This window comes from Scomber scombrus, chromosome 5, assembly GCF_963691925.1.
Source record: "Scomber scombrus chromosome 5, fScoSco1.1, whole genome shotgun sequence".
Classification (NCBI taxonomy): domain Eukaryota; kingdom Metazoa; phylum Chordata; class Actinopteri; order Scombriformes; family Scombridae; genus Scomber; species Scomber scombrus.
In genome coordinates, this window is record NC_084974.1 from 11184969 (window position 1) to 11257057 (window position 72089).

The 72089-nt window shown below is 38.6% G+C and overlaps 4 protein-coding genes across 4 annotated transcripts in view; 2 read left to right on the forward strand and 2 right to left on the reverse strand.

Moving 5' to 3' along the window:
- The window catches only part of si:ch211-136a13.1 (HHIP-like protein 1), a 16706-nt gene extending 6666 nt beyond the window's left edge, over nt 1-10040 (forward strand). Inside the window, exons 3-15 of the mRNA XM_062419326.1 lie at nt 180-459; nt 594-719; nt 935-1078; nt 3293-3405; nt 3504-3644; nt 4090-4164; nt 4351-4477; nt 4665-4810; nt 5684-5765; nt 6769-6851; nt 7378-7520; nt 7590-7719; nt 9292-10040. Coding sequence (XP_062275310.1) covers nt 180-459; nt 594-719; nt 935-1078; nt 3293-3405; nt 3504-3644; nt 4090-4164; nt 4351-4477; nt 4665-4810; nt 5684-5765; nt 6769-6851; nt 7378-7520; nt 7590-7719; nt 9292-10040 — 2339 coding nt within the window. The remainder of the gene's footprint in view (nt 1-179; nt 460-593; nt 720-934; nt 1079-3292; nt 3406-3503; nt 3645-4089; nt 4165-4350; nt 4478-4664; nt 4811-5683; nt 5766-6768; nt 6852-7377; nt 7521-7589; nt 7720-9291) is intronic.
- A 30409-nt stretch (nt 10041-40449) lies between these two features.
- On the reverse strand, nt 40450-44217 carry bloc1s3 (biogenesis of lysosomal organelles complex-1, subunit 3). Its single transcript, XM_062419541.1, has 5 exons — nt 44121-44217; nt 43701-43816; nt 43367-43553; nt 43012-43112; nt 40450-40697 (listed from the first exon to the last, which is right to left on the reverse strand). Exons 2-5 carry the CDS (start codon nt 43812-43814, stop codon nt 40512-40514), a joined length of 588 nt encoding a protein of 195 aa, XP_062275525.1. The 5' UTR covers nt 43815-43816; nt 44121-44217; the 3' UTR covers nt 40450-40511.
- A 406-nt stretch (nt 44218-44623) lies between these two features.
- On the forward strand, nt 44624-48186 carry trappc6bl (trafficking protein particle complex subunit 6B, like). Its single transcript, XM_062419067.1, has 7 exons — nt 44624-44666; nt 44918-45017; nt 45644-45711; nt 45801-45918; nt 46573-46656; nt 46824-46917; nt 47023-48186. Exons 2-7 carry the CDS (start codon nt 44922-44924, stop codon nt 47052-47054), a joined length of 492 nt encoding a protein of 163 aa, XP_062275051.1. The 5' UTR covers nt 44624-44666; nt 44918-44921; the 3' UTR covers nt 47055-48186.
- Nucleotides 48187-53556: 5370 nt separating this feature from the next.
- zgc:114130 (uncharacterized protein LOC570332 homolog) lies at nt 53557-58622 on the reverse strand. The gene is made up of 2 exons (XM_062419202.1): nt 58177-58622; nt 53557-56464 (listed from the first exon to the last, which is right to left on the reverse strand). Exons 1-2 carry the CDS (start codon nt 58228-58230, stop codon nt 55274-55276), a joined length of 1245 nt encoding a protein of 414 aa, XP_062275186.1. The 5' UTR covers nt 58231-58622; the 3' UTR covers nt 53557-55273.
- Nucleotides 58623-72089: the final 13467 nt, after the last annotated feature.

A 72089-nucleotide genomic window follows, 5' to 3' on the forward strand; every position in this document is an offset into this window, starting at 1 on the left:
TAAAACTGACAAAAGTTCTTCCACTTGCAAGAATGTTGTTTATTTAACAATAATGTAATCATATCACTTAGAAAACAAGACAAAAACTAGACAAACTAAATACAGATTAGCAAGAACCTGAACTTTTACTGACAAGAAAGTCTAATTAGGATTTATGCATTTTTCTTCTTCATCCACAGACCTAAATGCTAACCTGGGCTTGGTTCGTGAGGATCCTAAAGGCTGTCTGGAGTTATGCTTACAGGAGGTTGCCAACGGGCTCCGTAACCCTGTGGCGATGATCCACGCAGATGACGGAAGTCACCGTTTCTTTGTTGCAGAGCAACTGGGCTACGTTTGGGTGTATTTGGCCAATGGCTCCAGGATTGACCGTCCTTTCCTCAACCTCACACAGGCTGTCCTCACATCACCGTGGGCTGGAGATGAAAGGGGTTTCCTCTGCATAGCCCTGCACCCAAGGTTCATACATACATTGTAGTACCAATTATCCATTTAGTATGATTATTTTCCTTAGTTCTCAGTGGTAAAGATCATTGTGTCTATGTGTGATGTATGACTGGGACATTTACATGTTGCTCCTCTTTTCTACGTAGGTTTACCACAGTCAGAAAAGCCTATGTGTACTACTCTGTGTCTGTCAAGAAGGAGGAGAGGATACGCATCAGCGAGTTCACATTGTCAGTATATGATGATAACCAGCTAGACCACTCCTCTGAAAGGTGAGGGGAAAGGGTCAGAGGAAAAAACACAAAAGCCAGGATCTGACAATACTCATACCTTTGTTTTCAAAATTGTGGTATTTTTACTTGGATTTTACATCAGTTAAAGTTCTGAATACGTGTTCTTTCTCTGTTCAAGCACGTTTGCATGTTCTGTATCTTGTGTGTTTAACATGTGTCTGATTCATCCTCCTCTTCTATCTGTTTTGCTGTAGAACCATCCTAGAGGTGGTGGAGCCGGCGTCCAATCATAATGGAGGTCAGCTTCTGTTTGGCCATGACGGGTATCTGTACATCTTTATTGGCGATGGGGGCCGAGCTGGGGACCCCTTTGGGAAGTTTGGCAACTCACAGAACAAGTGAGTATAATTGAACAATTATGAAAATGATGTTTACCTCAGTGTTTCTTAAAACATAATATCATAGACCATAAAAGATTTCCTTTATAATTGTTTATAAATGATACCTCTTTCAACATCTCAGCCTTATATATAATTAAATATGATATACCTAAAGGAGATAAACACATCCTTTCCATTGGTCTATTGAAGAAAAAGGTTGGCAGCATTGAAACCTTTAACAACCTACTTGATGTTGAGATTTTGGCTACATAAACGTATATTAACAAAACGCTAAAGTCTAATTAAAATGGGCAAAAAACAAAAAGTTCTGCAAAGAATGAATTTCTGTTCCAGTAAAGTCTTGTCTAATGAAAAGGATCAAAATTATAGGGAGAGGAGAAACTTCAGAATTGTGTTGAGTCATGATGAAGCATGATAGTGTTTTAAATAATTATCTTCCACTCATGAAGATTCATATAAACTCAGGATATCCCCGGGCTGAAAACCTCACCAAATTACAACCTCGCACGGTACAAACTAGTCATTTGTGTGCACAAATTATTATAAACATTTATCCTTGGTACCTTTCAGGCTCTGTCCAAGAAGCAGTTTTTGCTGTTTTGTTTTCAATACATTTTTTAAAAAAATGTCCTAAAACATACATAATAAAGTTTATTATTAAGATCTTGACTAGGTCTACTTTAAAAAGAAGATTGGCGTGCCATCATGTAATTGTTCCCGTAGCAGTATCTACTGAGAGAGAGAGGGTTTCCCTTTGTAGACACATTTTTTAAAATAATTCAAGGCAGGTGAATTCAGTTAATCGTTCACTTCTGTAAATAAAAACTTGGACTGTTCCCACCCTTATGATTTTAGAATGAAAAATAATGTCTTGACTACATTAGGAATAGGTGTCAGGCAACAGTCAAGGAGAGGCCTGGTGTGTTTATGCCAAGGGCAGTGCAGCTTGTCAAAGGAGCTTTTATTAAAGTGACTGCAGGGAATTATCTGACCTTTCCTGTGTTGGTAAACTTTATTACTCACTGCTCAAACCATGAGTGTTACGTTATAATTGACACTATAATTGAGCAGAGTGGTTTCTTAAGGCTCTGTGTGTATATTTTTGTGTGTACTTACTTAAAAGCACAATGTACATTAACACAGTGAATGGATGCTCTTATGCGTTTCCATTTATACTGAAGGTTTCCACTTCATTACACACAACAAACATTCAGCTATAAACTGTCATTTTTCATTCTGATCAACCCTCAGTATCTTAAAGGTTAATTACAGCTAAAGGAGAAAAAGGTATGAAGTGTAAATATGATGCATCACATCGCACGATACTCCAACAACATCGTACAGAAAGGTTACATCATGAACTGTTGGGATGACGAATACTTGAACATGTGACTATGATATCACTTTGAAAATATTTCATTCATATTGCAACCTCATGGCAAAATAAATGGTTATGTTCTTATCTATTAGGTTTTTAAAGTCCTGTCAGCAACAAGTTTTAATTAAATATTTTACAAAAGCGTGGTTTACCTGAGATGGTACCCTGACACCTTGTCTCCAGACAGCCATAGTTTAGCTGTTAAGCTTTTCCTAAAGGGGTTTTGTTGACATGCAGTATTAGCCGTTCTGGGACTGAGGAAGGATACACCCTGCCAAGTCTAATATTTACATTACACATTGCGGGCCGCCACACACTGGTATGTGGACGAGAGAGAGAGAGAGTGAAAGTGAGAGTGGAGGGTGGGATTGGAAAGAGAGGGAAAAACAAGGGGGAATAAGGAACAGTTTAAACCACAGAGGTCAGACTGAGACCAGCTGTTCTTTCAAAGGTGTCTTGAAAAGAAAAGAAGAAAGAAAAAAGCACCAAAAAAGAAGAACATAACACCAGAATGGATTGTAACTTAAGTCAGGATGTTGGATGGGGATGAAGAGATGGGAATGATGGAGCAGACATTTTTAAAAAACAAGATTTGAGTGCTGACGGTGGGAGGAAAAATAAAAGGAAATGAAAAAGCAAGGAAGGTGTATTGCAGAGGAAGACTCTGCTTTGTGCATGTAGAAGAAGTGAAGAGTTAAACACAAGTTGAAAAAAGGACGTGCAGATTTCAAAGCCATTATATTCCTGCTTTTAAACAATATCGCTTACTTTTCTTGAAGCCTTGTTGTATATTTTCTGTAGCCACTCTTTCACACTTTTTCTATTTTCTAAAGATCAACACTTCTTGGCAAGGCGCTGCGAATTGATGTTGACAACAATGACGATGGCGCTCCGTACAGCATTCCCTCAGATAACCCATTTCTGAGAGAGAAGGAGTCCCGACCTGGTAAGTCCCTTAAGGTGTTCCTATTTTCACATCTGCTGTATAATTATTACAGTTTACCCATTACTTCTTTCCTTGCCTCTGTGATTGTTTCCTTGCAGAGATCTATGCTTATGGAGTGCGTAACATGTGGCGTTGCTCTATCGATCGCGGTGATTCGGCTACAGGCCAAGGCAGAGGCAGGATGTTTTGTGGTGATGTCGGCCAGAACAAATATGAGGAGGTGGACCTCATTGTTAAAGGTATATTGACTTTATATTTTAAAGAAAAACTTACCTTACCTTTTAGCACAAATGCCTCTATCAAGACAGTGTTCAAGATTTTTTTCCACATCTCCCAAAAGAAATAGTTCATTCTTAAACAAAATAACTGTCATTATCTACTCATTCCTTAGCCATATACCACTGTTCTCTCAAAATAACACAGATACTGAGACATCAGGGTTAAATTTTGGTTTTCTTTCTAACAATTAAAGTGAATGGGGTTTAGTTATGTACAGTTTCAGAAAGGGCAAACATCAAAATAAACATCAAATTATTGCTTGTGGAGCTTAATCCATCCTTCTTTCTCCTTTCAGTCCAAAAGGCCAACATTATGATCAACTCTTTTTTTATAAGTAATTGCACAATACTGAAGCTTTGTCCTAAATAAAAAAGTACCACTAACTTTGTCAACACGTGTTTAAAGGAGGCAACTATGGATGGAGAGCAAAAGAGGGCTTCAGCTGCTACGATCGCAAACTCTGTCAGAACTCATCTCTAGGTGAGTCGACTCTCTCGGTTGATACCAGTCACAGAGTTTTATTATGTTTGTCATTTATTAACTTATATGGTGATCCATCTACACCTAGATGTGATGCATGCTTTATTTCTTAACCTGTTTGCAGTAGGATTCTGTAGACAAGTATAAATGTATGTAATGTGTTGTTCTGTTTTTGTGCCTTTGTAGATGATATATTGCCTATCTTCGCCTACCCTCACAAGCTGGGTAAGTCAGTGACGGGAGGATACATCTATAGAGGCTGCCAGATGCCAAACCTCAACGGGATCTACATCTTTGGAGATTTCATGAGTGGGTGTGTGTTTCTGCTTTATTCTAAAATCAAATATTGGAGGAATTTCAAAAAAACAAAAGCACTTTCAGTATCATTAAATACAATGAGCACAACTTACTGTATGTTGAGCATATTTTACATTCACACTGAAAGTACACGTGGATGTGTTTGTAGGTATTATGTGTGACTATTTGTGCTTTTTATTCAGGCGTCTGATGTCTTTGAAGGAGAATCACACCACAGGTGAATGGCACTACAATGAGGTCTGTATGGGACGAGACCAGACCTGCAGATTCCCCAAACTCATCAACAGTTACTATAAATACATCATTTCTTTTGCTGAGGATGAGTCAGGTAATGAGTGTGTGTGTGTGTGTGTGTGTGTGTGTGTGTGTGTGTGTGTGTGTGTGTGTTCATTGCCACATGTTTTTTAGGGGGGAACCTGCACAGCTGTTGCTTTAATTTAGAATGCAAATCATTGTAGTGTTGGAAAACTAATTTAAAGTTAAATGATGATTATGTGAAGTTTAGTGATGCTTGACTCTGGGAAAATAGCACTTTCATTATTTCACCAACCATCATCACCATATCATGAAATAGTAAAGTTGATGGTCCTTCGGTGAGCCTGTGTGGATGCTGACAAAACAATAAAAGTCATCTACATAGGGCCACAGTGACAGTGATGATTAAATAACTGATACTGTTATGTTAAATTAGTCGTGTTGGTAAATATATTCCATTCATTTATGTGAACATGTCAGATTTGCTTAACTACCTCCTTTTTTGGGGAGTTAGGACTTCCCACTGGAGGGTTAAGTTTAACTTTTAACCTGGTTTGAATTAAAGTGAATATGACGTTGATTTACAAGTGAGAGTATTGCACACATGCTTCTGGTGTTGGATAATCTCTTCCCTTCCTCGGAAAGTTCACTGGAGGAGATTAAAGTTAAGAAGTTCAGGCAAAGTCCACAATCTTTCTCACCCCATTTACATTCATTAACTTTTTTTTTTTCTTTTCTTCCCATTTATTTTTATCCGTCCTCTATTTCCATGCTGTTTCTCCCACCCATTCCCACTGTAAATATATCCCTCCCTCTGTTTTCTTTCCTTTATTCCTTCTCCCCCGCTGTCTTTCATGACACATTTATTCTCTGTGTCTTGTCAATGACTCTTTGTTTTTTTATCTCTCTGTCTGCCTCACTCTCTCCTGCCCTACTTCTCCTACAGGCGAACTGTATTTCTTAGCCACGGGTGCCCCAAGTGCAACAGCCAGAGCAGGAGTGGTCTATAAGATAGTGGACCCCTCCAGGTAATCATTGTAAAAAAAAACCTTTCATCACACCTGCCGAGATGCATGCTGTAGAAGTTTAGTTAGCACAAGCGTGCTTTGATGGACGCGGGTGATGGGAACATTGGCTATTGTTAGTGATGTCGCTCAACTTGACTAAACTAAATGTTTACATGTGTATTACTCAAGTAGAAGTAGAGTTAATTGTGTTAAAATCTCACCTGCTGGCCATCTCATCACGTCCAGTCATGATAATTATACTTAAACCTTCTCCAGGATTTCTTTATGCAGGACAACATGTTCAAACCAAAACTACATGGAGTACCCTGATTATATTATAATAGCACAGCACCGAGTCTACTCTTTCAAATCACTGCAGACATAACTATGTATTACTTTTTTTTATTACTTACTCAAATACAGGGTTAAATCAAAGTCAGAGCCCGGCTGATGTGGGATTTTTGAGGCCAAAAGCCAAAAAAGGCCAAACTTTATTTCCAGGGGGGATGAATAAGGACTTTTATAGTGGTTCTTAAATATTTTTCTCATGTGGTTCTGTAGTAGCTTTTATGATGTATTGTTTTATGGATTATATTGCTCATCCTACTCTTTCTTTTTTCAGTTTAAGAGTTTTTAAAAGTATGCCACATAAAATAGAATTTTCTATAAACTCAAGTAGCACCCTTTAGTTGCACTTCTCCAGTTAATGTACTAAATGTAATGTTACCCATGTCCTTTATTGGACGCTTCCCCTTTCCTCTCTGTCATGACTGGTTGTCTTTTATTTATTTAACCTTTTTGATTATTTTCTGCTTCATGCCGACCCTATTTAAAAGTAGTTTGTAAGGTTTCATGATAACTCAATAAAGGCCACAAACTAAATTACACTGGTCTAACAATAAAGTGTAGGTTGGGTTTTGAACTCCATATGCTAAAATTCAGAAGTACATGAAACGTTTCAGAACTGAGAAAACAAGTAATAGGTTATATGTGTGTGATACATGTTTCTCTCCTGACCACACAGGCGAGCGCCACCAGGAAAATGTAACATCAAGCCTTCGCCAGTCAAGATTAAAGGGAAGCTGATTCACTTCCACCCCAAAGAGGGTAAGAGAAACCCTTAAAATGATGTTTCTTCCTCTTACTCCACTTCTTAGTTAGCATACGTTCCACTTTCCATCATTCTGTGTTTCTACTTTTTTCAGTGTGTTTTCCCAGTTCAGATTTTTATTTCATTCCTTTTTTTTGTAAAACTATTTATTAATATTATCAACAAGCCAAAAGATATTTTTTTTATGAAATGCCTGTACAGCAACAGGCCCTCTATCAAAGCTTCATCAAGACTTTAGTTGATGAATGTTAACAAAAATATGATTATTTCATCTCTCTGTGTTGAAGTGATTAATGCACTCCATTTTTACCCTATCAGTATTTTTAGAGCTTTTAAATGTTGATACCCACTCTCCTGTTGATGTGCACTGCATCCTATACTTATTCATTTCCAATATGTAGCTAAATATTATGTGTGTGTGTGTGTATATATCAATGTAGTTTTATCACTATACAATTGGAATCTTTTAATATTGAGATTGCATGTCATGAAAACCCTATTACTTCCTTTCATTTTATGCAGAGTTTGTAATCAACAAGAGGCCAACTACCACGCCTGTCCCCACGACAGCCACCAGAAAAACAACAACAACAACAACCAGAAAAATGACACCACCCCCACCAACAAGGAAAACAACAAGAAGAACAATGCTACCGCCAACAACGGCAACAACAACAACAACAACAAGAACAACAAGACAAACATTACAGACAACAAGAAAAACAGCACGAAAGACACCATCACCAACAATAAAAGCCACAACAATAAAAACAACAGCAAGAACAACAACAATAAAACCATCAACTTCACCAACAACTGTCCAGACGACCATGGCGACAACTCCCGCCACAACCACAGCCACTGGTAGGCGTACTGGTGGACCTGATTACCGAACCAGGTCCACTATTAACCCAACCACTATGTCCACTGTTAGGACTAACATTAAACCCAGCAGTAGACCAGCGCGCACCTCCACACGAGGACAGGGCAACAGTGTCAGACCAGGTCCCCTCTTCTTCTGCGCTCTACATTTGCTCTATATTTTAATATGGTAATAGCTTAATTAACATGTTTTAAACTCTTTAGGCTTATTTTCAAATGTAATATTCTTTACAATTTACTTTCCTGTGATGATTACTATAAATTACCTCTATTATTACAATCACTTTGAACAGAAATGAGTTAGTTGCAGAGTGCATTATTACTTAAACTATAAGTAATCATATCAAATAAAGCATATAAAATATTTATTAATTAAGTAGTTTGGCAGCTAAGTTTAAGTTACTTTAAATACTGTGTGGACTAGGAGATTTTCCTCCATTTAATTTCCCACTTTTTGGTTTGTATATCAGTTTGATGTAATGCAGGGTTAAAACTGGCTACTATAGCATTGCGTATTTAAAGCTCCATAAAAGCTTTTTGTAAAAAGACAATAACCTGAATAGTGGAAATAGAAAAACTCTTTTAATCTCAGATATTTTAAGCATGCTCTTTTTTCACGAAATGAACGAATGAAAACAGAAAAGGTAGCATACTTAGATGCTAATGCTAGTTGGCAAGTTTATTTTAGAGATTAATTTTTGTGGCAGTGTAAATAATGAAAAGCTTTTTTAAAACTGTTTTTTTTTCAATCATATAAAATGTCTGAAATCATCAATCATTTTCAAATAGCCTATCAAAATTTGATGCACTCATTTTAAATAGGCTGTTATATTTACCACTTACTCCATATCAACATGCATCCAAGCAAGTACTTCTTTGTATTGTATGCTTCTCATCAGTCTTTGCACTATATTACAACATCTCTGCACCAGAAAAGAAACCGAAAAAACACACACAAAAAAACAAGCACTGCAACACAGATTAAACAAGCTTCATAATTGTTGAGAGAACTGCAGTCAAGTTGTTAGAAGTTTTGTATAAATAACATTTGTATTCAGTGTTTGCTGATTATTTTATGATTATTCATTGATAGCAACGGTCAGTTTTGTCTGTATGGGTGTAAACGGTAGAGGAAAGCCATTTGCTAACTTGTGTCAATCTCAGGTAGAGGAGGAATTAGTTAACGTGGCAATCATTTCCAGACTTTGAATCCTGATCATGTGCTATTCTTTGGCTGGTACAAGAGTCTAAAGCATGCAGGATGAATGGTGCTTATTTATGTGTCGGGTATTTGCACTAATTTAATTTAAATCGGGTTTATTTGGCATTATTTATTTTGAATAAATGATTCTGCATCCGCCTCAGTTTGGACATTGGTCTTTGTGTGTCTGTGTTGATATTTGATTTACTTGTCATCAAGGAAAACGCTGCATGAGTGGCTTTACTGGCTTTTTAAACAATCATAAAATGAAACATACACAGTGCTAACAATGATCAGACTTTTTTTAAACTACATATATTTATATAAAGAGGGTGATTCTGTCTCTCCCTTAGGTTATCGCTCAACCATCATGACTGCAGCCTCCTCTAGGATTGCTCAAACCCCCGTCCTCACCACACCTTCACCAAGGAGACATTGGAGACCCCTTCAGTACCTCCCTAGTACCACCACCCAACCTTTAACCTCAGCACAGCCTCCTACATCTCCATCCGTACCATTGGAAAGACCCTCTGCATGTGTTCCTGAACGTCCTGGGCCACTGACCACACCAAGGATGCCATATTGGAGTCAGAGGCCCACAGGATCACCCTATAGGTCCCAGAGACCCACAATAAACACCACGTTGCCTAAAAAACAAGGAGAGTTGTGGCTTGGTGAGAAGCTGGACAACAATGAGGAGGGGAACCAAGTGTATAAAAGGCCCGGAGGAAGAGGCAGTGGTCATGGTTACAAGAGAGTAAGAGGGAGAAGGTATCGCGTTGGCTCAGTGCGACTGGTAAGCGCTGATGGTTTACCAGATCGTGGTAGAGTTGAGATCTTTATACGTGGGGAGTGGGGGACAGTATGCGACGACCTTTTCACCAGCAAGGCGGGTACGGTGGTGTGTCGACAGCTCGGGTTCACGACGTCCGTGGCGGTGATGAAGAGGGCTGCGCTGGGGGAGGCAGGCAGCAACGTCAGGATCTTTTTGGATGACGTTGAGTGCGAGGGCGGGGAGAGGTCGCTGCTGTGGTGCAAGAGATCCAGGGTGGGGAAGCACAACTGCTCACATGGGGAAGATGTAGGGGTGATCTGTGGTTAGTGCAGAGGGGTGAAGTGAGTGGAAAAAGGAGAAGGTTATGAATTTGCTCCGAGGTTGTGAATTGTGTTTTTTTGCATGTTTTCCTGTTTTACATTCTGATACGCAATTTTCCAACCCCCATCCACTTCAAAAACACTATATTGTCCTTAAAACACTTTCTGTGTATTTTCACACAGAGGGGAGGAGTGCAGTTAAAAAAAGTGGATACTTCGGGTCCTGTGTTGACTTAGTCTGATCCTATTTGAAGATAATTTCTTCCAAACTCACTCACCTTCCAGCTGGAGTGAAAACTGCTCCACAAAAAGACAGGCAGCATTACTTCCATCTACTCCTATCAGTCAATAGATGGGAGTGGATAGCATGTTCCCTTGTATACAGTAAATGTGTAAACTTATTGTGCAGTATCAAAGTAGTCACTATGTCACCAAGGATTTAAAACACCACTTATTTCAGGTAGACACACAAATCAATTATGTTGTGCCACTTTTTGGTTAGATGGGTACTGATTGTAAAATAGCAACAGCTGAATACTGCAGTTGATAATGTGGCCAAAGAGTTTGACGTTTGTGGGTTTCCCTGTTCACCATTTTTTGGAAAATCAAGCATTAACACAGTTTCTTTCACACTTAATGTTAATTTACTCAAGATGGACTAAGAGAGTTTTAGAGAAATCTTAATCGCATTCTGTTTATTCTGTTTACATTTTCACTAGAGAAAAAAAAGCCACCATGTCCAGTCAAATGTTCTGAGAACATATTTGTATTTTTGTATTGTATAATTTCAGCAGGTCTATTTTTTAAAGCAGTTTTTTTTTTAATGAATTTCATTCTTCTTGAATGTAGTAATAAACTGAAGAGTATTGATAAGGAAATGCTGGACATTCTGTACTTTGAATGTAAGGAAATATTTCCAGTTTTATATGAAAAAGAATATTGTGGATACAGAGTCCTTGTGATTGTGATTTGAATAAAGTTTGCTGCAAAATGATTTCCGTACTCTGTATTATTCTCTTCTGTGAAACTCAAACAGTTTTTCACATTGTGTCACTCCGTGAGTTGAATAGTGTCCTTATTCCTGCAGATTTCCAAAGACATCCTCTGTGCTTAGAACACATCCTCAGACAGCCTGTGGTGCTGTACTTTAAAGTGTCCTATTTATTTTCATCTTGTAACTGTGATCAAACAGAAAAGAGAACAACGAAACAGCGACGCTACTCCTCAACATGGTCAGCTTGATCTTCAGTCACCACATGTTAGCACGCTGTTCTAAACACACATTTTGTAGCCAGACAGAAGAATAAAGAAAGTACTCGGCCAAATGTGCAACACACTGTTTTAGAGAAGATACCTTACAGGCATTTAAAATATTCAGCAACATATTGCTATCTCAACAGAATTAGTTTTGGGGCTGAGGATATCCTGCTGTCCACCCATCTTATGTATAATACTATTACATTAGACAGAAGGAGAACAGACTTGAACAGATTTTAATGCTGTCGGGTTGGAAGCTCAGTTCAGTGAGGTGGAAAGCAGCACACAACAGCATTTTTGTAATCGTTTCTAAATTGTGATAAATAAAAAAAAGTTCATATATACAGTACAGTATGTGTACTACTCTTAAAAAAAGAAAATTAAGCCTGGATGAAAGAAAAAAAAAGATGATATGACAATAAAACTTCATCTTAGGTTGCACTGACCTCTGTGGGTAGTTTCAAGTTAACTGAACGTGAAAAAAAAACAAAAAACATTATGTCCCCAAATAATAAAAGTCCCGTGGGTTTGGATTCATATCTACAGTATATGGAGACTGAATGTACCACATTTACTACATTGCTATAACTGGAAGAAAACTAACCAAAGGGCCCCTTAATCACTATGCTTTAAAACATCAGAAACATCCTTTGATTTACACAAACACGTTTTCCAGATGTAATACAGAAAGAAAAGGAAAAACGGGAGGCAATGTGTGCATGCATCAGACAAATCTTCTGACAAATATGTGTCTGTTTTGTTCTATGTAATACTTTACAGCACATTACACTTCATTAAACTTACAAAGGTGCAACACAATGTTCAATCAGAGAGATAAGCATGAGGGAAGGAATGAAAAGAAGCCTCATGCACGTGTGTGTGCAAATATCACGTGTGTGTCTGTCGGTGTAATGTCTTTCTTACACGTTTGTGTGCATGCATGTGTCTACAGAATGTGAGACTGTGAAATCTAACCTGCAGCATCTTTGACCTGAACTGACTAAAGCAATTGGTATTTCAATATGAGTGTTTGTTTTTAGTTTTTTTTAGCTGAAATGGCTTAGATTGATACAGATGCATCACAAGGGAGTAAATGAATCAAAACAGCTCCAAATGTGTCCAATGAATATGCATAATATGATCTAGGGGAGAATCATAGGTTTTTTCAAAGATAAACCCAAAATAAACTCAAATGATCCTCAGAAACCCGGAGAAAGGCTCCTTGTGCTTCATGTTTGCTTCCAGACCAGAGGGAGGCAGTCATGTATCATGTTTTAGAGAACGGTGCATAATACAATCAATCTTCCTTTCACATCTGTGTCACCAGTTTGCACAATCGATCCACATATTTTCATTCATAATGAATAATTAGTAAATTTTTGGCTTCCATCATTTTTGCATACCACTATATTTGTCTGCCCTCTTCATTTTGCCACAAAACCTCAAGCTAATCCAGCTAAATCTAAAGCTATTCTGGCCTGTGAGAGTTTGTGAAAACACCAGCCTTTTGTTGTGAGCACAATGCAATGCTTGACTGATAGTTTTAGTCATTTATGTTCATGTGAATGTCTCCAATAAAAACTCTCGAAAAAGTAAAAGACAAAGTGAAACTGATCTTAAATTTTTTACTTGTTGTATTTATACAAATACTAGAAATCACAAAACCACCACTATAGTTACAGTTTTCACAAAAAACATTTTATTTACTTCCTTTTCTTGATTTGAGTCAGAGAGCTTGGGCTATTTTCCTTGATTTGATTTTCAAAATGTGCTTATGGCTGGCCACCGCTGTTCATGATGTGTTATACAAAAGCCATTTAACCAAGCAAGATGACTAAAAACACAGCTATAGCCTGAGGAAGGAGTTTAAGATTGTACACATACATGCACATTCACACCTGAGCAACTACTAGAGGATTGTGTCTTCCTCCAAGGCACATTAGATTATCTATATATGTTCTGTTTTTGCTGTGCAACACCACTCGTTTCATAGAGGACTTTATGGCAAGAAATAAGGTTCCTTGGTCTTAGTTTAAGATATTTTGGTCATCACCGTGCTTCCCAGTTCCCAGGGGTATAACTCCAAGGCCATAATGCATAGCTCATTGAAGTATATTAATTAAATACAGTATGCACTCACCATGAGCAGATACAGTATGTGACTCAGACTTCATTGCAAGAAAACACTCCATTACACCCTGCAGTCCTAAACATCAGCGCAAGGGAGAGCCATAACACTGTGCAGGTTATTGTAACTGAATAGTTTCACAGTCTAATGTATGTTGACCTAGATTAAGTTTTAAACACTGGGGCACAACAAGGCTATGTGCTGTCACCACTGCTGTTTTTTGATTAATGCAAATTAAATGACTGTTCACTGCTGTCACGTCAAGCTGTTCAAATGTGCTGATGATATAGTCCTTGGTTATCTTCTCCTGGCATTGAACACAGAGTGACTTCATCATTTAAAGGTTTCCTCTCCAGTATTATGTATATAACCTGCTACCTGCCCATTTGCACTATTTTATGTTGTATGTTTTTAATGGTGTGTTTTACTATGCATAGTGTATTTGTGCTGTACTTTGGTAGAAGTCAAAGACAAATTTCCACTGAGTTGCACAATAAAGTCATTCAATCAAGCAATTTATACTGGAAAAAAAACAAAAAACAAAACAAAATGATGTGTACCTGTGCTGCTTATGTACTTTCAGAGGGATGCACAGGCATTTTCTTAATTTTTTGATTTCCCCCCTAAAATGTTTGGATAGTTTTTGGCTGCTACAATAATGATCCTTCTGTTTTTATCATTCTGGATCTGCAAGTGTGTGTGTGTGTGTGTGTGTGTGTGTGTGTGTGTGTGTGTGTGTGTGTGTGTGTGTGTGTGTGTGTGTGTGTGTGTGTGTGTGTGTGTGTGTGTGTGTGTAGAGTTACCTCATTACAACTTTGTCTTTAGCTCAACTCAGTGCATTTCTGTTCTGATAAATTAACCAAGAGCCTGAAGAGTCCAGGAAGGGAGAGAAAGAGAGAAAGGGCGCTAAATGATAGTTGAAGAGTGACAGTAATCTTTGCTAGCGGACAATCTAACTGTGACATTAATTTCCTCTAATGGATCTATGTCTGATTAAGACGATGAATATCCCTGAACTGGATGGGACTCAAAGAGAATAGATTGGATGTCCTATTGATGACCAGTAAAACATTTGTCCTACAGACATGAAAAGGATTTTTTTCCAGACAATGAAAGACACAAAAAAGTTGAATTATGTTTTTTTTCTGTTTAATGTCATGTATCATTTTTATTGGCTTTATATTCTTGAAGAAATTGCAAATATACAAATATACATACTTGTGCTTCTTTTTCTTTTTGACTTTTTGTTTCACCTGCTTTTTAAAAGTAATCGGATTATTTTGTTTTATATCTTTACAGTCTATACTGAAAACAAAACAGAATAGAGGAAGAAAGGAGACAAAGAGAGGAAGGACTGAATTGGAAAAACTGAATTAGTCTAAGTTGCCTGCGGTTCTATGAGGGTTTTTGCAAAGATGCACACATACGCAAAAACATGCAAGCACACATACGCAATGACTGCATGAGCACACATTCACACACACACACACACACACACACACACACACACACACACACACACACACACACACACACACACACACACACACACACACACACACACACACACACACACACACACACACACACACACACATTTCCCCTGATTACTTGTCTTTTGTTACTAATTTAGCTCTCCTTCTCTCTCACACACTGTCTCTTTATTTCTTCATTCACTTTTTTAGGTCTTAATGACTCTCTTCCTCTCTCTGCTGCTTGTGTTAGTCTGTTCTGATCTCTTCAAAGTTTTTCTCCTTCCAAAGGCACATTTGAATTTGTGGAGTGGGGGAAGGGTATAAAAGGGAAATATGAAAGACAGATGAAGGAGAATAGAGCAGTTTAGGTCTGATCAAGGTAATGACGCAGCAAACTTTGGAATGAGCAGATCTACAGTATGTGCCTGCTTCCTTCCTGCCTATGTGTCTTTCTCCTGCCAGATATGCATGTGTCAGTATTTATATTCGTCTTTCATCCTCCATATCTGTCTACCTGCTCTTTCTATTCTGTCAATCTGCCTGCCTGACTGTCCGTCCAAATAAAGCATACAAATACACATCACATGATATTAATAAAAGAGACTCCTGCTTCAGAGTTGCCACATCGCTGAAGTATTTAGTAGGATCAACCACTGCGTCAGTTCTGCTCTTCTCTACCTTATTCAATATGTACATATATTTGTACATTCTTATAAATACTGCCTGGTGTGTGAGTTCCTTAATGCTTTAGACGGGGCTAAATGAAATAACATCCAATCTAATGTCAAAGTCAGCACCTTATTGTAACTCTATTGTCAACTCTATTCACAATTCTGCAAATCCCCGGATTATATTTGATGACAGAATTGTTTATTTGTATGTTTATTTACATTTAAATCGATCTTTCACCCTCTGCCTCCCTTAATCTTCTTATTAACATATTAACATGCAGCTACAATATTAACATATACAGTAGCTGCAGCATTGGCAGAGCATTATAATTATGACTGGAATAAGCATTGCTGAGATATGGCTCATCTCCTGTCATGGCCCATTTATGTCTAAACTACCAATTTTGTCACATTGAAATGGTCAGCAATGCATGAAGTAAATGGTCCTTAAGGACCAGCACAAATGATAAAACTATTCTCTCAGTATGAGAAACAAAATCAGAAGCAAGTCAACTACTTTAAATAAAGTATGCACTCTCACTTCAAAGTTCATTCTTTGAAAATGATCATCTCACCTGGCTTCAAAGCAGTGGTCAGAAGTAATGATTATTAAATCTCTACTATATGTAGGCTTATATGGTGTAACAGGGCTGATAAAAGTAGGATATGTTTCTTTATTACATAAATTATTTAATTTTTTTTGACCAATTTTAAGAAAGAGTGGGTTCAGTGATATATGTTAGACTTATCAGATGATTGATGGCTTATCAGATGATTGATGGCCACAACTGAACCATTGTCTTCTAACTGGAGTTATCTCCACCTAATCAAGACACAAATGGAAACCAGCAAAAACCCAAAGACACTTTCTCATACAGTATAGATCAGTTTTGTTGCAGATGTTAAACATTTGTGGCAAAAGCAATGCAAAGACATTCCTGCTGCTAAAATTGATTTCCAAGTCATGAGCAAACACACACAGGAGAAGAAGCAGAAAACTGAAGAAAGACTAAATTCTGGCAGTTATTTGGATCAATTTGACTAGACCTTGGTTCTCTGGCTCTACTGATATGCAAGTGTTTGGGTTTATTTGCTGCAATAGGCTGAAAAATAAATGAATAAAAATAAAGTTAGCATGGAAGTAGTGAAAGTTTTAAAAAGAAAATAGCACAGAAATAAAAAGATGCCCCTGGAGCTTCAGTGCTGAGCTTGGCCTCCTTAATATTAAGACCAGGTCAGTCTGCGTAATCCTAAACTCTACATCTGTGTAGCTTCATGTTGCCACTGAGAGCTCAACTCACTGCAAACATGTGCAAATAGATAAATAAAAAACAATGAAGAACACATCATGAATTTGACAAAATAATATGCAACATTAACACCAAATACAGAAAACACTGATATAGAAATTTCCGTTCCAGGGGGCATTAAAAAGTGATGCACAAGCCGCAACTATTTGTAACATAATAATAGATTGATACAATAATTCATTTACATCTCATTTCTAAAGAACAATCACCATCACGCTAATGATCTTTAATCAGTCCACCGACTCAAGAAGACGTCTCCTCATGTGCACACAAGCATACACACATAGACACACACACACACACACACACACACACACACACACACACACACACACACGCACACACACACACACACACACACATCCCTTTTTCATCTGGCTGGCTGCATAATAGATGGTGGCACTGGGTGATGCTAGAGGCCAAAAGGACAGTTCTAACCAGCCACACACACACTCACACACATGCACACACACACACACACACACACACACACACACACACACACACACACACACACACACAAGGACAATGTGATACATATGGATGTTCAATATTAAATATTCAATATAGAGCAACAGTCACATCCTGACATACACTACGTCCATACAGGCAAACGCTCACACACACTCAAACACACACTCTCTCTTCTCGGTCACACAGACCTAATGGGGCTGATGTTTCATTTATTTCTTCTATGATTCTGTCACTATTTGTCAAAGTGAATTTTCATTTTAAATGAGAACAATGAGAACATTTTCTCCCCCCATGTGCAGTATGTGTGTGTGTGTGTGTGTGTGTGTGTGTGTGTGTGTGTGTGTGTTTGTGTGTGTGTGTGTGTGTGTGCGTGCACTGTAAATACAGTAAGTGTGTGCACGCCTGTAGCCATATGAACATGCACTACATATATTCTCTGTTCAATCTTTCAACGATTTGCAGCTGCGGTCTCACACTGCAGAAAAACCTCTTTCATTATCGATGCCTTCTGTGTGCGTATATATGTGTGTCTGACTGTGAATGTTGCTCAGGTATGCTGCATAACAAAAACCTTTTTGTATGTTCATTTTTCAGCATAATGTGCTTTTTGTTTGTTTTCGTCAGCCAGATGAAGAAAGAGTGTTTTCTTTGTCTGCATGCATATGAAAAAATATGAATGTATTGTGTGTGTACATAATTCATGTGGCAGGCAGGGTTATGAATGGTGTTCACATGTCCTCAGAGCTTTCCACTCTCTAAGGTTGTCCACTCTCTTCTGGAAGCTTCTCAAATGCGAGGGAAGGGTGAAAAAGAGCAAGCAGAGGATGGCGAAAGTGAGAGAAGAAGTGGTGGGGGGTTTTGGGGGGAGTGGGGTGGGGCAGAGATAGGGTGTAAGAAAAAGAAAAAAGCAGACGGGCAAAGGAGGAGATGGAAAGAGTGGAAGACAGCGATGCAGAGAAGGACAAATATAGAGAGAACAGAAGCGGAGGCGGGAGAGGGAGGGAATTGAGGGAAACAGAGTGGGAGAGACAGAGAGGAGGAGGGGAAGGGAGGGAGGAAGAGGGATGCTGCATTTTAGTGATAGCACAGACTGAAACTGCAGGAGGAGACAGAGCGATGAGACAATCAATGATAGAGGTAGAAATTAAGAGAGGATTGTCACAAGAGGATTCCCATTCAGGTAAAATTCAATAGCTATAAATATATAAAATAAAATATAAATAGAATATGTTTTAATAGTTTTGACTAATTAGGTAAAGGCCTTTTTTCCTAAATTTCCTGAATATCACAGAAGAACAGTCAACCTGTCAAGCCATTCATCCAACCATCCATAAACCCATGTATGCTTATGCTTGACTGTCTATCTACAGGCTATCCTTCCATCTGTCTCAGCAGGATGCAGAGGCGACAAAGAAAAATGCTGAACGGATCCTAACGTGTTGTTATAGAAAGGAGACAAAGCAACAACAAAAAAGAATAAAAAACAAAAAAAAGAAACTGGAACATTTGCAAGCTTCTGGAAGGAAGAGGGAGGAGAGAGCAGTATGAGTCAGAGCACAGTAGCTCAAATACTGCATGCAAGAGGAGAGGTAGAGGCAGATAGAAGAGCAATGAGAGAGATATAGAGGAGGGAAAAAAATAAAGAGGAGCTGATCAGAATTGAACAGTCTTTAGAAAGAGGAAGGACAGGATGAGGACAGAAGCCACACTGGCAGGCGGTGAGTGAGATATAGGCCAAGTGATTCAGCTTGCTAGAGGGAGATGAAGGCGAGAAGAGGGTAAGTTTAGAAAGTGGAGAGATTAGTATGACTGAAGCCAGCTGAGGGAAGGTTGAATGAAGGTTTGCTGCAGGGAAGACAGTGGATGGAGAACTGCAAATGACAGAAGGACAGGCTTAATGAAAAACTACTCAAGCGACTACAGGGGAGAAGATCCTGAGATAGTGAGTGTCTTGCTACAGGGAAAGAACGAGACTACATATGGGAGGATGAGCTCTGAGAAGGTTAGAAAATGAAGGTGGGAGAGAGAAGGGAGGTTGGAAAAAGAGCAGAACCGATCAGAGAGCACAACAAAATAGGCCATATCAGAGCAACATCTAACATCCGAGAAGAGAGCAAGAGCGAAAAAGTACTGAAAGACCAAACCAGAGAACATGTCATCCACCACACAACGACAGGGACATGTAAACTTTAACTGTGACAGAAACACAGCAAGACGTTCCTGTTAAATATTGATGCTGACAGGCCACTCTGGAAAGAACTCTGGGGAAAACAGGATGAAGAAACGCGGTTGATTTTTTTATTCGAGGGGATTTCACACCGGAATAGATAAGCTGTTAGAGATGTTGCTGCAAATTAAAACAAGACTTCCAAATTAGCCAAGACTCAGTTTACTGTTTCTTTTTTGGCTGGGCATGTGATTTGTTGGGGAGAGTGGAATGACTACAAGGAAAAGAGCTGGACCTGAATCCTGTGGGAGTAGCAAAGAAGGAGAGATCATTGAGACCAAATCAGGACTGGAACATCCTCTTTTTTTCTACAAGAACAAGATCCATCCCTGAGAGTTATCTCTTGGATTTACAGCTTGTACCAGCTTTGAAAGCCACTGATGAGAAGTCCCTGCAGAATCACTGCCAGATAGAGAGAAGCCAAACACTGCTGAAGCTATTCATAAATGTTTCCTATTTCTGTTTTGACCTGGACTGATCACTGAAAATGGCCTTGTTACAGGGATTTGACAAGAGAAGGATTGCTGTCATGCCTTAAGGAAATTTAAGTGCTGAACTGCTTTGATGCGCATCAACACCAAGGATCCTTTTAATTGGAAGTGAATAAGTGATAATGGGTGATTCTCAAACTCGATGGATCCTATTGGCATTAAGATAGACTTCTTTCTCACTGACCTGAATCACACATTCCTCAAAACACCAAGAGAATAACCCAGAGAGACACAACGCCACAGTCTCCATCCAGCTGCGGACAGAACAGCTGCGTTCTTATGTGTGTGTGTGGTTGGGTGGGGGTGTTGTGAGGGCTGTCGTGGTGTTTGTGATTGTGTGAGTGTAGGTGTGTGCGTGTGCCAAGCTTTACACCCAGCTGTGTCTGAGTGCATTCTCAAAGCATCGCCCCAAGCTGTGTGTTTGTGTTTTGTGTGTGTTTGTGTGTGTGTCGCCTGGATTCTCCCCACCAGCGACAGAGCTGGACCTGAACAGCATTGGTGAGAGGGGGGACTGGGAGGGGGAGGAGAAGGAGAAGGAGGCGAAGAGTGAGGTGAAAGAAAGCAGCAGAACGGAGGATAGGAAAAAACTGCCAATATGCTTGGATAAAGAGAGGAAGGAAAGGAGTTTTTGGCTGCCCCCCTGGTGCAATGTGTGGTGAGTACACGTTTCTATGCTACACTTTTATGTGTGCCTGTGCATATGTGTGAGTGTGTGTCAATTGTACATCCACTAATGAGCATCATATTCCCTCAGGAGGCTGACCAAAGTCAAAGCTGAAAGGTCAATATGAAGACTCAGAGTTCAGGAGCACAATGATAGTTTACATGAATGGATATGGTCAGGTGATCTGAATGGTGTGTAAGTCCAGTGGGTCACATAATGTTTCCATCCACTCACTTATCTTGCGAGGCAGCTGGATTCGTGAGGTCATGGGATCACGCGAGAATCCATATTGTGAAGCTTCAATTTATGTGCTTGTGTCTGAACTACCAGTGTTAGGGAGCAATCAGCGTCCTACGAGGACTCTCGTTTGTTCTCATGATCTCTCAAATCCAGCTGTATCCCAAGCTAAGATGGTGATAGACAGATGGCTCATCCAATTACCTGCCAAGTAGTTCTTGAAATTGCCTGCCCTTTTCCAAAAAGAAGGACAACTTCTCAGGTGGTTGTGTGGAACAAACCATCTGGCGTGTCAGGTTGCTGATTCGCATTCGATGCACACAAGAGTCCACGTGATACAGGTGCTCAGTGGGTCACATGACATCCAACAACTGAATCAATGCCATGAACCAAAGCAAGTTTAACCATTAAGAATGAGTACAGTATTCATGTCATGGAAGGTGTTTTATCAAAAATACACACCAGCATGCAGTCATCACAAATCTTAACCCTGCCTCAGATCTATGCTCATTAAATAAAACGTTGTATGTAACATAATCATATTTCTAAATCATGATGTTTGTATCAGCCACATCAGAGTCATTAAATACCATGAGAACACAGCTCTATTTAATTAAGTAATCATCACTGTCCAATGAAAACCATGCATCTTTAACTGTTTGCCTTTAGAGTGGAGAAAATGATCTTACTTCTTCTTAATCTGTATATTATAAACAATTTAAAAACTGATTAAATGATCTAAAAATGACAGGGCTAACCCTGTCATTTTTAGATCATTTAATCAACAGAAATCAACAGGGCTACTCAGATATAATGTCTGAATATGTTTAATATTACAGGGAATATTGAGTGGTCTAAGTAATACCTGAAGGATCTGACTTTGCCATTCATTTGTTGTTAAAGAAAATGTGTTTTAAATTGAACTTGGTGCCTCTGGCTCTGTGAAAAGGTTTCCCTCAATGGATCACATGCTGCAAGGTGTCACCAACAAACTGATTTATTTTATCAAGCATGAACATCAAAAAATATATGTAAATCTACTAGAAAACAAATCATAGCTCTCAGAGTCCGGGCTTGTGAAAAAATACAGTTTTAAACTCTGAGGCAGTCAGCGTTGCCTTCTGTCAACAAGTTTTAACTACCACATGTTATGATAAGAATTTCTCCAGTTCTTCTTAATGAAGGCAAGATTTGAGCTCTGGAACTCTAATGGGTTGAGCTACTGGAAAACAAGTGATTACCACACATACAGACACACACCTACACCTACACCTACACCTACACACACACACACACACACACACACACACACACACACACACCAGACAAACATAAAACACTTTCTCCTTCGCACAGATGTACTTTCTCTCTCTGCTATTGCTATAATGCATATATACATGTACAGTCACCCCCACCCCCACCCTTCACCCCTTACACACACACACACACACGCACACACACACACACACACATACACGCTGTAAAAACACACATGCAGAAACACAGAGAAACCGGGGCTGCAGCTGAGGAGAAGTGACAGTCGCTTCATGGCCACTGGCCTCGTATTCTAGCTCATAATGAGGCTGTGGAAAGTTCTAGTGTCATACGGATCTGGTTCCCACACCATAACTCGGTGCATCAGCTCAGTGTGTGTGTGTGTGTGTGTGTGTGTCTGAAAAGTAGAAGGAAAATTGTGAATTCAAGTTAAATGCACATGCATTAATAGGCTTTTGCTAAATAATTTTAGAATACAGCAGTAGAGTGCTGCCTTATTGTCAACCATGCAGAATGATATGTCAGCAACAAACAGCTCCTCCACAGTATCTTGTAATGGGTCTTTTACAGCTTGGACATGACCCATACAAGATACAAGCTCTCTTTATGTGTGTGTGTGTGTGTGTGTGTGTGTGTGTGTGTGTGTGTGTGTGTGTGTGTGTGTGTGTGTGTGTGTGTGTGTGTGTGTGTGTGTGTGTGTGTGTGTGTGTAGCTATCATTGATCTCTGCACAGACTGAACAATGTGCACTGTAGCAAACACAAAAGGAGCGAGATTATTGATTGAGACTTTCTGTAGAGTCAATAATAGTCAATGACTCCAGTCACTACATACAATTGCTCCTTTCCCTGATGATCACTACTGATGCACAGCTTGAAGACACATAGTGTATCACAGAAATCAGTTATATTGTATTTGACATTATTAGTATTTCAGTCTTGCCTACTAATAATCAAATACATTGGGGCAGGATGAGGGTTAAAGGGGTCATATTGCCTCAACATGGGATCTCACAGTAATGAATTTGTGTATCTATGTTCTGACTGTGCTTGATTGATGTCTGTTATTTGTACATCTGACACAATCCCCAGCATAGCTTTGAGTTCTAACTGTAGGAAACAGAAAAAGGGATTTTTAAAGTAATGAACTGGCAGCAATTAGCAAGTAATTAACTGTAAAAAAAATAAGTTAGAGTAGGTTTACTGTGTTTATACATACAGTGGTAATATTGCAACTTTAAAATGAAATAGTAGTTTACTGGAACTGCACTTACATTCACTGTAGATAAATTGTAACAGTAAAAAGGGAGAATATTCCTTTAAGAGTTTGTGGCAACCATAGATGCGGAAAGTCTGTATAACCCAAGGCTGTAATTATATGAATCAAAAAGTGACAATGACTGACATTAGTGGACATGTTCACATAGTGCAGCTGAAGAAAGATTATATACCTAAAGAGATATGTTAGGAAGAGGATGAAACACATAGAAACATTAAACCAAACTGGGCACTGAGCTGTTGTTGCTGGCTCGATGATGACTAACAGCTGCCAACCATGTAGCACAGGTGACAAGCTGGTGGCAGTGGGGAAACTCAACACTTCACCATAAGTCCTGCCTTGATTATGATTGCTGTGTAGATAAAGTACTGACAGGATGGCACAGTCTTCCAGATCTAACAAAGTCAACATTAAACATTTAGCAGGTTTGATGTGCTTGGTTTTGATTATATGTTCAAGTGTTTGAACTGTTTTTGGATGTAGCCTCCTAAGATGATAATATATAGTAGACAATAATCTATTAATTGTCAGCTCCTCATGAACAGCACTGGAATCAGTACCAGTCAGTTCAAGTCTTTCAGTACATAATGGATTTTTTCTTCCCACACTGATGTGTAAACTAAGTTCACAGAAATGTATTAGTGGCATTTATGTATTCTCTCTTGTGCAAAAATAACAGACAGACAGAAACTCAGAAAGAGCATAAGGATGTAGATGAAGACATAAGATGAGACTGTTTGCTTCATAAATGTATTTATGGTGTAACTATGACTAAATGAAAGCACAATTTAGAGTAGTTAGTGAAATGAACTGTGTGAACTTGGAGACAGCCTGGTCTGCCTTCTGCTAATGTTTCAGAGATCAGAGTTACAGAGATCAGAACAAAACCATTAGAGCATCCTACTGAAAAAGGTTGCAACTATTCAAGATGTTACACGAAGAAGTATACACACACGCACACGCACACACGCACGCACGCACGCGCACACACACACACACACACACACACACACACACACACACACACACACACACACACACACACACACACACATTTTGGATGCTAAAATCTCCAGGTGTTGCAATCTTTGCAGTACATCAGAAAACTGTAGGAGAATAGTCATGGATTAGAACAATTATTTAGCTTTTTCACATGAATAATTTGTTTCAAAAAAGTACCACTAGTACAATTATAAAACAGTAATAATACCTAAAACTGCATATTTTGATCATGAAGCACATCTCACAGGAAGCACTATCTGTTTAATAAAGGGCAAAACAGTCATTCAAGCAGTGGCCATGATTACACAGGTCTGTTATAGATATTTCAAGGATGCACACCAATGCTGACACGGACATTAAAGCTATGAAACATTCTGCAACAAAACCTATTTAACTGGTAACTTCTTACAGCACAACAATTTTTATTTTTTCATATTGGAATATAAGTATGCATCTCATAATCTCTTATTCTAGATGTTTCCATGAGATCACCTTAGTGAATATGATAGTGGTGGTGAATGTGACCTAAGACTTACACAGTAATGCACGGTGCACTGCAGATGGACCATCCGTAGGGAATTCATATCACACCCTATATAAATTAATTTGACAGTTAAATAAGCAGAGCAGCTATCTGCACCAATTATGGTGAATATTATGCATGAGTTTCATAGGGCAGACTGCATTGCATTGCTCACTCAGCAGGGAAGCTGTTGGTGAATTCCCCAGCACTGCCGTGCATTTGTAATTTGACTGCACAGCATCCTCGTTGTATGGTTCAAAACCAGTTCAGAATATTTGCCATTTGTAAAATATGCAGAAGCAAGAGCATCCAATTATGATTGTTTTACAATGACTTCATGTTGCTTACATGAAAATAGCTGAACATAGAGTCAAAATTGGGGACATAGAGCTTTATTCTTATTTAGTTATTTACTAACGTTACGATGGTTCTGACTGCTTACTACAATTACAAATAACAGGAAATATTTGTATTGTGATTAAAAATAAATGATATGCTAGTGTCTCACATTGGCTAAAAACATCACAAGTCATCACAGTTTCCCAGATAATCACATCTGATTCCTCCTCCTCTTCCCCCTGCTATTTTGTTAATATAATGGGATGGTAGAGGTTTGAATGGCTGAGTGGATGTATTCAAATATTAATTTGAATTGACCAAATGCTTGAGCTGCTGCACGGTTCATTAAGATGCGTCATCTTGAAGGAGGGAAGGAAGGACGAGAGAGAGAAGAAGAGAAAGAGAGTGTGTATTCTTGAGTATAGTCTAATGTCTTTAGTTTGTGACTGGAGGATATAAAATTGTAGCTATGAGGTACGTTATTGTGCATATTTATAGTATGTAACAAAACTGAGTACACCCCTGGTCAACTTCACTAAAATGTTAAGTAATTATAAATCATTTCTCTTTAATATAATTTGTTTTTAGACAATACCCAAGAAGAATGAAACCAATTCACTTGAAAAACTAACTAATTAAACCATAATGAGTCCATATTTAAGAAAGAACTGCAACAAGTCAGCACACCCTTCGTAAGTGAGATTTAATTCTTTTTTTCCTTTTTTTCAATATTTTGTATCCCTGACTTTATTTTTGATGACTCCTGGGCAGGGATGACAGTCACAAATCTCAGGAGAAATATTCTGCCATTCTTCACAGATAAGTATTTTCAGCTGCTTTTGGCTAGAGGGATTTTGTTGCTCTACCTTCCTCTTTAAAATAATCTAAAGTTGTTGGTATTGGTTTCAGGTCAGGGGACATAGTTTTTTGCAGCGTGTTTGGGATCATTGTAATGTTAGAAAATTCCTCTCATGTGAACCCTTTTAACATTAGTCATCTTGTCATTCAATATTTGGGTATATAAACTTACACTCATAGTGTCAAATGTCATCTCCCCTACAACTTACTGCACTCATGCAGCCCCATATCGGCACACACACAGCTCCAAACAAATTCATTTCAGTTTCATCTGACCAAAGAATGTGCTGCCAATATTCACCTGGCTTCTTTTCATGTTCTTTGGCAAAGTTTAATCTTGCAGTTTGGGGCTGTTTTTGTGAGCAATTTCTTTTTGGAAGTTGCCTTGTAGTTACAGTAGTACTTCATGTAAGGTCCCTCACACTGTCTGAGCAGTCACTGATATACCGATTTACACAGATCATACCTGTGCTAAGTCAGCAGCACTTGCCTGTCTGTTTTTTAAGGCAACGTTACATAAATAGCAGATTGTGAGTGCCATCATTTTAAGAGGATTGCCACTGCACCTCCTGTTATTGACAATGTGGTTCCTTCTGTACCTCCTAACCACAGCTGCAACTGTGTTTTAGCTTCTATTAATAAGCTTACTGATGAGCTTCTACCCTCTCCCGTGTTTGTGTAATTGCTCAGGCAATTCCTTACCATGTAGAGCCATGTTGCATTACACTGACTCACTTTCCCTCTTTTCCACACATACTGTATATAAGTACATTCACATACACATTCACAATGAACACGTGCACACATATAACAAACATATTGAAATGTAAATGCAGTAAATGCCTAAAGGGAATTCGCACAGTTGGGCACGCACACTCATGTTTGCTCACATAAGCCTCCCATTAGATCAGTGTGATTCAGTGATAAGAGAGAAGATGTGAGAGAGTAAGAAGACAGAGAGGCAGCAGGTGGATATCAAACTCATCCCAAATATAGAGCTTAGGTTACATAATCAAAGTTCAGACAAGGATACAACCAAGTTGTTTTGAGAAGTCTTCAGATCATAAATGATACATTGGCTGGTCAAATTTATGAGATTACAAAATATCAACATGTATTAAGACTGTTATAACTGTTAATATTACTAATAATGTTACTAATGTTTCAAGCATCATATAAATACTGCTTTCAAAGTTTCCAAAATATATATTAAACTGCTTTAACAGCTGATTAGTCTATTTGTTACAACTGAAGAATTAAGGTCTTGGGAAAGTGTTGCTGCCATTTAACATCACAGAACAAACAGTATTTATAGATAGTCTGAACATGGGTTGTGATTGAATTAATGTACATATTTTTCCTGCGTGTCGTACCATATGGACTGACCTGAAGTTTGGTTTTGGAGACACTCCAAAAAAGTGTCCAGCTGTTTTCTCTCACAGCTCCAGGTAGTGGATATAAACCGGTGCACTTTACTAATAGGTAAGGCTAATACTAATTTGAATGTATTGAAAACATTCTAATAAACATTATTCGGACATGCATGTTGTAGTATGTATCTGTATCTGTATATTTTGTCTATGTCTGTAATCTCATTTATCTATCTGTTACTTTTCATCTCTTTGCAACTCTTCATTCTCCCTATTTTAAGTAAGTTTGTCTGTTTCTTTTTCTTCTATCAATGTTCTTTCTATCAATTTTGAGGTGTGCAATGCATTCTCTCTAATTGGGTCGGAAATAATCACGTTACACTGTTGAATAGCTAAGCTGCATCAAAAGACAGTGCTATGTCCCTGTCTATAATCTTAACACACACACACTCACACACACACACACACACACACACACACACACACACACACACACACACACACACACACACACACACACACACACACACACACACACACACACACAAACCTGAAGTATGAAACTGACTATAAGGAATTTTATAGATTAGACTATGTGGAATTGTATTGTGTTTTGATTGATATTGTAGGGACATTCATATACATTTTAATTTAAAAATGATAGAGGTGTAAGAGTAATTGAGAAAAGGGAGAGAAGTTAAGTCAATTGGAACATTTATTTCCTAGGCTGTGCACACACACTTGCAGGGATGTGAAATAGTTGAGAGAACATGAGGGGGGTAAGAGGAGCAGGTAGAGAAAAGGTGAAAACAAGATGGGTAAGACTAAAAAGGAGGAAAGGAGGGCATAGTAGAGAAGAGAGAGTTAGAGAACAAAGTCAGAGGAGGAAAATAACGTTGTGTTTTGAAATGCGACAAACTCCTACTTTTGGTGCAGATATGGGTGAGACAGCAAGCAAAGCTTATTTCATTCTCCACTGACTTACTTTTTACACTTAATTGATTGATTAATATTGAATGTCCACATACATGAAGGAAAAAGTTTTTAACTGAAAAGATTAGTGTGTGCAAATGTACTTGTGTGTGCCTGTGTTTGGGAAATTTCCAGCGACTCTGCGTCAGAAATAATTAACATGTTTTTTTCTCTCTTCTTCCCATTTCCATTTGCCTCTCGGTCTCTCAACCCCACCATCGCTATCTCCATAAGCAGGCGTCGCGCTCTGTGGGGTTGGGGTTCTGTGATGGTAACCATGGTCCCCGGCAGCCGCTATGTCTGCAGCGCTCACGCAAGAGAGGAGGACGCCACGAACGACCGTGAGGAGCGAATTCTAGCTGTGCTGGGCATCATTGGAACCATCCTCAATCTTTTAGTGGTCATATTTGTCTACATCTACACCACTGTCACTTAAGGTTTTCTGCAAGACTTGACAAGAACCGTTGTCACTGTCCCCAAGTCTTTTACTGCCATCTCCTCACCGCTGTGCTCGTCTTAAAGTATTTATATACTTGGAGAGTTTGATTATTCAGAGTATGCTAAAATGTGAGGATCACCGGCGGCGTGTTCAGCTGGATAGTAGCCATATTTATCTAGACCTACACCTGCGTCACTTAAGACAGTTCCCACGCTATTAGCGAATGACTGCTGCCAATCATAAAAAGGAGCCACAGGTGGATCCGGCCACTCTATTCATATTAAACTGTATTTTTCTTTTTTTTTTCAAGACAGCTTCACACAACCACATGTCAAATGTCTGCTGACAGTGGTTAATGGTTAATGGTCATGTGTGTCTGATCCATGACTGTGACAGGAGGTGAGCTCCTGTCTTTGATCTGACCGTGGCCATATTTGACTTTACTGCATCTTCCAACTTCCATTTTTGTTATATCACTCTGTAAAGGTGTGTGGTTTCTGTGTTTTTTGCACCACACATTTGTAGGATAAGACATTTCTTTTTACTGCCATATCTAAATAGTTTGACAAACACGGCTCTGAGTGACCAAAATAGTATAAAAGAAGAGTTGCAATAGGGACCAAAATTGCTGAACTTAAGGACCTTCATGCCTATCCTTAAATTCACTTGAATAGAACATCAATACAGATATACTAATACAAGAAATTACTCAATGCTGATTTTCAGTTGTTGCTGTTAGTAGCATCACTGAAAAAGTTTTACATGGAACTAACGTGTCCACACCTGAGCACACCAGAGGAGAGGTTCCTGGCTGTGCTCGGAGTAATCGGCATCGTACTCAACCTCCTTCTGCTTGCCTTTGTCTATATGTACACCTCCTTCTGATATATTTGTTTCCTCTCCACCTACATTATCTGATACAAGATAACCTGCCAATCCTAACTGCACCTGTACCAAACAGCCAGGTGTGCCAGTAAAGTATGTTCGATAGCCACCATTTCTAGTTTATCTTGGTTTAATCTTGATTATATGTTTGTGTCCTGCAATTAGTGTTTCAGTTGTTTTTCACATTTGCGATCATAAGCTTGCATTGCTACAATCTCTATCTTGCTTTGACCAAAATAACTGATAGTTTATTGATTTGTTCTACACGCCTGTTGATGTCACAAGTAGAAAGCACCCAAAAATGGAAATAGATGGTGTCGACAGCAAAGATCTCTCTGTAGAAGGTCAGTACCACAGAATAATCATCTATGTTCAGGTGTCATGTTTCTGCGATTGGATCTATAAACCAGGAACAAAGTATCATCAACAAGGCCAAAGTTTGGAACTCAGACAACGTCATACAAATCAAAATGGTGTACTATTGCAATGCAACACAAATGCATGGAATAGTAACAAAGAAATCAGGCAGAATTGGTGTGGATTGCCTAAAAAAAGAGGACATAAAGCTTCTGTGCAAGGCTTCACCATCTGTCTCGAAACTCATAAAGGCATGAAAAACTCCCTGGGATTGGGTTACAGCATTTCTGTTGGAGCAGCATGTCACTATGGATATGATGTTAAGTGTAAGCACTGTGCCTCTGATGGAGGAGTGAACTTAAATGCAGCTGACAAGCGAGCAGGAAGGACTGGCCTGAATCTACACTTCATCCTCATCATTCTCTTTTCCACCAACAAGCTAACGCCGGAGAAGACATAGTACTGAGAGGACCCACATGAGCAGCAAGTGTCATTTCACATAGCACAATACTTTTATATTTACACATGTGCATCAGTCAGAGGTTCACAATGACGAAGAAACAATTGGTTTTCCACATTGGACTCTACTCTGACTGCTCACTTAACTGCAATTTTACATATCGGTTTGTGAGACTAAGTATTGAGATTTTGCATTGTAAGATTCCTTGTTATATTGTGTGTGTATGCTTGTAGTTTTAGTATTAGTTTACCTTTGAGTGTTTAATTTGAACTGGTTTTGCAAGCAGACCTGAAAGTCACAACATCGGGCTGAAACACAACAGAAATCTCTAAATTTTTGTGAGCTCTGGTGGCCACAATCAAACTTTAATGAGTGTAGATGTCTTCAGATATAGATTTGAAGTATTTCTATGGCCATGTTTACAGAATGCTGGATGAACAAATAATCACCTTTTGCCTGCCAGAATATTTAGCTTTGATTAATTATTATTAGTTGCTTCAAATAAAAAATGGTACGTATTTGATTTATTTGTAATGCATAAGCAACTTAATGCCTTAGGACTTTGTTTCACACCTTTTCAGTTGCAAATACACACACATTTGTACTTCTATACTTGAGGATGCTCACTGACATTTTGCATTAGCCTCTAATCTTAAGCTTCACACGCTTGACCCCGAATCTCTATGTAACTATAACTTAAACGTAATTCTAACTTTCAAGTAAAATTAAGATTTATCACAAATTTGGGTTTTATTTTCATAGCAATTGTGTTAACAAAGTCCTAACTAAATAAACTGCTGAGATCTGGGAACCTGGTGGCATCAATAAAAATACATTCAGTGCAGCAGAATACTCAAAGTCAGTCAAACTTACATGGAGGAGATGTAATAACAAAGGATACAATTTTATACAATTATTATACAATAATTAGCCAGATTGTTGTCAACATGCATCACAGTTTACTGACCAACCAGGAAAGTTTACTTGTGGTTTTATCAAGTGCTTGTCTCACAATACCAGACAATCTCCATCTGGCCAAGTGTGGTGATTTGTAAATGCATGGTTGTTGCTTGAACAGCAGCTAAAACAGCCTTTAACAAACCTACGCCCCTTATATTTTTTTTTCGGCTTACTGGAAATGATGCTTTCTTCCCATTCCCCTCTGAAGTGAAGTGCATGTCACTGCCACCAAATGAAGGGTTGCCCTAAAGACCTGGGAGATTGTCCTCAGTCTGTATGAACAAAGTGTTTAGAGACTGACCGTTGTGTCTAACTAAGTGGTGATTATCTGGAAAACTGTGAAACTGTCAGCTACTGCCAGTGTTTCTTACCCTGTTGAGTTTATTCCAAGCAATGCAATATAAGCAATAACTTTGGTTTGCTGTGATTCTGCCTGCACTTTGCAAAACCGCCCTCTCTGAATCAGTCCTCACGAAGATAGAAGTATGCACTCAAACACTTGCTACTTAGATCTCTCTTCATGAGTTTAATTTTACACCATCTTTCAGCACACATCAGGAGCTTCGATGCTAGCATGCTGAGATTGATGTGACTTGCGCATTTACTTCTTGTCACATCTAATAACTGTACCAGAGGAGTTTGTTGAGTCAAATCCATTTTCAGTGTGCACCAAAGCACAGTTTGAGCCACCTTCTGATCGCCAGACATCTGCTGTCAGACGGTGACAGTCGAAGTAGCAGCTGTGCAACTGTGAGACACATTTGAATAATTCTTTGACTAAAGTACTGAAGATATTTTGGACCACTTTGTACTGCCTCAGAGGGGTTACTTGTTGCAACAAACAAACAAACATACAGACAAAAAAAAAAAAAAAAACACGTAGCTATTTAGCTCAGGTATATTCAGATCCAGGCCATGGTTTTGCCAATGTGGGTTTACAATGACCAACAGAATATATATATATTTTTAGACTGAAACAAATGGTAATTTATCTTGCGCCTATAATCAGTCTTTTTAACTTGACAATTTTCATGCCAAAAAAATTATAAAGTGTATCCCAGAATAGTTAGGTGGATAAGCCCAGGCACTAAAATGCTGAGTTATGGTATAGTAAGCCTGAAAATGAATAACACTGAGTTTGTTGTTTCCTGTAGCCATGGTAACAGAGAACCCTCGAACACGTTGGTAATGGTAGTATGACTGGTATTTTATTAAAGTCCAGCATTATTCACATATTGGCTTTTGATAAGTCACTCTAACTCAATGGATACAGTGCCTGGGATACATACGATCATGTTTTCTGTATGAAGTTCAAGTTTTCGGTTGAGACCGGTTTTAACATAACAGACTCACTGCCAAGCAGGCCAATGGAAGCAGAGAGCCCAGAGGGCAAGTCCTGGCCATCTGCTGTCCCATCCAACCACCTCCTCCATGCACACACACACACACACACACACACACACACACACACACACACACACACACACACACACACACACACACACACACACACACACACACACACACACACACACACACACACACATACATGGCATGGACCTTTATTTACCAATTCAACATAATTTCTCACTTTGCATTGAAATACAGAGTTTTAGATTATTTATGATTTTATTTTTATGCATGTTTATGTTTTGTTTTTGTTTTTTTTATCATTCATAAAGCTACTATGTGCACACACATTATGTTATGGAAAAAGCCTCCAGTGCCACAGAAAAAACAAAACAAAAAAACAGACGCATCAGAGCACACCTGGGACTGCATTACTATTGCCACAAGCCTGAAATATTAACACAAAACTCTAAAAATAAGAGGGCAGTGGTAAAACAAAAACCAAGCAGATGTTCATTCTGATGCTGGATTCAGAAATGTTCATACTGAGTGTGAGCCAGTCAGCCAAAGCAAAGAATGGATTCTCATGTTTGTTCATGACACATGAGCTGAAATGATTTTTAGCCTGAGAGGGCATATTGGACACAGTCTGTCTGAGAAAATCATGGAGACGTGAGGGTGCTTTAGATATTTTAATTTGATTTTTAAAGCAACAAAGCTGAATAATATTTAGGATTTGCATGGTATGGCAAAACTGGGGCATCACAGGTTCCAGCTTTATATTGTATGATGCATTACAGCTGCAGCACAATTCCACCAAGAGGAAAATGTTGGTGCCTTTTACAGGTGCCTTTTAAAAGCTGTTTTGTCTAAGGAAAGAAACTGTGTCCTCTAGAGTTGTGTCAGAATATTTTATTCATTTATGATAAAGAAACAGTTTGTTACAAACATTGAACAGATGCTGTGAGATCTGGTGTACTTTCATGTAATGTTTATATATATATGAATATATATAATGTATAGTTATAGCAATGCAAATAAAAATGAAAAACATCACACTCAAGGAGTTTCACTGACACACTGAATTTCTCATCTGCAAAATGTGTTTTCACAACATTACGCTGGAGAAAAAACCTCAAGTTCAGTGTTCTGGTTCACTGCCACACAATCAGGACTCACTGGGACACTTCTGGCCACGACAAGTAAGTGTTTTATGTGCCTACAATTTTGGTCATCTTGTCTTGATGAGTGGTCAGACGTTATGCTAATTGATCTCTGGGTGATTCAGTGATGCTGAGATTCTTTAAACATTAAAATGTAACACTTTTCAAATGTGTCGGCAATGTAGGAAATAATTTGCATATTTTTATGGCTGTTTTAATGTTGGTATTGGTATTTTGCTCTAGTTTGTGATTTATCCTTTTACTCTATATATGTTGCATTCATCTGGGATCCACAATCCAAACAAAAAACATGACTTGAAAAAGCATTTGAAGCTCTTGTTGTGTCACAATAAGTGTAAATATGAAATATGAGTTGCGCTTCAACAATTAATTATTAGTTGCGTCATTTAATAATTTTGAGTTAATCTTTTAAAAGGAAAAAATTCCAAATTTTCATATTCCAGCTTCTCCGATTTGAATATTTCCTGCTTTAGTCATCTGTGATCTATTCTATGGATAAAACAACTAATTTATTACTGTAACTGGACAGTTACTGGATTACTGAATAATGAGAATATGTTTTCTACTAGCTGGTGTATTAGGCATATTGTTTTTGCACATTGAATTAAATTACCAACAAATGAAATTTGAATTAATATACACATGCTATAATCTGTACATTGTTGTGTACACTCATGGGTTACACATAATTTATTGACAATATGTAGGTTTATGTATTTTATGTGCAGGTTTATTGATCATATTTGACATTTTCAGACTTGCACCTGCTGCCCTGCTGCCTCTCGCCTCCAGACATATCATGGAGCATATGAGTCCTTTCAGCAGACATAATGATCAAACTAAGCAACCATCCAAATCTTCTAAATTCTCCACATTCAGGGCTGATAGTTGAGATGAGTTGGAAAACCTAAACCACGGCCAAAATCCAGTTTAGTTATGTATTCACAGCTTTATTTTTATCTATCCTCTGAGGGTTTTTCTTTGTGTTTATTACTCCAGCTTGTAAGTGGGATGCATCTTAATTACATGTTGTCTTGATTACACTTGTAGTATGAGAAGAAGGTTATCACCAACAAGAGCCTTAGTTTAGTTGCTTTGGCAGACCTGTGTGGTTATGTGCAGCCATGCTTAGCCAGCCAGATAAACTAACAGTGTGTCCTCAGGCTCCCCATGACACAGTCACTGACTTGGCTAATATGGGTGGCTTCCCTCTGCGTGCACACACGAACACACACACACACACACACACACACACACACACACACACACACACACACACACACACACACACACACACACACACACACACACACACACACACACACACACACACACACACACACACACACACACACACACACACACACACACACACACACAAATGTGTCTCTACTCAAATGTAAAATCTAGTATGACTTCATAATATCTTCCTTTTTTTCCTGTTCTCTGTTGCCCTCTGCACCACAAACATTTATGATCCCCTCTCAACGCCTTAGTCCATTGTTTGCAGAGTTCCTATTTTAGTCTTCAGTTAGTTAGCCAGCTCAAGCATTAAGCCCATCCCTCGTTTTGAGCCTCAAGCCACTGTCACTGGAACAAGGAAAGATGTTTTATGTAAACCTGTTGAGTGTAACAGTTCCCTCAGAGATTCACCCAGGCTTGAAGGGAAAATACCCACTGAGTCACATAGGTTTTTACTCAAGTTTATTTATTCTTAAGCTACTTCAGATGCACCAAGAGCTCAGTTTAACGCACAAGCCACATTGTGCCTGGAAAGATTTAAGTCATTTACATCATATTTTACATTTTAAAAAATCACATAGAGAAATCAGTAATATATTGTCATCATAACAAATCATTTCTCTTAGTTTAATCATACTTTAAGGACAAAGTAGTCAAGTTATTTTTTGTTTATATAGTCCAATATCTCAATATCCTTGATCTTTAAAATGGCTATAGTTTACAGCATCCTCTATCCTTAGACCCTTGAGTCAAATAAGAAAAAACTGCCCCCCGAAAAACCTTTAATGGGAAAAAATATATTTTTTAAAGTAAACAGGAAACAGATGTTGACTACTTGGTTATATTTCTGAACAAACACACACATGATCATCACTGTGATACTTGTCATAAAGGCCATACTTGTTAAGGAATACAGACATGTACATGTGTTTAATTTTAATAATATCTTGTTAATTGTTGGCATTCAGATTTGTGTGTTAGTATTTATATATTTGTAAACATAAATCTGCATGAACACATTTAGAATAACATGAATTCAATTCAATATCTGAGTAAATGACTGAGAGTTAAAATGCTATTTGAATTTCAATTAGATATGTAAACATTCAGTTCTGAAATTACCATTAAAAATCAGAGACAAATGATGATATTTCCTTTTGAAGAAAATACTACCTGAAATAGTATTTTAAATGTCTGTCTCATACCTTTACAATAAAATGTGGATGGGGTGACTACTTTATAGGGTATCAATACTAATATTTCTACTTGTCAAACACTATGTTTTCCTAAGTATTTTTCTTTACCATCTTGTTATTGTTATTTCAGCGTAATATATTTATAATTGGGACTGGGAGGATTAGGCATTGTGTTGTGACACATCATTACCATCATCTTGTTTCTATGTCATTCATTACATTGACGTCTCAGTGCTAGTGGTGTTTTCAGTGTTTGCCCCCATTTCAAATAACTTATCACTCATGCAGCCTTCAAAGGAGCTCAGAGAACTGCTGGAGCTGGGTGATGAACACACACACACACACATATATACACACACACATATATACACACACACATATACACACATATATACACACACACACAGACACACACACACACACACACACACACACACACACACACAGGAAAGAGATGTAATAGATATCAGGGGATGTAAGAAATGCTTATCTAGCTGAATAGCTGCTCTCTCAGAGGAGGATAGCAGATTCTCACGTCTGGGGTCTCATTATTCTCATGTTATCTAAATCCCATGAGAGTCCCTGATCAATTGATTCATCGATTCTTTTACTCCCTCTACGGTCTGCTACCTCTGTTCCCAAAATGGAGGAAGGACAAAGATCAGCATGTTGCCTGAACGTACAGTGAGACTACTATTTAGTCAGGATTTTAAAATCACAGATGATGGAGGGAAGATAAGCTTACAGACAAGATGATTATACAGTTAGATGTCCTTTACAGCACATGCAAAGAACATAAAGTGTCGGACAGATGAATCCTCTTTTTGGCAATTAAGATCAGTTTTAACAAAGATTTTGAATAAACAAACCTAATCTCACCCTAATTTACAGCTGATTTAAAAAAAAAAAATTAACTGAAATGATCATTCACATGGACTTATACTGCTGGCATTAGATGACAAATGGCTTGAAGAAGCTCGTCTCTGACCCTAATTATCATCTCACCTCTAACCCCTCAGCATTGCCTGCAATAAAGTCTCAATGGATCTGTATTATCAAGGGGCTCCAATGGCAAACAATCTGTGTGTGTGTGTGTGTGTGTGTGTGTGTGTGTGTGTGTGTGTGTGTGTGTGTGTGTGTGTGTGTGTGTGTGTGTGTGTGTGTGTGTGTGTGTGTGTGTGTGTGTGTGTGTGTGTGTGAAAAATGGTGTAAAAGGTAAACAAATTCTCCAAAGTAAACTAGAGTTGTTTGGCATGACAGTGACGGATAGTTTTCAGTATGATCAAATTTAACTTACAGACAGAGTAATAATCAGAAGAAGCACACACACAGACACACACACAGGTTTACACAGGTGTCCTTTTTCCAACATTGCATTCACTTCATTCATTGTGGACAGCTTAATTCAAATCCTAACCCTAACCTTAATCATAACCAATTCACACCTTAACCTCAGAAATAATGCTTTGCCTCATTAGGATCAAGCTTTTTTTTTACACGAGGACTACTGGTTCCAACAAGGTCAGTGTTTATACCAGAAAGGTCCCAAAGAGGGACGCGTGCACACACACACACACACACAAATAATAGGGCACACGTGACGTCACCACAAAGTATTTAAGGACCTACTCACTCCCTCGGTGGACACACAGAGAGAGAAACACACGGGCCACTACATTTGACCTGACACAAAAATATAGTGTCTGGGCAGCAGAGCGGCTTCGTGGCCTTGTGTGACAGTCTCAGCGAATCAAAACAGCATCCCTTTATACTCTCATTTATCACAGACCTCTGGGTCTGGGTAGTGCCCTGACAGAACAGGATAAAGAAGACTTTGAACTCATCACTTACAATTGTTTTTTCTTCTTAAAAATATATATGGTGGTTGGTTCTCTTCACTATATTGGTCAGAATTGAATAAAGTACATGTCTGCAATACATTTGTCTAAAATATGATCTTTTAACTCTCATGTGCCTAATAATGAATTAAACAGAATGCTTATGTGGAAAGACATCAAATGTTTGTACGGAGCTCACTATGATGTTATTACAGAATACCTTTAGAAAATAATTGGGTGTTGTAATGTCTGTACTGGTGGTGCCACCAGCTGGCTGTAAACTGTCACTGCATAAAAGGTTCACTGCTGTGAGTACATACCAGTATGTAATCCTACATACTGGTCACACACGGTAAACCTCCCTCTGTGTGTCTCTGTCTCCCAGGTGTCTGATCCTGCAAGCCTGCTTTCTAAACTGATCCGCTGCAAGGTAGACCGGGAAGACATGCTTGGCCTTTTGGGTATTGTTGGAACAATCCTCAACCTGCTGGTAGTGGTTTTAGTTTACATGCACACTCCTGTACGACATATTTTTCCTTTTTTACGGAAAAAAACGGCAGCTGTGGTTGCCAGAATAATTATGTAAAAAGTAATGCAAAACTGTAACTATCTTTACAGAATAACCTGTACAAAAAAAACAGTTATAAATTGTAAAAACTTACATTTTAATCCAGTAAATTTAACATTGGATTTCTGCTGAATTAGAATGACCATTATGTTATTAAACCAATTTACATCAAAAATCCATACTGCTCTCTAAAGGGTCACAGAGGGGCTGGAGCCAATCACAGCTGTCAGTGGGAACTGAATTTTTCCATCAATTCCCCTCAAAATCTACAAATAAAGTTATTTTAACAGTATCATGTTGTCATTTAAACTGCATTATATTGCTTTTTGTATTATGGTTTTTCTGTGTTTGAACTATAGTAATAGATAACTGCTACAAAGAAAAATGTTTGCATATTGTCATATTATTTCATTTAAAGTAAACAATGCTCCATTGTATTTCCATGTACAGGTTATTGATGTCATCATTTGACAGCATTTCAGTGTTAATTGTATGGACATTTTTTACAGTGTACAAACAGACTGAATATATGGATTTATGATGCTTTCAACTGTTGTATGGGATTGAAGGAAGACAAACAGAAGGAAGGGATGCACATTGCTTTGAACACAAAGGGAGTGCTTTAGTGTAATACTTACTTCAGAGAAATCCTTTGTCACAAGGTGTTTTGCAGTTTGAAGAGTGAACTGAGTGGGTTTATCAGATAATCTCATTGTGTATGTTTATCACTTAATTTCATCACTGCATTTTAAAGTGTAATCGTGATTACCAAATATTGCTGTCTGAAGAAAGCTGCAAAACATGAGGCAATAGGATGCGCTCCTCTTTACAAGACACATGCTTTACACACACACATACTCACAGTACCTGACAGGTAAATTACGATCTTGCATACAGTACTGAGCTCAAGTTTTAAGCACTTTAGATATTCAGATTCTCATCCATAACGCAATACCATTAGAAGTCCATTCATACCATTAGTCCCAAATTCATTCTGCATCATGACCACGACCCTAAACAACCTACCAAGTACCTTAAAAAAATGTGTACAGGTGTACGGAGGATAACTGCTGCTCTTTTAAAGGCAAAGCAAGGTCACACCAGATAGATTTGATTTAGGATTTTCAATTTGTATGAAGTTGACTGATAAATTAAAAAAAACTACTCATGGCATTATTTTTTGGAAGCATCCTCACTTCACTTTAAGTGCCAAAAACCTTTGTACAGCACTGTACATATGGCATATATTGTGAAGCTGTTAAACATGGAGTATATATTTGTTCATATATGTATTCTTTGTAAACACTGATGTGAAACTAAAATGATATTCTTCTCCATCTTCAGTCATACTCTCTGATATTCAGTGAAAACATACAAATAATGATGTTAAAACACTATAAATGATATGTTTATTATGAAAATGCATCTTGATTCATACTTTTGGATACTCTATGGTACAGTTGCAGTATTATTATCTGCATTATCGATTTTAATGTCGGGCAATATCTGACAACTGGTGATGATGTCAATCTTCTCAGACACTGCCTTCAGGTCGTCTAGGATTAATCTGATGCTGTGGGAAGCGTTGATGATGGCGCCCTGTGAGGTATTGAGTTGAGCTGTTGCACTGCGTACCTTTAACAAACAACAATCAGAATCAAACTATTGCTGCCACAAGAATACTAAGATTAAGGCATTCCAACAAGAATGAGCATTTCTAAACTGTTTGCTGTTAAAAAGTGGCTAACGCTGAGTTCGATAACACTAGACCAGGGCTGTCAAACTCATTTTAATTCAAGGGCCACATACAACCCAATTCGGTCTCAAGTGGGCCAAACCAGTAAAACCATTGCATATAACCTACAAAAAAAAAAATATATATATATATATATATATATACAGTTGCAATCAGAAATATTCAACCCCCCAAAGATTTTAAGGATTTATCTATTAAAGTTTTGTCAAAGAGCCAGATTCTTCTTTGGATGACTTCTTTATGAGTTGAGTGATACATAAAATAAACACAGAAAATAAATGATGTAGTATTTGTGTGTAACAGTATATTTTGTTAAGATAGCCATGTCACAATTATTCAACCCCTATATAATATTGTTGTTTTTAAAGCCTTCCACCAGTTTTTATGGCCTAAAGTGGAGTAGAAACATAATGAAGCCTTTGGGAACTCTATAATGATCCTTCATTTGATTCAGCTGTGATGCGTATATAAACCCCACCCATGAAGGTATCCAAGGTGAGCTGCAATCATGGGAAAGACAAAGGAGCTTCCAAAAAGCTGAGAGAGGAGATTATTTCATCACACCTGAAGAGCTGTGGGTATAAGAAGATTTCCAAAACATTCAACATTCCGAGAGACACCATTGGGAACATCATAAGGAAGTTCAAAACATCTGGAACAACTGCAAACCTGCCTGGCCGTGGAAGAAAGCCCAACATTTCATCAAGGGCCCATAGCAACTTAGTCAGGACAACTGAGAAAACCCCCCATGTTACTGCAAAACAACTACAGGATGACCTGATGAAGGCTGGTACATGTGCTTCAGTGGCAACTATAAGACGAGCACTGAATAAACAAGGACTTCATGGCCCGACTCCAACACGCTCCACTCTTGACCACAAAGAACATCAAAAGTCGCCTAGAATAATCCAGGAGGAATTTGGATAAGACTACAGAGTTTTGGGAGACAGTTCTATGGACTGATGAAACCAAGCTGGACCTGTTTGGACATATGGACCAGCGGTATGTCTGGCGTGCGAAGGGCCAGGCTTGTGACCACAGGAATACCATCCCCACAGTCAAGCATGGAGGTGGATCATTGATGATGTGGGGCTGTTTTTATGCAGCAGGAACTGGCAATCGTGACCGTGTACCTGGTATCATGGATTCCCAGAAATACCAGGCCATTTTAAGGAGGAACGTGATGTCTTCTGTTGACAAATTGAACCTTGGTGATCATTGGACTTTCCAGCAGGACAATGATCCCAAGCACACCTCCAAGTCAACCAAAGCTATGTTGAGAAATAGATCCTGGAATGTCCTGGAGAGGCTTTCTCAGTCACCAGATTTAAATCTGATTGAAAATCTTTGGTGGGATTTAAAGAAGGCAGTTGCAGCACAGAAGCCATCAAACATCACTGAGCTGGAGGCTTCTGCTCATGAAGAATGGGCAAAGATACCGATCGAGAGGTGTAAGAAGCTTGTCAGCACCCACCGAAAATGTTTGTTAGAAGTTCTAAAAGCAAAAGGATGATCCACAAAGTACTGAAGCTGGGGGTTGAATAATACTGCACATGCACATTTGTTAAGAGAGTTACATTTTTCATCTGAACTTCAAAGTTGAGTCAACTTGTGTTGTCAAAATAACTCAAATATGTATCAATAAATATTTTCTGTTATTTAATGAGGTTTTTTGTCACTTATTGTCATTATCCTTCATACACATCACTAAAATGTCTTTTGAGGTGAGGGGGTTGAATATTTCTGATTGCAACTGTATATATTGAGATATATATATATATATATATATATATATGTTATATCTTTACTATGATAAACCATCCATTTACTGTGAAAAATGAGCCGTTTTAACTATATTATGTCTGTTTTGTTTGTTTTTAATATATTCATTTTTGTGCATTTTGGGCCACTTTAGAAAGTCATCAAATTTCAGAGTTAAGGACATTTGGGGTGAAAAATTGGAATTATTTTTCTGTAATATTCATAAGTTGCAAAGTTATCCACAGGCCGAATTGGACCACTTGGCGGGTCGATTCTGGCCCACGGGCTGAATGTTTGACCCCCCTGGACTAGACAATCAATGGGCTGCAGTGACCTCTGTAACAGTGTTGGGGTATTAAAACTGTATTTGGGAGGACCTTTGTAAAGTATGAAATCAACGGCAAGTGTTCTGAGTCATAAATAGCAGCGTACCTCCCTGCTGGCACTGCCGTAAACGTGCCGTAGCGTCTGTCCCACATTTGAATACAGCCGGCTGTTAGACTCCTGTAACTTCTGCTGCAGCAAGGTGTCACCTGTAAGAATAACATACAACAAATAAGTGAGAACTGTGAGCCAGACTTCTTCATTTGATTGTACGCTTATCCATTTGATAAAAGCCATCCATGACTAAGTATTGATGAATGGTAAAGAGAAAAAAATCTGCCCTTATCATTGTAACTTTATTTACCAATCCACAATATACTGCAGTTACTAATAAAGGACTGGCTATATCTTTCAGTATTTAAAGATCAGAATTATTAATTCATTATTGGCCACCATCACTCACTGTGTGGTCTGTGTTTGGGGCTCGGCCTGTCTTCTACTATCGACTGTACATCTGGGTGGTCCCTCACTACAATGAGCGGAGGCAGGTCCCTCTTGAGGATTTGAGCACTTTCCTGACTCAATGAAGGGAGTCGGTCCGCCTGCTCCAGCTCACCCTCGCTGTCCGTTTCAGACGCCTCCCCAGGAACCTGAACGCATCCACACACACAAAAACACAATGTAGAGTCATGACAGGAGAGGTGGAAACATGGTTTGATGCATATGAATCTCTCTCTCTCTCTCTCTCTCTCACACACACACACACACACACACACAGGTGCGTACAACACAACAACCTTGGCTCCCACTGTGGTAGATTGGGAAGGAGGCAGGGAGGTGATGTAGACTTCATCGTCAGAGTCTGTCTCAGATGCCTCGCCTTGCACCACTATCTGGTACCTGCTGGACATGACTGCACACACACACACACACACACACACACACACACACACACACACACACACACACACACACACACACACACAATAACAGACAGGCACACACACAGACACACACACACACACACACACATACAGATACAGACACACACACACACACACACACACACACACACATACAGACACAGACACACACACGTTAATAAACTACAATTAATTTAGTAACGTTTGGTAATAATACTGCAGTCATTAAATAAAGGTTGTTTTTATGCTTTTAGTACAACTCTACCCAATCAGAGGTTACAATCTGTGCCTTACCTTAATGATGGCAGTCTAAATAATACAATCGTCTAATGCGTTGAAATAAATCCAAAACGTTTCAAAGCTTCTTCTGTGATGGTTAAAAAAAACAACAATCACATGAGCAGTCAGGAAGTGGCTTGTTTTTCCAAACAACCAATCAGAGCCGAACAAGTATATCACGTGGGACAAATATATCATGCTGTGATTGGACGAAATGCCTTCCGTAGTAATCAAGGGGTATGCTTCAAAATATCTGAGGCGTACGCCGAAATGGACTTCTGGCGGGTGGAAACTTCTACGCAGTAAACATAATAGGCCTTTGGTGGATCAGGCATGTCTTATTATTAGATGTGTAATTTATTTGCGTGGTTTGTGGAGCATGTGTGGAATAACTGAGTTGCCCTTTTTTCCTCCTAGGATGGGGAAGGCATGTGTAGTGCCTTCGCCTTCCTATGAAATAACCCTAACCTACCCATGTGACGCTAGCGGACTGCCCCGGTGTAATAACGAGTGCACATCAGGACCCAAAGCTTGTGTTTACTTCCCGCAGTAATTTGACAGGTATGTTTAACATCATATTCTGCTATATGTATCTATATTAACTGCGAGCTGGGTCATACATGCATGCACACACACACTTGTGTCCTCACTCTCTTCTATGTTTCAGAGAAAAGAAAACTGTTTATCATCTCTCTACATCACTAACTAGCTATTTTGGAGCTAACTAGCATGCTAAACGCCAAACTTGGAGCTGTAATTAAACCCTTTTGTGTCCTTATAGCTGCCTGTAATGTCTTCTGTGTGTTTGTCAGGAAAATGGCAGACGAGGTGTTGTTTGAATTTCTCCACATGGAGATGGTGTCACATGTTTACAAGGAGCAGCAGTCCAGTAAAGGAGAACTGGACAACAAGGTGTGTTGAATTACTGACATGTATACTTTAATTTGGATATACAGAGGAAAAAACTTACCATACTAGCTTTTTTTTCTTTTTCTCTATTGACATATGAAACAGGTACAATCGATTTTTTTTTTTTAGCACAAAATGATCATATATACATAGAAAGGGGTATTAATAGTAATAGAAAACTAAGAAGTTTGACTTTTTACCTGTACATTTTCTTTTATGACTATGATATTAGCCAATAAATTGAAAGATTTTATAATATATCGATTGAATGATCAATTAAAGAGTCATTTTTCTAGTATTGGAAATGGTCCGTATGTCATGTTTCCAAAATGATATACAATTTTATTAGTATTGCTGTTGATAAAGATGCATGTTACTCCAAATGAGGCCAAAATAAGTCAACAGCAGTCCCAGGGGTAATACAACCAAATGTACAACTGATATCAATATATTTGCTGAGTTTTTAAAAACAGTGTATCTCCAGCTTACCTGATGATCACTCTCTGACTGTATGTATTAGAAGTTTACTTACTGTGAGTTTATAATTTTACAGTGCACACCAGTCCCACACAGATAGCTGATATCCACTTAACTAATTAACCATCAACATTTCTTTTTTTTCTCCTCAGGACAGAGCTGTCTGCGTCTCTGTCCTGGAAGGGATGGGCTTCAGGGTGGGACAAGGACTTATTGAGAGGTTGGTGAACTCACACAAACTGTATGTGCAACACACGCTAAGTGTAACTCATGTCAAGTGTCTAAGCTGATGTTTGTTGCTCTGTCAAGGTTGACCAGAGACTCCCCCAGCTTTAAGGATGAGTTGGATGTGATGAAGTTCATCTGTAAAGACTTCTGGACAAAAGTCTTCAAAAGACAGATTGACAACCTCAGAACGAACCATCAGGTAAAGTAAACATGTTGCTTAGATTAGATTTACAAGATTATTGTCATTGAACAACTACAACAAGATGCAGTTGGCAAGAAACCAGAGGTGCAATTTAGTCAGAAAGTGCTTTTGTACAGGATATAAATAACTATGAGCAGCTTACAAGATATACACTGATATAGATATACAGATATACACTTGTGCAGTGATGCAGTATGTTATGCTAATTGACATTGTGGTGACTGGTGAGGGAATGTGCACTGCCTTCAAGAATACCAGAAAAATCTAAATCTCAGGGAAACATCACATTTTTCGTTTTCAAAGAATGATACCCAAAATGTTGTACGATTACACTGGGAACACAAGCAACTACTTCATACTCTATATAGATGGCTGATGTTATTGCTCAATTACTCTAATTTCTCCTGCTATTGAGACGTATGGCCTTACAATCTCTTTGTGGCAAAGAAAATGTCAAATATATTACTTTGCAGTAAAAGTCAAACAAGGTCATATATTTAATTTCCTATTAACTTTTAGGAAACTTCTACTAGTAAACGAGGCACTAAAATATGTTAAATCATATTTGAGAGTGTTTTTAGACATTAAAAACAACGTTTATGTAAATTAATGCTCATCAAACGCTTATTAAACATGTATTTCTTGCCATAGGGCACCTATGTTTTGCAGGACAACAAGTTTTCCCAGCTGACTCAGCTCTCTAATGGGAAACAGTACCTGGATCAGGCTCCTAAGGTAAACACACTCTCCTCCTCACACATATAAAGAAGATACATTCCTGCTGCTGTTACATGGAAATCCTGTACAAGTCGGCACTTAAGGCTTTATATTTTTTGGCACACAACCAAAGAAACCAGGATTAATCTTGTTGTTGATAATCTAATTCCGTTGTGTTCTCTTAGTACCTCGCCTTCTCGTGTGGTGTGGTGAGAGGAGCTCTGTCTAATCTGGGTCTGGACAGTGTGGTGACCGCTGAGGTCTCTGTCATGCCGTCATGTAAGTACCATCAGGGGTGTTCAGAACAAATTCATTAGTGTCTTCAAGATGTATTTTAATTTTGGATACTGTTAATTAAAGATAATCTTGTCTGTGCCTCCGCAGGTAAGTTCCAGGTCGTTGTCCAGAAATTGTGACATGATCCTCTCTGCTGCTGTGGTGCTGATGGGCAGGACTCTGTTGATGAAAGGTTCTGCTAATCCTAAAGAGAAGATAGTAGTTCCTGTTCTCCCACTGAGCAGTGCAACCACAGAGGGGATCAAACACCACCCTGACTTTCACTACAGGGCCAAACAGGACTGGCAAGGTTCTGCTAACAACCAGGTACAGTGCTGTACCTAAGGACAGGGCCAAACAAGGGTTAGCCAGGTGTTACTTTTTACTTGTGCTATAAAGCAAACAAAGCAAGATTTTATTTTTTTTCCCTTTTACATCTTGTTTTTGGTAGTGGGTTACTCCCCAATTAAGCTAAACAACATACATTGCTTTAATCCTCTGTTTTAACTAAATACGTGGAGCCGAGTCCTGACTGATCCCAGGTGGCTGAGAAATGTTGGCTGTCAGTGGCTGTGAACACAATAATGTTAATGTGATTGTATAGTTAATGTTAAGGTAATTCAGTGTTTGTAATGTGTTGCGGTTTCCATGTTTATTAGGAAGCAATTGGAAATGAATTGATGTATAATGATATTTAAGGTCGTAATGATTCCCAATCCATCTCCTTTAGCATCCCTCCAAATAACTATGTAATAAGCCTTTACAGATGGCTCTTCAGATTCATAATTTCCACACTTGTCTCTCTGCAGACTCTTTAAAGAAGGTGTAACCAGCTCCTGGTGCTTAGCTCTGCCTTGTTGCAGATTGCCTTTAGGAGCTAGGTTTTTCCTGTATGCTGGTGGTCATTAACATTTCTGATCATTCAATGGCAAAATGCAAATCTAAGATGAGTCATTGGTACAGAAATGTAACTGTAATTCTGTTATATTGTTAGATATAATCATTTCTGGGCTCAGCTTTATACAAATTTGACAGTTAAATAACAGCTATGTAGTGAGCATTTCAAGCACCATGCAGACTGGGTTTACAGTTTATTATTTGTTCTATAAAGATGTACATTCTTATCCTTTGTACAGCATTTATATGTAAATGTGCAGCATTGAGAGTTACCTAGCTAAGCTAGAGGCTAGCTAGAGTTGCCATACAATACATTGCAAATGTGATTCAATCAAGTTGTTGATGCTCTAAAATGATTAAAATGGATTTCTGGGTTACATTTGTCTTTCACATCTTGCTTTGTACAACAGTCTCCTCAAATATAGGTATTTTCCTAAATGACTACACACATGCAACGGATGTCTCATTTCTATCCTGACATAGTTTAAAACTGTGAGGCTGTAAGTATAGTCAGTCTGTTTATTTTATTTAATCAATTAAAACATTTTTTCTCTAAATGAAAGACTGATGTTGTGACAAAGACTCCACGTGTTGTTGCCTACTTGTGCCACTAGAGGGACACATAAAGCTGTCATTAATGTTGCTTTACCCAACACAATTAGTTAGTTAAATTCAGTGCTTCCTTATCTGTTATTGCTATCTTGTTTTCTCAAATCTCTACTTTCATTTTTATGTACTTTCTCTCGCTCAGACTTGCACCTAAACAATATATTTTTTGTACAGTAAAATAATGTGAAAATGTAGAGTTTGAAGTATTATGTCAGAGGCAACAGTGTTTTTCTATTACCTGACCCTCTGCCTTTTCTCTTTTCATCGCCCTCCTGCTTAACAAGTGCAGCACATTCCACAGCGTGCACTAGCAACAGCAGTTTCATCTTCCATCTTTCCTGCTTAAGTTATTAATGTTTTTGATCCATATCATGAGCTTGGTATTAAGAGGTTGTACTGTATGTTACTGTACTTTACTTCTGAGATACTTAAGTTCAGTTTTCAGGAAAAACCAGGTAGCCTGGAGCGCTGTGTGTGTTTTTAATCAGCTCATCATCAAGTCTATCATTATATATGGCAGACTATTTTTAATTCTATTTCCTGTCAGGATTTTCACTCCTGATTAAGTTATGGTAGAGATTCATGTTGACAATATTTCATTTAGTTGGTGGTTAAAGTGTCCCTGACTGTTCAATACTCCACGGTCATCTGTGAAATAGTTTTATTGAATAAAGGCACATGAAACTGATGCCGCTCTTCATATTTGCTATTGCCGTGACAGAAGTAATTGCTGTCTGTGTTGGCTCACAACATGTTGTATTGAACTGTACAAAGAGAAACTGTTTGTACTCGTGTGCCCTTATTGTAGTGTCCTAGCACCAACATTAAAAACAAAAGGAACACAACTCGAAGTATGTTGAAAGTAAAGAGATGGAATGACACAGAGGCACTCTACCAATTTTACACCTGAATGTCAGTTTACTTGTTATAGGGAATACCAATAAACCTGTGGACAAAAGCTATAAAATGGTTGGAGGGAGCTTTTTAAAGTCTGAGAAAATACTGTGATTTTTGTCATCAGGGTCCAATTTAACAAAAACAACAACAACAACAACAAAGAAAGGTTGCATTATTGGAAGTGTAAATCCAGGGCTTGGGCATGACTTTTGACCAACTTTATGGAAGTGCAATACTACATTGCTGTAGTACCCCTTCATCTTAACACAGTTGTCTTAGATTTTGGGTTAGAGCTCAAACTGGGTTACATCCTTAATTATGGAGGTCCTCAAGACAAGAGTACTTGAAGAAGCTTAAAAGTTAAAACAAAAAACTTAAACAAGATCCTTGGTTTATACTTATAACCAATCTATTCCTGCTGCTAGTGTATGATAGGGGATAGTTATATGTGGGGGTTTTGAAACTCCAAAACAACTGAAAGAATACAGTGAAAGAAAGAAAAAGACAGGAAAATTGTGTTAGTCTGCATTAATGTGCAGCACCTGACTATAGCCCACTCTTTCGCCCATTTGTTGCAACCCATTAAACACTTAGACCCAAATCCTCTCTGGAAAGAAGAAGGGAGAAAAAATGAGAAGGAGGGATTAAAGGGAAGGCCTGGGAGGGCATTGTATAAGTCGGGTGGAGGAGGAGAGAGTGGGCAAGAGGAAACAGGGATGGAGAGAATGAAGAGCCTCTACAGGAGGCTAGAGGGATATGAAAGGTAGAAAAGAAAAGTTTATTGTAGGGTGGGGTGGGGTGAGGGGGGGGGGGGGGGGTTGGAGGGGTTGAGACAGATGATGGTGTGTGATCATTAGAAAAAAAAGAAGGGGTGAAGACATGGGTACTTTCATCTACCTGTTCCTCAATACCTCACAAACAATATGTCGTGAGAGAAGAAACGGGGGGCCCATCTCTCTGGACAGTCAAATTTGGGAGAAGAAGGTGACAGTTCAGTAACAGTAACAGCTGTTTTGTGCGGCTTTACACAGTTTCGCTCCCCTTTCTCCTGCTGCATCACAATGTCACCAATACACTCACAAAGAGAAACGGTGAATGGAAGGAGGCAGGAGAGCAAAGGAGGAGGAGGAGAAGGAGGAGGAGGAGGGGTGTTCAGGGGCTAGAAGAAAGAAAGGAGGTGTTGGGGGGGTGTGCAAGTAAAAAAAACAAAAAAAAAAACAGCATTCATTCGCTCAAATTGATGACTTGCTACATTTCAGTAACACTGTCTGCATAGACTGGCTCAAGTCTTTTGTAGTGCGGGATTGGGATGTTGACAGATACTATTGATCTAGGTTAGGTTTCCCAAAAGCTGCTCAGTTTTAACTGGCTGAAACTAATTCAAATGAACCTAACACAATTTAAAAAATCATTGTTGAGGCCTGTCAATTTGGTATAAGTCGTTAAATTAAAATCAAATACTAGGGGGTCAAAAACAATGGAAGATAAGTTTGATTCATCTTTAATATTTGGATACTACCTGGAAGCTAAGTGTGCTGTAGCTGCATACAGTAGTTAATTTACAATTTGAACATGTTTATTTGTTTTAGTTGGTTAATTACGTGAACTAGCAGTAGCAGCATTTGGCATGGGTTAGCTGATTGTTAACTGCTAGCTAGAGTCCAATGTGTTAACTAGTGATACTTTTTTTAAAAACAGCATTGTAGGTTAAATTTATCAGCAACAGGTAATTACAGTGTTGAATTGGAAGTGTTTGGTGTTTATTTAAATATGTGTATTCTTTTTAGTTGAGTGACTTTATGAACTGGCAGTAGGAGCATTTCACAATGACATTTGTGATTTAAGTTAGTTTGGTTTTGTCAGTTTAAAGAAAAGGCAGCATCCTCTAAGTTAATTTGATCGACAAGAGATAACAATTTGTTAAACCATCAAAAAATGTAAATTTTGGTTGGAGCAAGCTTTATTTTTCATTGAAATTTCCACTTGGATTACATTTTCCAAAATGAACTGCAAGACTGAATGAATAAGAATAAACTTAAGAGTCAAACTAAAAAGCCTAGTCTTCTTTTCGTCAGACATCCACGTTGCTGTATTTAACAACCGTGTGATCTCACAGGATGCCGCCCACTTTCATCCTCTCACATTGCCCTTTCTTCTTTATCTCTACACTTCATCTGCACAACTTTGTTTTCTGCTCACACTATTACCTTTTTCCTCCTTTGCCTACTCATTCAACTTCCTCCGCTCATGCATAGTAAAAGTGAGTTTCTCTCACACACCAAACACAAACCATGTCTCTTGGGGCCATATGTTGACCCGCAGTGGACCTGAATACAGCCATCTGCCTGCCTTTCCTATGTCCCACAGGGCAAGAGTGTGGGAGAATGTCTATCACACACAATGCAACACACACACACACACACACACACACACACACACACACACACACACACACACACACACATGCCTTTAACCCCTTCACAGCCACTAATCATTCCCAGACAAGCCAACCCCATCTCATGTTAACAGTGACAAGATAACAGCTCTTGTATGTGTGTGCATGAAAGACAGATTCCTGGAAGGTCAGCCATGAGTATGCATCTTTATCTATGTCCTGTTTTTTTTGGGGTGTTTTTGACAATGTGAATGAAGAGAAAACTTCTTTCCATTGTCATTACGTTTTTTTAAAGTGATGAGATCCCCTATTATTGTGATGAATGTAATTAAACTAACAATTTAGTTTAAAATACCAAGCTGTTTTCCTGTCAGGCATATGTCCCTGAATGTGGCACTTTATATCTGGAGACACGGCCCTAAAAAATATATATGTTGATTTAATGAGCATAAATTAAGTTGTGTTGTTAGACTTGCTAATGGCGCTGAAGCCTCTTAGAAGCCTGAGCCGCTCACATTTATCAATTCTTATTAAACTACCACTCAGCTAATGCACATAGTGTACAAAGTGAAGAGATGAGGGGATATAATTGAAGGAAAGGAGAGTAATAAAGTGAAGGATTTGAGGATGAAAGGGGGATGGTTGGATGGAGGCAGTGAGTAAGAGAGAAAGGAAATGGGTGGGAGCCCAAGATTGGTAAGATTAAACCCCAAACAATAGACTTCTTATCTCCACATGAAATCTCCATGGCATGACTACACACACAAAAACACACCAGTGCCCTGCTATCCTACAGCAGACTGGCTGGAGCAGCCAAAACACTAAGTGTGTGTGAAGGAACAGAACAGCTGCCCCTTTTTTTTGATTGAGCATTTTTTCAGAACATGAGGCCATAATGAAAGACCTCACTTAAGTCAACAGTGGCCATTTAGAAGAAACAATTGACATTTTCTTAATAATTAATGCACTTTACTCCTGTCATTTAGGTTAAGTGCATTCAAGTTTAAACACCTGCTAAGATTGTTATTGACTTGTGAAGCAAAGCAGCAGGGTTTGTAATCACAATCTTCATGCTGAGTGTGTGATTCGTTTTAGGCTCCCGAGTGCAATTTCACCTGGAAAATCTGAAGTACGTACTTTCCCTCCTGTTGACAACTTGTAGACGACAAAAATGTAGTCACTGAAACACTGGATATCACTGCTGTACTATACTGAATAAATTATAACCGTTAATGTACACTAAATTAGTTTTTTTAATGGGCTGTCCGCTTAAAGCCATACATCTCACATTTGGCAATTTCTAAATGTTCAGATAACCTGCAAGATGAAATCTTCTTCTATAGGTTGAGGACATTATCTAATAATCTGGAGCAAGGCTATTCTTATTATATGAAAAGTTGACATTTTGAAGATGGTTTCTGTGTTGTGGACCATGACACATCAGTCTTATCGCTTAGTGTATTCCCCCCTTTAGTGTGAGATCTCCACTTCAAAGTGAGGTGAATTCCTGATATCTTCACTTTTGCCATCATGTATAGATAGTCAACCTCAACACTACAGGGCCACAAATATAATCTAGTATGCAAATCAGAAATGACAGTTCACTGGTTTCCTGTTCGCTTCCTTCCGGCACCTTGCATCTGAAACGTCACAAATGTGTGAGCATTGTTGCAAATACACAACCATCAGGCAGAAAGTTGAAGGAAGCAAACAGGGCTTCAGTAACTCTCTTCACTTCTTTCTGAGAAGATGAGTCAAAACATGTCTGTTAACTTTACCTGTAGAGGATAAGGTGAAAAAGCCAAAAGTCAGTTTAAAAAAAACAAAAAAAACTTTATTTCAGTACAAAAAAAAAGCAAAAGAAACCTAAATATATTAAACTTGATACAAGCATTAACAACTCAGTCCTCTATAAATACGTTAAAATAAATTAAAGAAATTAATTTACTAACACTAAACAGGCCTCAAACATGTTGATGAAAAGGCAATTTTAAATAGAGCAGTAACAGGACAGTCTGTTCGTCTAACCAACTACATAATAAACACACAAAAACAGCCGAGTAACATTTTTAAAACACTAACCCTACAGTATGCTGGATCTAGCTCGGTAAGGCAACGGGCCTTGGCACACGATCAGGTGAATTGTGACCAGGACGCTACACATTCATAACAGTAGGAAGCCGTAACAGGAAGAATTAATACTGAATGAAAGAAGAGAGATGGGAAATAGTGGGGGTGAGAGTCATGAAAACATGACACCAGTGCTGTGCCTATACCTGACTGAGGAGAAGGAAAGAAAAACCCAGATCCTGGGAATGTTAAAAATCATCGAAAATACAGATTAGCACCACAACATTTTAGGAAACATGCTCAAGACTATAAAAAAACAAAGTCTTTGAGGAAACGTTCTCTTGATTGACTTCACATCTAAGCCAAGTGTCTTGCGTATCAAAATAAACATATCTAAATAAACAAAATGCCAGCTGTTACTTCAGTGACACTTTACAGATCAGAGCCTTAAAAAAATGGTCTTTCTAGTCAGTAAATCATACAGTTAACGATATGACATGAACAATGAACTTGGCTTATTTTGTAACGTCAAACTGAGTCCCTCTCCTCTATGACTGCAAAGCAGCGTGAATTTGGTCACTTGGTGGTAGTTTGTCAATAATGCACTTGAGATAGAAGAGCAACTCTCTTCACAACTTGACCGAAAAAATACAACAACAAAAAACGTTCACCTCACTTCACATCTTTCCTAACGAACCAGAAAATCTTGGATCAACACTGTAACATGACCTGTTAAAAAACACTACAGGCACTTCATCTGTTAAAAAACTTAACATTCAGGTTTAAGGCCTTCTAGTCGAGGCCAGTTATCCAAACATAACCTCAGACTGCACAGTTATGAGGAAAACACTTTCACTAGCTTATAAACAATACTACTGCGTACAGTTAATGGAAAAATATAACAAACAACACTTCCTAAACATAGGTCACATTGTGTGTTTTCCCACCATAATCAAAAGCTACAAACAGATGTCTTTGGCTGTATCACATTCTTTTGATCGTTCACAAGATGTTGACAGAAGTATAAATGGATTGTGTGGTTGGACTAAACAACAGTTGGCCCCCGAGGCCCATCACACTGTGATTACAATATTTTTTGTCGCGATTTGCCATTTCATCTTACCATTTTGATAAAGCATCAACTTCTATCTTGATATGTTTACTCTGTTTTGGTGGTGGCGACACACGTTTTAGTTTCACCATCATTCTGGCTTCCCTTACGCACATAACAGTGAAATTTTAACCACATTAATCTAACAGGCAAATCTCTCTGAGCGTTCTTAGTCAGTCTTTGTTTCCTTTGACACCACAAACAGTGTCTAAAGTAAATGTCACTCCAGTGGCTGTGTGCGCGAGGAAAAGTGTGCATTTTATAGGGGTGGCTGCGCTTGAATCTGGACATGTGTGTACTGCATATACATATGTTATGGTGTCTGCATGTATGTGTATGTGTGCATATGCGTGTGTTTGTGTGTCCCAGCACACTACAGCCTAAAGGCAGAACCCAGTAGCATCCTCGGGAACAGAGAGCTGACTGAATACGGCCAGACGTTTGCCGTTAGCATCAGTATTGCAGGAATCGGAGCCGCTGAGTGAGCTAGCAGAGCTGCTTCCTCCATCCTGATCCTGGTCCGACAGGGACGTGTAGGACAGGGATCTGGTTCCAAGCGGCCCTGAGAAGACCCCAGTGGCACCGGGACTCTGCCTCAGGGAGGGGGAAGCGGTCGGAGACAGGCCACATGGAGAACAGCCAGAATCTGGGGAAGGCAGAAATGGAGACCTTGGATCTGCTGGAGTGGCCTGGCCCATGCCGGGTGGGTACTGGTGGACAGGGGAGGCCTCGAAGGCAGAGTCCATCTCCAGGAAGGCATGAGAGAGGAGGTCGGTAATGTCAGCGCAGGAAGGAGGAGAGGCTGAGGGAGCACGTGTGAAAGCGTTGGTTGCGGGAGGAGGATGAACAGGAAGGGCAGGCTGAAGGGCCTGCTGGGGAGCAGACGGAAACCCAGCAAAGCTGAAGCTCTGTCTGACAAGAGGGGGTCTATGCGTGCGAGAGGGGGGCATGGGCTGCGGGAGAACACTTGAAGAGCAGGAAGAAGTTGAGGAGGAACGGGAGAGGGAGTGTTTCATTTCTTCCTCGTTGTTGTGGACGAAGTGGCAGCGGATCCCATAGGGGCAGAAGCCGATGGTATGAAATGTACGACATGGCTCAGTTTTGTACTTTGGATGTCTGCTTAAATCCCGCAGCTCATCGTGCCCGTGGGCAAACTGGCACTTCCCACCATACTTGCATAAGCCGTTCTCAGTGAAGGAGCGACACAGTTCAGTCTTATAGCGTGATGAGGATGAGGTGGGCGAGCAGGAGTCACTTTGGGAGCCTAGACTTGCTGCTGTGGTGCTACTGGTCTCTACCATGCTGACTGACCGCTGGGACAGGAAGCCTTGCTTTCCCCACTGGGTGGAATTGGGAAGCTGGGAAGGCAGAGGGCTTTCTGACTGCTGCCCCCACTGGTTGGAGGACTGAAACACACTGTCTGGAGAATCCGTGGGTAGGCAGGAGAGGGATGAGAGGGAAAAAGATGTGTTGTTGCTGCGTGGCTGACCGATGCATCCTGGTGTTCTCATTGCCAGACTGAGTGATGCTAGCTGCCTGCTCTGGTCCCTCAGGTCCAGATTAAATAATTGCTGTAAAAAAGAACAGACAAAAACGCAAAATTAGCACAAACATTTGACAAGTAAAATGCAATTAAAATTTTTAAAAATGACCCCTTGTGGCATCTTGTCTGTCTGTCAATTGTAACATTTGCAAAAAGTATGTTGACTGATTTTATTAACCAGCTTTTATGAGTTTAATCAATCCAGAAACACTAATTCACACTCGCTTCCCTGTACAATCATCTCTCAGCCCCCTAGAAGAGTTTTGTTTTGTCTGGTCTGTGTCTACAAGATTTAACAAGTGTTAGCCTAAAAACTGTGTGTATGTGCTGTGTAACACTTGCATGCATCATCTTATTTTATGGCCTATAGTTAGTTTATATTACATCAACACCTACAAGACAAAAGATGTAAACACTCCAATGAAATTCAGTGCATATAATGAATCAGTGCAATAATCAAAGCAGACAGGTATGCTTCAAGACTGGCTGTAGCAATGTAAGTCTGAAAGTTATTAAATATTTAGAGGACTTGTTAAAGCCCAGACTGTTACCCAGTGTAAGTGCATCAGTCATTTTATGAATCTGTACTTTGAACTAAGGAACTAACTTTTTTTCTCTTTGCTGGATGGATTTGCAGAGTAGAAGTTGACTCACATAAAACAGTATTAAAACATATCCTACTCATTTCAATCCCAATTTGCAAAACTAGAAAAAGGTTAAATATGGCATTTGTCACTCTTTTTTTCCATACTTATTGTAAACTAATTTGTCTTATAATGTTTTGAATCTGTTTCTTGATTTTAGGCAGCCAACCCACACCTGGCCAAGGACAACAGATGAAAACTAGCTTTTGGGTTAATTCTGGCATATTTACAGAGCGTATAGAAAAGTATAGTAACTCTTAAAGAAAACCTACTCATTTCAATCCAATCCAATTTCAATGTGCAACACTAAACATTTTAAATATGGCATCTAACATTGACTTGTGTCTGCTAATGTGAGTATAGTAAGACACTAGCAACTTTAAACAAAACACTCATTTCAATCCTTATTTGCAACACTAAACATTTTAAATATGGTATCTTACATTGACTTGTGTCTGCTAACGAGAGTATAGTAGGGCACTTTATAGTAACTCTAAAGAAAACCTACTTAATTCCACTCACTAATTTATGCATTTCTTCATGCTATCAACTATAATTGACTAGATTTTGGTCCTTTATTCAAAGCTAAAACAAATAAAAGATATATGAAAGTTCAACCATGCTTTTTTTTTTTTTTTTTACAGTGGTGTTTTGATTCAACAGGTTGCAAGTGGAGCACCGTTAATTAACCGTCGAGTGAAACTTAAGCTTGTTAAAAAAAATAAAAAGTAAGAAAGAGAGCAAAAATCAACAAGTTAGTTATAAATTTAGTTAAGTTAGATAGTTTAATGGGCCTGCACACAACGCTCCTAACTTTGAGATTAAATTAGCGTGACTCAGACTAACTTTTTAAATCACATGGAACAAACAAGAGCTAGATAACAACACTGGTTAACAATAAAAAGTCTAAATAAATAGTTTCTGATGAGCAAAACATGACAGGTGAAGTGTGCAAACTGCGTAAAGATAGCATTGTGGCATGCTAAGCTAAAATGCTATACCCCCCTCCCTCCCTCCTCTTCTCTCTCTTTCTACTCCTCCTCTCCTGCAACATAGCATAGCCAACTTTTTTGCATGCACTCAACTTTTCATTTACCTTGCACATCATCTCTTCCAGGTCAGCAAACTGGTTGAGGGGGTAAGATGGCATTTTTACGGCAGGGTTATGGTATGATCGTTTCTCTCTCTCTCTCTGTCTGTGTGTATGTGTGTCCCCAGAAGTTTCCAGTCGGTGTGTGTGCTGCTAAACAAGCCCAAGACCAGGACCACGTGTGGGTTTAAAACCTAACAGCGCTGTTGGCCACTCCCACGCTGCTCTGCGTCTGCTGCCCCAAGTTGTTTTCATCATCATCATCATCATCAACATCACTCACTGGTTTTTAAATTCTGCCTCCTTGGGTATGTAGTTGGATGGAAAGTTTATCTTATCTGTTTTTTAATTTAGTGTTATTGTACGGAAGCGTATTGCATTCACTTCAAAAAAAGAAGAAAAAAGTCTGTTTTTCTAAGTTTTTTTTTCTTTTTTCAGTTTTTCTGAATATTTATTTTTCTTTTGTATTGTATATATTTTTTCTGTTTTTCTGATTTTTTTCTTTTTCTGAATTTTTATATTTATTTTTATTTTTTATTGTATAATTTATTTTCTTTTTCTGTTTTTTTCTGATTTGTTTTTCTTTGTCTGTTTTTTCTGAGTAATCTTTGTCTTTTTCTGAATCTTTTTCTGTTTTTCTGAATATTTTTTTATATTATTTTTTATATTTTATACAGACACATACACACACACACACACACACACACATACAGACAAACATACAGTGCTAATCAAATTAACAAACCACGGTACATATAAACAAAATAAAATAAATATATACACACATACATATATAATAATAGTAATAATAACAAAGAATATAACAAGAACAGACAAAAACAACTTTAAAAAAGCATTAAGAATATCACCTCTGGTATATTACCACTCAACACCAATATTACTCTTGTAAATAATGTCACGATTATTTTATTATATGTTTTTATTGTTTTTGTACTTATTATTTATTGTTCTTTATTCTTTTTCTTATTGCTGCTCTTATGTTTTACTGTCCACTTGCTGCTGTAATATTGCAAATTTCCCCATTGTGGGACTAATAAAGGAATATCTTATCTTACATGCAGTCCTCTTCTTGCTGGAACATAAGAGGACGTAAAGGGTTTGTTATAAAGGGTATTGTTACCAATCCAAAAAGTTTTCACTAGTTAGTTTGCTGAATATGTATGTTTTTTATTCATAAAAAAAAAATGTTATTAGGCAGACCTCAATTAAATTAAAAAGTGTCCTGGCTAAAACAGGCAGCACCATAACGTTTCAGATAAAAAACATAAAAACAAGTACAATAGCTAGACCTCTTGTTTGTCAGTATAAAATGATAAAATCATGAATAAAATTACCATAAAACAGAAATTATGTTAATTAATTGAACGTTATTGATTCTCATAGGGAAATTCACTCATTACAGCAGCTCAAGATCACAAGAAAAAACAACAATAAAAAGAGTATAGGGTGATAAATAAAAACTAAATAGTATATATGCATATGATATACACACCTATTACACCTACTATACATATTATATTTATAATGTTGACACTTGACACCAATACCACTTTTTTTTGTCTAAATGGTGTCTGATGTGTATAACGCTGAATACTGTCATGCTATTGAAACTATTAATGCAGTTGGCACTTTTAGCCATAACATATGATCTTGGTGGTTAAAACAAACAAAAGAAAAGTTGTAGAACAAAGGCAACCACAAGAAATAGAAACACAGATAAAGGTGCGTATAAACACAGCAAGAAGGACAAAAGAGGAACACAGGCAGAAGACAGGACAAGTGAAACATATGGACTGAAGAGACGACGGCATGGAGACAGCCTACCCCTATGACACAGACAAGGAGGAGCAGTCTTTGATTTCAAAGCTAAAGGTAGATGTGTGAAAAATTCCACTGCAGAGCAGAGCCATGATATCTGCCAGTGTCCTGACACACACTTGCTGATTTGTCTTCGCATAGACCAAACATAACGTTGGAACAAGTTGTTACATTAACCTGTAACACATATGTCTAATCACAGCACCGCATGTAACCCTAAACTCTAGCCAAGGATCAAATATTGAAGTGGACACACACACACACACACACACACACACACACACACACACACACACACACACACACACATACATACGCCTGCAAGGAGTGAAGTTGTCACACCTCTGGGATTGTAAGGAGGATTAGGACAGCATGCCCAGTAGCCTGATGAGCTGGTAAACAGTTGGTCACAGCTTTCAGTTTATACAGTTCAGTACTTCAATGTAAATAATAAAAATACCAAATAGCTTAAATTAAGATGACAATGTTCAGTTTTTGGAAGTCTGTCAGGGGAAAGAAAATATTCTCAGAGTATTTGTAAATGTTCCTGAGTTAGTTCTTTATGTATTAATGAACTCCCAATCTATTAAAATGCACTAAAGTTCATGAAGAAAGTTATATTACCAATGTAATGAAACGTCAATGAAAGAAACTACACTAATTGCTCAAAAAGGCTGTACTGTGTGAAAAAAAAAAACATTTCGGAAGTGCTCATCCCCCCACCCTGAGAAAGTGTCCGAACATGCTTGAAACCAGATCATAGCTTTAAGCCCTTTTAGTAGGATGGGTTCAGCTGAGACAAAGCTTGCTGAAAGCTTTGTTTTGGTGCAGCCAAGTGGTCACCATTAAGTGTGTGCAAGGTTGTATGGGTTGTGTGTGTGTGTGTGTGTGTGTGTGTGTGTGTGTGTGTGTGTGTGTGTGTGTGTGTGTGTGTGTGTGTGTGTGTATACCAATGCATGTGTGTTTGACAGAGGGTCTCAACCTCCCCCTCCCTTGTGTTGTGATGATGTAATGTTGAAGGTTGTCTCTGCCGGCCGTGTTTTGACTCGTGCGATTTGTAAGTGAAGGTGACTTGTTCTCTGTCATATGTCTGATGTTAAAGGGTAAAAGAGACTAATAGGTGTTTACTGGTCTAATATTTGTACCATGATGGCACACATTAAAGTCTAACAGTCTTGCCTTGTCGCTGTCTGCTGTTGCTTTCAAAACTGCTGCAAAGTTTTGTCCTTAAAGCAAATGGAGATTCCTTTCTCATGCCTGCCTCTGAAACCTAGCAGTGGAGCACAATCCAGATAAATCAGATTGTGTCTAGATCCAATTAAGATGTTAAGGTTAGAGACTGTAGCTTACACCTGGCATTAGAAAGCATCTTGAGTGACCTTTTGTTATCACACTTCTCTGCCTTACTCGTATTTGATATAATGGTCAAAAAGCTTTACGTTTAACAGTTGAAAGGTTTATTTGGTATGGGCAAATGAACAGTTTAGTGAGGTTTGCACACTGATAAGTTTGCATGTACATTTCCAGAAGTGGGATCCCAGTGCATCAGCACGTTTTGGATGTGTTCACACCTTTATTCAGAGCTATCTACTCACAATCATATGACCCAAGGTGCGTTTATGCCAAGTGTGAACAAGGCCTAATTATCTTGCCAGCTGACTTTAACGTGCTAACAGAGACATGAAACACTGGACTAATTAGTTCATAGTCTACAGAGGTTGGCTCTGTTTGTTTGTTTCTTACCCTCATACGAAGACCACCACTGTGAACAACATGCCATTAGCAAGAAGTCAACAACATAAGTGCTTTGCGTAAGCAAGCCCTTCTATTCATTCGGTTAAGTAAACAAATGTCTGTAAACAAGCTATTTGGTTGGTGAGTTGAGTTTACTTCTATAAACAAATGTATTTGGGTAAATTGGGGATTACTGAGTGTAGAGAGAGAGTGAGGGGTGGTGGTGGTGGTGGTGGTGGGGTGTGTGTGTGTGTGTGGGGGGGGGGGGGGGGGGGGCGGGGGGGTCTGAAGGAAAGGGGGAAGGGAGAGGGGAGGACATAGATTGAAAGAGAGTTCTTGCTTCTTGTTGAGTCCAGCTGGGCTAGAGGGCCTTTGGAGCACAATGAGCTCAATGAGCTGCAGAACACACACACACACACACACACACACACACACACACACACTGAATGGGTGGGATAGAAGGGCTTGTTAGGAGGAAAGAGAAGGGGGTGAGAGAGGGATGAAGGAACAGGATTGGGGGCTATTTAGGGGAAATGAGATGGCCAAAGAGAGGAGGGCATGGCTGGAAATGATGGAATCAGAGGTAAGTGATTGGCTTGTGCATCTGCAGGAAGCTTTATCTACAGATTTGGGATTAATCAACCAGACGCCTAAAGATGTGTCATTGGGGCATATTCCCCTGCTTTGTCACATTATATTCCCGCAGTGAAATAATTAGCCCAGACATTAGGAAAGCATTTTCTAATTTAACATCTGTTCGATATGAGGAGAGATTTGCAAAGGTGACGTTACACTGCGGGTGATGTGACCATAGGGTGCCGCTGTTGTACAGTATTTTTTTAATGAAATGTTGTGAAGTGATATGGTTCTTTAGGAATATTTCTCTTGATGAGCAAACAATGCAGTGTGCCTGCATTCACAGGGAGACTGGGGAGGATGTTTGAGAGCTGGTTAGTGTATAGATAGAGGAATGAGTGTGCAGGGTACGAGGTGTGTATTTGAATCTGTACACAACTTGCAGTGGAACAAAGTATTGTAGCACCATTTCAGGCAACTTGGTCACAATAGGGTTTTTTTTAGCTATTTGTGTGTGTGTGTGTGTGTGTGTGTGTGTGTGTGTGTGTGTGTGTGTGTGTGTGTGTGTGTGTACACATTTGCACACTCAGCCTATTGAAAAGCTCATGATTAAGTGAAGTCATTCCTCTACAGCCCCACACAGGCTTCTTAAGATAAGAGGCTACTATTACCAGTAAAATAATAAAGAGAGGGGAGGAGGGGGTCTGTAGACCTGATGAACATCTGCTCCTCTTTTCCTCCCCTTTCTTCACCCACCCCCACCTCACCACCTTCCTTCTTTCACAATGTACCCCCCCTCCAGCCCATTCGCCTGTGTGTGCATGTGTGCGTGTGTATTTGTGTGGGTGTTTGTGCTTACATGGAGCCTGTGGGTTTGTGCATTACATAGAAGTTTGGGCTTTAGGAAGAGAGTTTCCCTGTCAGTGAATGCACCATTCTTGCAGTTTATGTGATGTCCTCAATATTAAGTTATGTAGCCTGTATGTCTAAAGGTTGACTGTAACTCTGTCTTTTAATTTGTAGGAACAAAAATAATAGCAGCCTAACATCCATGTTTTAATTTTAAACCTGACATTTTCTACAAAGCATGTAGCAACACTGAACAGAATAATAAAAGAAACATTAAAGCTGTTAAAGAATAAAGCATGTTAAACTAATGATTATCATTAAGACGTGGAAGCTATACCTAATGAATACAGAGCCGGAGTGACTGCATTGGAATGTTAATGTATGCATATTTGTGCATAAAAACATAACAACTATGAATCTCTCTTCTTTCTGTCTCATGCACACACACGCACAGTAGGGATCTGCTCACTGGGCAATGGGCATAACCTAACCTTTGATCTTTGACCTCTGACATCACCCATCCTCCCCCCCCCCCCCCCCCCCCCTCTCCTCCTCTACTGCTCACTGGAATTCAGTCCTGTGGATTCAATTAGTGAGAAGGAGAGTAAGACGTACACACAGAGAGACAGAGAAGTTTTAAAAATAAGATAGTAGTTACAAATGTTCTCAGATAGACTATCATGGAAAAGGAGACAATTGATAATTTGGGGTGGAGGGAGTGTGAGAGAGTGTGTGGTGGGGGAGAGTTAAAGCATCAGTTCTTTTGAAGATCACTCATTTGTTTTTAGGGAAAGCGGCTGAGTGACAGTCAGCTGTGTTTGTGTTTGTGTGTGCATCAAGACATCTGGGGTCCCACAAGAGACATATCTGAGATACACTGTATGAAAAGGTATGTGGACAGTCTCCCCATATGTGTATGTACTTGTGCTCTGGGGTCTTTCATGGTTTAGGGTAGGCTCCTTAGTTCCAATCAAGGCTAACCTTAATACTAAAGCAAACAATCATATTTTAGACAATAATGTCCTCGTGTGGCAATAGTGTGGTGTAAGCTTTCCTGTTTCAACACAACAATGTCTCAATGCACATAAAAAGTAAAGTAGAGCACTTGGTTCTATTATTAACAAACTGAAATGATGTAAAGATCTTGGATATCCCACATAAACTAAGCTCTTTGATGCACGTGTCTCATCTATATTAAAGTATGCTGCAGGTGTTGGGGGATTAAAAGAGCCTACGGCTGTTGATACTGTACAAATGAGAGCTATGTGATGTTTTTTGGGGGTTCATAAATTTGCTCCTATTCATGTCTTCTAAACCCATGTGGGCTGGGCATATTAATATGCATGGCATGATAATACAAATCTCAATCAATCAATCAATCAATCAATCAATCAATCAATCAACTAATGTTTTAATTACTTTTGTGTGGAATGGCCTGCACAGAGATCTGACCTTAATTCAGACTGCGAGTTAGACCTCATCCTGCAACGTCAACCCCCTCCCAGAAGAGTGGAGGCTGTAATAACAGCATATTAATGCCCATGGTTTTAGATAGAGACGTTGAATAATCACATATGGTAATGTTTGAGTGTCCTTATTTATTATTTGAGTGTCATATCAAGTGATAGAAGAGAAAAGGGCTGACTGTGGTGAACCACTGGACAGCTGATCCTGGAAATTACAACTCATGTATGTTTACAACTGCAGTTAAATTAACTGAAGATTTTGTTGTATGACTTCAACTCTTACTTAATGCAGTATCTTCAAATTGACTGTATGTTGAGGTCACTTTGGAAATGTACAGTTCCTTTACTGCACATCCTGCTTGTGATTAAGATGGGTTCGCCAATATTTGCAGCAGTATACCGCCCTCTGCTGGAATTTATAGTAACTACAATTCAAACCTGAGACCAATGATAATGTTGAAATCTACAGCGAGCTCAATGGTTCATTAGAATAGATTATATGGACCACTTTTGATTTATTATCATCAAGAGAAGGCTAGCATGCACTAATGAGGCTGGCTGTTAGACTTAACTCTTTACACTCTTGATGTATTAAGAGTATTTCAACTCAACTTTTAAATTACAGTAATTTGGGTGACAAAAAGTGATGAAAGGAATCAAGGAGAGAAAGGTGGGAAAAAAGAGAAAAGGCAGGTGTGTGATTTAAACGCTATCCTTGTGACAGGCTGTTAAAATGTATTAGTGCAACACTTCTGACTTGTCAAAGATCTTACAGCATGGAAACAGAAAACATTAGAATAGTGACTGGTGATTTATATCTAAAGAGGTTATGTTGTCACTGTACATTAAAATGACTTTCATTGGATTTCACAATGCTGTTGTTGTCTGATTTGCCAGCAAGGGGAGCTGTTGTACTTTTTCCATGTGTTCAACCATTGCTCAACCCATAGTCCTTGGAAACAAGCCACACAACAGTGTGTGTTAAGCAACAGTTCCTGGAGATCTTCCTGAACCCAAACCAAAACACACAGCCAAATCTTTGTTTCAACAACAGAGAAATGATCTATCGCCATATGTTTGTCAGCTTCATGTGTTCCCAGAAGGAACAACAGTCTTAAAATGTATTTTATCCAGGAAATAGGAAAAACATGTATATTTAAATGGAGTGTGACCTGAGATTTCCACTGAAAGAGAATTTATCTCATGCTCCAGTTTTACTGCATGTGATACAATCTAAGCAAACGCCCCAATTCATGAGAAATTCATCATAATGACAGGGAAAGTTGAGTGTTTTAATCTTTATCCTACTGACCAGGGTATCCACAGACCCCAGAGGTATATTATTTGTCACATCTCACAGGTGCTTTTTATATCAATCAAATCTTTTCATGACTTTGTAGATCAATTTGTTCCTAAAGATTTCATATCATTGTTTCCTGTCTTTGTTTTAAGTGGGGCTTTTAAAATATTCAAGTGTATTGGGGTGCTGGAGGACCCCAATCAAAATCACCCAAATGCACATAAGCAGTTTTAATAGATGGAACGATTTAGTGAGTTCCTGTTCCCAATGGGTACTAATTTAAAGAATCACACCCTATTGGGAGGGTAAGAGCATTCTGTCAGACTCTGTGTAAAGACAGCACTTGGGATCAAAGCTGCAATTTGTATTAAAGAAAAGTATACGTTATGCAATTTCACTTTATAAGATATGCAAATTAACTTTTCTAATCTGTTTTTCTAATCTGTTTGTCCTTGTATGTTAGTAGGACGAGGGTTAAATCCACAGCAAAAAAACATACTGAGCCAGACAGAGAGAAGGCAAGATGTAGAAAGAGGCAGAAAGGAGTGAGAGAAAGCAAGAAAAAAGAGAGAGGGAAAAAAGTGTTACAATTTAATTTAATTGAGTGTGTTTTAAAATTCAAGGAAGCTAAACAAACTATAGCGAGTTAGGGAACAAGAAACGGTCATTTGAACGCTTTGTCCGACTAATCTCAAGCTATTAGAAAGAGTCTTTAATGAACTGAGCGGTCCAAGATAATTGGAACTAATTAGTACAAATCTACTTTAGTACAATCTTAGCAGGGAATTTTTTTCTTAATTCCCTCAAACAGATGGCATGAGGCAGAGACAGGAACCTGCATCACTACCATAAAAAGACAGTCTGCACCATGATGTCAGGTGTTTGGATACTAAAGTGTAACCAAATGTAGAACGAGCGTCATGATGAGCAGTGTTGCAACATGTTTATTTATTGATGGTGTTTAGAGAGGAACACGGACGAAATACCACTGCTTTGCTATTCTGCTGTGTAAGACTTTTTCAGTGTAATTCCCCTCGGCACTTTGGCTGTTGGTTTATTGGTTTTGAGCCAGGACTGCTAACGAACAGGAAAACACAATCTTATGACATCAATTGCTGGTTTGTGATGGCTAAGCTGGAAAAGGAATGTTGCATATTTTAGATACCATATGTACAACATGTTTAGTACTGTTTGACACAGTCAGGCATTTTACAACAAGTCCCCTGCAATACACTACAAACCTACTCTACTCTACTACTAAATTTTGGCCTTTGTCATGACTCAAACCTGACATCCATGCAAAAGTTTGGTCTCATCTTGAACTACAGCACCTTCTGAGTCAACTCTTCGTTTTGTAGGGGAGGGGAAGGTAGGAAGGAGTTTTATTTTGTGTTTTAATACAATGTAACATAAATAACTAAATGTTCTCACTGTACTGCTTATTCTCTCACATATGTGCTCACAAACTTTGATGTTATTTTACATTGTGTCGATAAATATCTTTCAAAAATTAAAATAGAGTGAAACAACATTTGGGAGGTAAAACAACCAAGGATGAATTAATCATTATTAATCTTCAAGGTTTTAAGACATTGAAAGGTCAACTTACCAAAATCATTGCGTTGTCCAGCAGTAGCAGCACTTACCTGTAAAACGTATATAAAATTGCAAAATAAATATCTTAAATTGATTTTGCTTTTGTCTTTATTTGAATTTGATCAACAGAAGAAATAATATATATTATGTAGAACTCACTATTAAAACCACTGCAAAGTCAGTCAAAATGCCGCTGTCGAAAATGTAGCTAGTTACTGACGTCAGCGGATTATAGCGCGCACACAATTACTGCCAATTAATTTTCTGAGACATACATTCACCTGCATTTCTACAGGATTTACAGCATAGGAGCACCCAAAGACAAGAGCACAACAAGAAATCACCTGTATCTCAACAACAGAATCGCAAGACCTTGGGGGGTTTCGGAAGCCAACCCACTGTGGAGGCAGAGAAGTTGTGCCTCAATGATGCCCATTGAAGACAGCGTGAGAATAACCCTAACCCTAACCCTAACCCTAACCCATGCGCCAACCTCCTAAACTGTTTGCGTTCATTTCACACAAGGCAGAGAGGCGTGTGGAGTTTGCCTCAGCCTCCTGTATTCACATACGCCAGCTTTGAAAACAAGCTCTCCTGAGTAGTAGCATTCCTTATATCATTAAAACAACACATTTCACGTTTTTATTTTTTATTTTTACAACAATAAATCAACAATCAAAACAAAATTATAAAAAATATAAAAATAAAATGTTTTATTTCTTTTTCTTTTTTCTCATTAGCCTAGGTGAGGCACTGCCTACCCTGCCTCACCTGACTGCACAGCACTGGCTGGCAATTATCTATATTCTTCTTATTGTCAACAAATCGCATGTTTGGATCCAATGAACTGACCTATTAACAAGTACTGTGTGTGTACTCAAACCTGATGTATCTTATTCCCCTATGACGTAGTCACACTTGAATATTCACACACTTGCATGTGCTTTTAAACTAAATTACTACTTCCTCTTTTCATTTTGTTTACAGGTCCTTCTTAGGCCCAGAGAAGGACAGGCAAAAGTTAAACAGGCAGTATGGACACATGAATTAATCAGTACATTCACTACAAAACGTATTGACTTTTGGTGGATGTCCCTGTAGATATGCTGTAACAGTACATGTTGGACAAGATTTCCTCTTTTGGTGTTTTTTTCTTCAAAATGACAGGTTTAAAGCTTATATGAGGTTGTTTTGGTGTGTTGTTTCACAATTTCACTGTTCAGCTTTCTTTGATAAACCCTGAATGATCAACTGGCAGTATCTAAACCCCTTAAAGATCCATACAAAACTACTCTACTAGTTTTACTACTACTAACAATTCCTTAGAGAATTTAAGTGAGATGAAACTGTGATAATGATGAGATCAGGAAAGTGTGTCAAATCGTTGAAGCCAACATTCTGTTTAAAGTAACAAATTCATCATATTAAAACTTTAAATAAACAAAATCAAGTATATTAAAAATACTGAATTAAGCTTTCTTTGTGTCAGTGCTGTATGCTACTTGCTGTTCTAAGCACAAAACTGTAAATTATTTGCAGGATTTCACAAGATCTAACCAACATTTCACAGTAAATTATCACTTCACGTGCTTTAACTAACTGTAATGTTTCACAATATAATATTGGTGTCTGAATGTTACTGTGAAATCAATTCAGGTTGGACATTACACAGGAAATTGTGTAATCATATAATAAACTGTGAATGTTCGGACTTTGGTTCAGACACAGTGAGTAATGAAATAAGGTTTGTTATGTAACTAATCTGCAGGGATATATAATATACCTGGGAAACCTTTGTCAGTTTTGACCAACTACATGTTTTGATGACCTAAATGTGCTGTGTGCCAGTGTTTTCCTGCTGTAAGGTTGCAGCAGTGTTTAGTTTGCAAATGCACAAGTTTCTCATTCGGAAGGACTTGTACTGATTTGTGGCTGGTTTTTAATTATTATGGTTTTATGCACTTATATTGTGCCTTTGTAGTCTTCCGAATACTCAAAGCACTTTTACACTACAAGCCGAATTCCCCCATTCATACACACACTGATACATACCGTAACCCCAACCCTAACCCATAGCAGCAAGATACCATGCAGGGGGTTGGCGCAGCTATCAGAAGCAATTTGGGGTTCGGTATCTTGCCCAAGTACACTTCGGTAGTTGACTGGATGACCTACTTTTTCTATTTAGCTGCCATGCTTGACGGTTGGTGAAATAAAACCATTAACTGAAGTTGTCTGATAAAGATCCCACGTGTTCAAGTTCTGTGATTGCTTCTGCTGGTTAATTTTTAACTGTCTTGTATTTTTTGCTATTTTTTGCTTTGGTATCCTACTATGTTTCAGCTTGGCGTTATTAAGGCAAAACTACAAACTACTGCATATTCTCTTTAAATTAGTATTGTGCTTGAGTACTAGCTAGTTCTCTTAATATTCCAGTTAATGTTTCCACAGATTTTTACTTGTTGCTAACTGAAAAAGAGAGTTCATAATTGGGCTGGCAATTATCTATATTCTTCTTATTGTCAACAAATCGCATGTTTGGATCCAATGAACTGACCTATTAACAAGTACTGTGTGTGTACTGAAAGCCTGATGTATCTTATTCCCCTATGACGTAGTCACACTTGAAGATTCACACACTACTTGCATGTGCTTTGGAGTGACAAGCAACAACTGCACATTCAACTAAACTACTACTTCCTCTTTTCATTTGTTTACAGGTCCTTCTTAGGCCAAAGAAGGACAGGCAAAAGTGACAGGCGGTATGGACACACAAATTAATAAGTATATTCACAACAAAACCTATTGACTTTCGGTGGATGTCCCTGTAGATAGGCTGTAACAGTACATCTTGAAAAAGATTTCCTCTTTTGGTGTTTTTTTTCTTCAAAATGACAGGTTTAAAGCTTATATGAGGTTGTGTTGGTTTGTTGTCTCACAATTTCACTGTTCAGCTTCCTTTGATGAACCCTGAATGATCAACTGGCAGTATCTAAACCCCTTAAACCTCCATTAAGGGAGTGTATGAGTGCATGAATTCACAGCTGTCTGGATAGACAACACAATCAGCCTTTTGAAATTAGAGGGTGCCATTTGATTTAGTGTTCATTTAAAAAACTATTTTATACAGATTGATAGTGAGGCCTAGTGAGCTCTGCATTGTTTCAATTTATGTTTATTGATAGTGAAAGCAACATGAAACAGGTTGAAGAAACAGTTCAACTATTATTGGGGACATTAGCTGACTCTTACTTCTTATTAATATACTTTTCTGATGCATATTTGTGTCTTTGACAAGTATTTCAGGCTTTATAACTGATAATATTGTTACTGATTTCCTTCCAGACATGAACAAAGCACATCAGTGCCCAGCATCTGGCCTGAAAGGATAGGTTTACAATTTTCAAGTCAGTCATAAAACAATACCAACATGTCTTTAGGTGTCTTGAAAATGTTATTATCTTTGCTAGGCATAGGCCTGGAGGAGATAATCATTTTTGTCTGTGTGTCCGTGTGTCTGTTTGTGTATCTGTCCGCAGCTAGTCTCCAATACCACTGGACCCATCCACAAGATTGTTTTGGTGCACATTTATGACTGTATGCTCAAGGGCCTGCTAGGGTCGCAGTGATTCACATTTGTTGAAAAACGTATTTTATAACAGACTTTATACTGACTGATGACTCCTTATGAGCAACTGCAGCAAAAGACATTTCCAGTAGTTGGATGGGCTTATAACACACCTGTTGCAGGCAAAATCTTGGCCTTTTGTCATGACTCAAACCTGACATCCATGCAAAAGTTTGGTCTCATCTTGAACCACAGCACCTTCTGATTAATTCCATACCCAATGCGCTATGAGCCACCAAAGTTAAGCACACTACGAGAGGAATACATTCATGCTTTTGTTAGATTTGCCGCCGTCATGATTGTAAGGTAATTGAGTTAGATTTGACTTGTGGGGGGGGGGGGGGTCAAAGTTTTCAGTGTTATTTTAAGTGTAAATTTACAGTAAATTACTGACTTTTTAATCTTTTGGACATTTTTACTGTGAAATCACATTTCACAACAGTAACTACAGCAGCATATTGTGATATTACAATCATTTGATGTTTATTTTAATGTAAAGTTACAGTGCAATACAGTAATCCTACAGCAACATACTGCTGTATCAATAATTTGATGGCACAGCAGACTGAAGTCACAGTATACAACCGTCATTTTACAATAATTTACTGTGAAAAGTAATGCAGCTAGTAGCTGAATTTTCTGGAATTGTACTGTTCATCTTACGGCCTCATTGAAAAGCAAGACATCAACATTTTAATGTGTGCATTGCACTGTTGGATACCAGTATGAAGCTTATGTAGTATATGGTCGTGAAAAGGTTAATGCAGGGCAAGTCACGTGTGTGTGGTATTTCTGTGTGTGTATCAGTGTGTTTACATAGTTATGTGCACATACTCTTCAATATATCCTTATCCAGACAGAAGTGGGACAGCAGGTTTGGCAATAGGGGTTTCTGTCTGGAAGTATGTTTATAACTCCTTCAGATTGATGT

Coding starts and splice junctions, on each gene's coding strand:
- bloc1s3 (XM_062419541.1), bottom strand. CDS start 43,814: ATGTCCAGCAGGTACCAGATAGTGGTGCAAGGCGAGGCATCTGAGACA. Junction 43,113..43,366: donor CCCCAAACACAGACCACACA/GTGAGTGATGGT, acceptor TTATTCTTACAG/GTGACACCTTGCTGCAGCAG. Junction 40,698..43,011: donor ACGGCAGTGCCAGCAGGGAG/GTACGCTGCTAT, acceptor TGTTTGTTAAAG/GTACGCAGTGCAACAGCTCA.
- trappc6bl (XM_062419067.1), top strand. CDS start 44,922: ATGGCAGACGAGGTGTTGTTTGAATTTCTCCACATGGAGATGGTGTCA. Junction 45,919..46,572: donor ACCTCAGAACGAACCATCAG/GTAAAGTAAACA, acceptor TTCTTGCCATAG/GGCACCTATGTTTTGCAGGA. Junction 46,657..46,823: donor ACCTGGATCAGGCTCCTAAG/GTAAACACACTC, acceptor GTGTTCTCTTAG/TACCTCGCCTTCTCGTGTGG.
- zgc:114130 (XM_062419202.1), bottom strand. CDS start 58,230: ATGCCATCTTACCCCCTCAACCAGTTTGCTGACCTGGAAGAGATGATG. Junction 56,465..58,176: donor TGGAAGAGATGATGTGCAAG/GTAAATGAAAAG, acceptor TCTTTTTTACAG/CAATTATTTAATCTGGACCT.